The sequence below is a fragment of the Etheostoma spectabile genome, chromosome 5, assembly GCF_008692095.1.
Source record: "Etheostoma spectabile isolate EspeVRDwgs_2016 chromosome 5, UIUC_Espe_1.0, whole genome shotgun sequence".
Lineage (NCBI taxonomy): Eukaryota > Metazoa > Chordata > Actinopteri > Perciformes > Percidae > Etheostoma > Etheostoma spectabile.
The window spans coordinates 30,102,406-30,174,494 of NC_045737.1; the positions used below are offsets into that span (position 1 = coordinate 30,102,406).

The following is a 72,089-nucleotide window of genomic DNA, read 5'->3' on the forward strand; positions in this document are numbered from 1 at the left end:
GTGCCACATGTCAGTAAAACATAGGTCATGACCCAGAGTGTCAAACAAATTGGGAAAGCTCCAACTAGCCCTGTTTGATGAAATGCAGCCAATCCATTGACACAGTAGGTGTGCCAGCGCAAACGCAGGTTGAACTAGGCTCAACTTTGGCTACAACACAAGGCAATGTCATGACAAGGGTAATCAATTGACCAATCAAATATGTGCACGCGCACATTCCTGCTAGATTATTTGGTAACTTGAACGCTGTATTTTCTACTGCTTATATCTGGCGGCTGTGACTCAGTGGTAGAGCGGTTGCCTGCTAATTGGAAGGTTAGTGTTTCAATCCCTGGCCCTGCAGTCCCACGTCAGAGTGTCCTTGGGCAAGACACTGAACCCCGAGTTGCCCCCCGGTGCTGCGCATCGGAGTGTGAATGTGTGTGAGTGTTTATCTGATGAGCAGGTGGCACCTTGTACGGCAGCCTCGGCCACAGTGTATGAATGTGTGTAAATGGTGAATGTTTCCTGTATGATGTAAAAGCGCTTTGAGTAGTCGTTAAGACTAGAAAAGCGCTATATAAATACAGCACGTTTACATATATTAAGATCATTGTGTTGAAAGATAAAACAGCTGAAAAATCCTGTCTCAGAGTGTTACAAACTGTTATCCAGTGTTTGTTTTTTTGGTAAAGCCTTAAATTGTTGTAATCTCTTACTTAATTTGGACTAGTATTCCCTTGTCTCACTGGTCTGATCCCACCAACGCAGCCCTCTGTGTATGTTAGAGGGACACTCCACTAATTTTACACATGTTGCTCAAATTTCTTGACACTAGAAGAAACGGTAGGTCTTTTTCTGGGACTCCATGGACCATTTCTGGGGATATTGCATGTGTGTTTTTTGCAACAAAAGCGGACCTAGTGACAAAGGGAGACTGGCAGAGCACTGCTGTGTTTTTCCTTAAAGGGTCAGTCCATCTCTCCATGCAGATGGTTTTGCTTCTATTTTTCAGAGTTTAGAGAAATTTGTCCTTGAGAAGATTTACATTGTCCTGCTCTCAGTTTGAAAAACGACCTGCAATAAGTGATTAGCTTTTTTATTAACTGTAGTCCCAATCTTTCCATTACCTCAGCCACCACATATATAGGTAATGACGTTGTAGTCTGGCGATAGGGTTTAAATAGTACATGAAGTGCAGTAACAAGTCCTGATAGCAGCATGTGAGTGTGCTCTTCTACATTTGAGGGATGCTGTACTGATGTATGCTGTAAAGCCCCTTGAGACAAATTTGGGATTTGCAATATTGGGCTATATAAAATGAAACTGTCTTGACTTACGTTTGTGAAGGCCCATTCCCAAACTTGATTTCACCCCACTGGGGGATTCTCGATCCCATGACATTGTTAAATCTGACAGACTGTCCTCAATGAAATTTCAGGCTATAATATAGATTATCACTCCTTTAGTCTATAGTCCGTCCCCGTCCTCTGTCTTTATGTTGGCGTTCTAACCTCCGGTAGATTTTTGAGGACTATGATTAAGTCCTAGATCTCGGCAGGGTAAATCCACACAGCTAGCTAAACTACCAGTCCAATCTGAGTTTTATGCTGACGACTAAACCTACTTCTGAACTTATATATGTTCCACCGTCCGGGCTTTTACCTTCACACAAAACGGTTGTGATTGGTTTAAAGAAATGCCAAGAAACCAGAGCACGTTTTCCTCCCATCCCACAATGATGTGTGGACTAGCCAGCATATGAGACTATCATTCATACAACAGAGAAGAAAATATGTTTCTTTGTTAGTAATCATGGGAATTTTAATCTAAATAGTATCTCCAAAACTGCCAGTTTCTGACACCCAAAGTGACATTAAACTTGGGTGGGACACAGCAGTGTTGTGCTTATATCTGTTGTTTAGGCTCTGCTCCTTATATGTGATGAAATTTGCCTGAAGTCATGGCCCGGGGCTATGGCCGCCCTAGAGACAAAGGAAGATGGGCTGCCACCATCATGTTTAACCACCCCTGACACATCATCGCCCTTATTGTGCCTCTCAATCTGAACACACACAGACACACACACACACAGAAACACACACACACAGACACGCAGACACACACACGCAGCAGCAGTGCTGGAGCACCATCTGTCAGCCGGGTGTCAAGTGGCCCTTGTCTCCAGTGATTATGAGAGCTCCTGCTGCCTCAGGTGGTCCGTGGACCAGCTCACCCATCTACAGGGGCCAGGCCAGGCCATATGGTCTTTGTGGGGGCACCCAGGGGAGGCAGCTCCCCTCCCCTGCCACTGGACAGTCACAGACAGCCTACGCCTGTCTGTGACTGTCTGCTGAAATGTCCCAGTCAGGGCTAAGATGACGGTGAAGGACCTGACACACATCATTCGAAGTTTCTGAGACAGGAGCACAAAGTGAGAGTTCACTCAGGCCAAAGCCTTATAACGGAATTATGAAACTGTCAATGTTAATGTGAACAACTTGTGTCCTTTATGAACACACTATCATGCATATTTGATCCAGAAAATTTCTTTTTTTTCAAATGTATATTTAAGCTGACAATTGAAATTTGTAATTACGATGGATCGCATGATTGTCTAGTTAACTTGTGATTAATCACAAATTAATGGCATTTTTTATCTGTACTAAATGTACTTTTAAATAGATATTTTTCAAGTTTTTATTTAATGCTCTTAACATGGGAGCAGACAAATATGCTTTATGCAAATGTTTATTATTGTTGCAAATATCCAAGATGATGACAAATACTGAACTGAAGGTACTGTATGTATGGTACTCACTTAACATCCGCAGTACATGCAAATAAATTGTTGGAAGAGCTTTGAAGCTAAACTTTCCATTTTAAAGACCCTTTTCTTTATCCATTTCTGCTTAAGGAGCTTTGTTTCTGCTATTCATCCACATCGTTACTGCTGCATTGCTTCCTGATGTCCCACTACGGAGTGGCCCGAGGCCCAAATCACAGAACGCAATAATTTTGACAACCCTAATGTATAAGCTATATTATTATTTTTGAGGAAGCAGAGGAGTGAGACTCCTCTTTATATATGTGCATCAATCTGCTCAAACACAAAAACATGATACATACACACACAGTAGTGGGTCCTGTTGATGTCAGCTAGTTATTTAGTCGTGCAGATTCCCAAACAAAGTGCAATTAATTATGCAACTCAATTGCTAAGCAATAAGCCTGAGGCCACTGGGAGTCTGGGGGCCCCAGGCAGTTGGCAGCAGGGTTGGTATTCCAGCTTGCTCTGGACAGTGCTGTCCTTTTGAAGGAACAGCAAGTTCAAAATTGAGAAATCCACCATATTAGCTTTTGCACCATTCAGTTTTAGGTGACCCTGCTCTGCTGGTATAAACTGCTCCGTAGAAGACATTAAGCATGACAGCACATGCTCACGTATTGTAAAATATGGATGCTTGGTCAGGTGCCTTTGGCGTTGTTATTGGTGCTAAAGGTCTCCTTTAGCTTCAGATCTAATCACGCTTTATCTAACTTCGCTGGGTCGGGACTATTGGCGTCAGCTAGGTTAAGGAAAAGATGGAGGGTGGGCTTATAAACGGTGTGTTTCTGTGACACCCGGCACAAGACTGGGAGAGTTAGGTTTAGGAAAAGAAGAAAGCGACAGTTGGGTTTTAAAAAAGTGACACGCGGGACATGAACCCAGGTCTCCTGGTGGATAGTCCTGTGATGTTTGACCCGTCCTCCACCCCAACCTACCTCCTTAACCCTTGTGTGGCCTTCCCATTGACCAGGCAACTTTTTGTTTTTCTGAGTCAACATTTTCATATTTTTGTCGCTTTCATCCAAGTTTTTTTGTCACTTTTTTGATGTTTATATCCATTTATTCAGCATTTTTGAAGCTTTTTCTGACATTTTTGTCACTTTTTTTTAACATTCTTTTATCTTTTCTTATTTTCAAATGCTTTAAAATTTAAAAAGAAACTCCCAAATCAAATGAAAGTAGCAAACTGATCATTTAGTTTACTTGTGAAGAGCGTTGTAGAGAACCATCCATGTTGCTAAAATATGGTCGAAAAAACCCAAATTTGTGATTTAGAAACTTTTTGAAAATGGGTCAAATTTGACTCGAGGAAAACTGGAGCATTAAGCCGAATCTCGGTCCGTCCTAACACTGCGTCATCTTTAAGCGCCGTGTAGTGCTCCTCCCCGGTGCCTTCGACACACATGCTGAAGGGGGACTTTTACGTCGTATCTGACGCTGTTAGCCACTGTCTAAGCGTCTGTATTTTACGAGTTCGGAGTGAGAACGGGTTGAGCATGACCATGATCGGCATATATTCCCACATATGTTATCTGCTTTGCCAATAACACCCAGACATGAGAGATTTGTTCATATTGTTATCAAATCAAATACGATTCTGCAGTGGATGATTTACATCCAGACGTCCAGTGCCAAGGAAGAAAGTAGTGTGGACTCTCCCAAGGAACACACATTTCCTTGATGAAAGTCTCCCAGGAAGCAAAATCCACTCCCTGCCATGAAAGTCCTATGTTTTATCACCCACCCATCCACCCATCAATGTGGAGCATACAGCAAAAAACAAACAAAAAAAACAGGAATGCTTATGAGTCACAACGCTAAACTTTTTGTAGTTTTTTATACAATTGATTAATGAGAACAGGCTGATATATGACATCTAAACAACTAAAGTGACCAGCTTGGACAAGTTCATATTGTGGTTCATGTAAAGGTAAAGGCCTGACAGATTTCTCCCATCCAGCATTCTTACTGCATTTCAAGTAACATTGTCATGTATGTGATGCATATCACATATCAAAGAGATTTTATGTCTTAGCTTATGATGTTGATGGCAATCCTACAGCACTTCCAGTTTTTACTGGCTATTTTAGCACAAATACTTTATTAAGCAATAAGAAATAAGATTTTGTTTCTGCTCTGCTGTGTGACACGGTGATGATCTACAACCCAACGCTCACGGCTTCTCTGTTGATGATCGGTGCACTCTATGCAAAACAGAGTCGCAGTGACGGAGTAGAAGATAGCCGGGAAAAAAAACAACTGCTAGGCCTTTACCTTTACATGAACCACAATATGAACTTGTCCAAGCTGGTCACTTTAGTTGTTTAGATATCATATATCAGCCTGTTCTCATGAACCATTTGCTCAAAAAACTACAAAAACTTTGACGCTGTAATTCATAAGCATTCCTTGTCCTTTCTTTTTTGCTGTATGTTCCACATTGATGGGTGGATGGGTGGGTGATAAAACATAGTACTTTCATGGCAGGGAGTGGATTTTGCTTCCTGGGAGACTTTCATCAAGGACATGTGTGTTCCTTGGGAGAGTCCACACTACTTTCTTCATTGGCACTGGACGTCTGGATGTAAATCATCCACTGCAGAATCGTATTTGATTTGATAACAATATGAACAAATCTCTCATGTCTGGGTGTTATTGGCAATGCAGATAACATATGTGGGAATATATGCCGATCATGGTCATGCTCAACCCGTTCTCACTCTGAACTCGTAAAATACAGACGCTTAGACAGTGGCTATCAGCGTCAGATACGACGTAAAAGTCCCCCTTCAGCATGTGTGTCGAAGGCACCGGGGAGAAGCACTACACGGCGCTTAAAGATGACGCAGTGTTAGGACGGACCGAGATTCGGCTTAATGCTCCAGTTTTCCTCGAGTCAAATTTGACCCATTTTCAAAAAGTTTCTAAATCACACATGTGTTTTTTTTTGACCAAATTTTCAACAACAAAAAGCAACATGGATGGTTCTCGACAACGCTCTTCACAAGTAAAATAAATGAACAGTTCGCTACTTTCATTTAATTTGGGAGTTTTATTTAATTTGATAGCATTTGAAAATAAAAAAGATAAAAGAATGTTTAAAAAAAAGTGACAAAAATCTCAGAAAAAGCCTCAAAACGCAGAAAAAATGGATACAAACATCGTAAAAAGTGACAAAAAAACTTGGATGAAAGCGATAAAAATGTCAAAATGTTGAATCAGAAAAACAAAAAGTTTTAAGGAGGGTTAAGGAGGTTGGTTGGGGTGGAGGACGGGTCAAACAACACAGGCTTGTCACTGTGGTGGCACTTCACTTCAGCTGTCCTCATCAACACTCAAGTCTACCTTCATTGTCACAGTCTGTCACTATGTCCCTGGTGTCGCTTTACCAGACCCTCCTCCACAGCGCTCTGAAGGAAGGTCTGGCTGCCCCACATAGCATTTGGGGATGGGAGGAAAACATGCTCTGGTTAAATGGCATTTCTTTAAACCAATCACAACCATTTTGTGTGGCGCTAAAAGCCCGGACGGAGCCATGGTGTCGCTGCTAAACAGCCTCTGGAAGGAACTTTTTTTGGAGGAACAAAAAGATGTATTTCACTCAGAGATGTAGTTGACTGAGATGTACAGTAGTCCACTGAGAGATGTAGTTCACTGAGAGACACTGTTTTGGTTCCTAGGGTATTTTATTGGGTCTTTCTTTCTAATTTGATCACAGTACCAGACTTTGTATAATACATTTCCTTCTATATAACATATTACACATAAATGAGGCATGGTTGCATGCATTGGTGTAGATTTTCTGGAGGAGGCAGGGAATATCCCCCCAAAAAAGGTCAAAATAACCATTCAGTCTATGTAGCCTTCTTACCTGTAAATATGTATTCCTAACTATTTCAGACACCCCTATATTGGATCATACCATCTTAACAATACAGGAGACTAATTAAAAGTAATGACAATTAAAGAACTTGCACCATAAATTGATGCAGAGAAGGTGCAAATTATTGCATAAGAATTCACCAGAATGGAGGAAATTGTCTGGAGGAGGACCCACACTTGCAATGTGTAACCCCCCCCCCCAACCCAACAAAACCCAACCGTTTTTATGTATAGGAATATGTTACATGATTTCCCTTTTGTATACTCAGTGCTTATGAACTTAGTGTAATATAAGTGTACATGAAGGGGAATATGTATAGTTCAATGTTTGCGAGAGAGGATATAGCTAGTTATACTTTATTTCATGTCTCATCTGTTGTCATATCTGTTTTATGTTTTGTGTGGACCCCAGGAAGAAATCAAATCCCTCTACTCTTCTTTATTTGACCCATTTTCAGGTGTTGGAGTTGTGTTCTACCCTGCTCCAATCTGCCATTTCAAACTAGGCTATCGTTTTCTGTTATAAATTAACGTTTATGAATTTATCGCAGGTCAAATGCAGTTTCACATAAATTACACATGTTTTACACTTGAACTGAGATGTCTGAAATTTAATCCATTTATCTATCTATCTATCTAAATCTAACCATCATCCCTGCATCTATCTATTATCTATCTATCTATCTAAATCTAACCATCTCTCCTGCATCTATCTATCTATCTATCTATCTATCTATTATCTATCTCTATACTACCATCATCATCTATCATCCATTACATCTATCTATCTATTATACTATCTATCTATCTATCTATCTATCATCATCTATCTATCTATCTATCTATCTATCATTATCTTACCATCCATCCATCTATCATCTATCTATCTACTATCTATCTTCTATCTATCTATCTATCTATCTATCTATCTATCTATCTATCTCATCTATATCTAACCATCATCCCTCATCATCTATCTATCTATCTATCTATCTATCTATCTATCTATCATCTATCATCATCTATCCATCCCATCTATCATCTATCATCTATCTATCTATCTATCTATCTATCTATCTATCTATCTATCAATCTACCATCATACATCTATCCATCTATCTATCTATCTATCTTATCTATCTATCTATCTATCTATCTCATCTATATCTACCATCATCCCTCCATCTATCTATCTATCATCTATCTATCTATCTATCTATCTATCTCCATCCATCTATCATCCTTCCATCTATCTATCTATCTGTTTTAGAGGTTTTAGATAATTCATATACACTTCTTTTGATACCTTAATCATGCTTCCATGTGTCCATGCCATCTACTATCTATCTATCTATCTATACTATATCTATCTATATTATCTATATTATCTATCTATCTATCTATCATATCTATCTACTATCTATGGTTGCACTGGTTGGTAAAGCCAACCGTCTCTTCATCTCAAACTGGAAGACACAGCAGCAATACACATATATATATAATAGCCATATATATATATATATATATAGGCTATTATTTTCACGCGGCTGCATTCCACTTTCCTTTCCAGTGAGGCGGTATTGGGAGAGAGTGGTGTGTCCCCTGCTCTGGGTGACGCTGCTGTGGGTTCCCAGTGAGGAGGTTTCCAACAGCAGAGGGCGTGTTGGTGTGCGGGTCCCGGCCTGCACCCTGATTTGGGCTCTACTCCATCAGCTGCTCTAAACCCCGCATGTCCCTGTCTGCGGGGATCTTTTTTTCTTTTTTTATAGACTGAAACAAAAAAAATGCGTTGTCACTGCTTTACAACAAGGCGGTTTTCTGAGTTTCTGAGAAGTGCAGAAAAATGTGCAAACACAAGTTTTCCATCTGCCAGCACCATTTCGGTAAGCTACTAGTCCATTAGGCCTAGTGTATGATTACGTCATGTCGCAAGGCTTTCATAATTATGACTGTTAAAGCGACTCCAATATGACATAATCCATTTCCTGTGCGACCTTGTTCAAGAATGAATGTCCAGGAATGTCTCCATTATATGGTCCAATTTATGTCCGGTTCACATTGAAAGTTAAAAATCTAATAAAAATACAAATGAAGTGTGTTGTCCCTTATGGAAAACACTCAGCTGACCATGGAAACAACAAGTCCGCTCAGCACCAACAGCCCACTAACGAATCAGAGAGACGATTAACAGAACAGAAAAGAGCAAAGCAAAGCTGGAAAACAAATGATATGCAGCAATAAGTGTGCCAGTGCGCGCGCGTGTGCGTGCGTGTGCGTATGTGTGTGTGCGTGTTCGGTGAGTGCTGGTCAGGGTCGCACCAGCCAATCAGCTGCTCGTGCAGATGACGTGCTGCCGTCCTACGTCAGCCCCGCCGCTTGTCAGGATCAGAGCTCCACACACACCGGCAACACACACTATACACACACACTCCCTCTCCGAGCCGGACAGCACAGCCCCTGGCCCGGCAAGCCCCGGCAGCGGAGGACACATCCAGGCTTCCAGGCGCCGCAGCCCGCCGTGACAGTGGACCTAATATCGCCTTACTTTGTGGACATGGGAGACATGGGGGACCCGCCGAAAAGTAAGACACCAGCTCGGCGTTGGGATGCATTCATGGAACTTAATTCATCCCAAACTTGAGAGTTGATGTTGTGTTTTGCTGGCTGTTTGTGGCCTTTTCAAGCATTTAATGCCATAAAAGACCGAGTTTAAGTATCAGTCAAGCTTTAGATCTTACAGACTTTTTCAATCAGACTATAGCTCATTTAGCGTACAATATTAATTAAATAATATAATCATGAAAAAAAATCATGATAATAATAATAATCATAATAATAATTATAGTAACCTAATAGTAGCCTCTTCAGTTATTTGAAGGCCGTTTGGTAGACTGTTTGGCAGCGGACAGGGAAGTGTGTGTGATGTGTGTGTGTGTGATGCTGCTCTTGCAGAGAAGCGGCTGGTGTCTCTGTGCGTGGGCTGCGGGAACCAGATCCACGACCAGTACATCCTGCGGGTCTCCCCGGACCTGGAGTGGCACGCCGCTTGTCTCAAATGCGCCGAGTGCAGCCAGTACCTGGACGAGTCGTGCACGTGCTTCGTCAGGGACGGAAAGACGTACTGTAAACGGGACTACATCAGGTAGGAGGGCCGGGACGGGCCGAGCCGGGCTGGGCCAGGACAGGACGGGGGACCCTCAGATACACTGAATTAGCTGGAGCTGCGCCGCGATTTGAAAAGAAAATATTATGGCTATTTTACAATATCAGATTGATAATTTTTTCGAACTGATTCAAGACTTGTGGAGCCCTGAAATGGATGGGTTACTCTTATTAATCTTATTTTTTTAACATCATGATTATAATTATTTCTTACTGCTAAACCAATTACTTGTAGACCGAGCATCCATGTCTTTTTCAGTATCTTCTGTTATGACATCAGATGCATTTAAAAAAAAAAAGTTAAAAGGCCTACACAACACATTTATGGATCCATGTGTCCGATGCAAAATCATAAACGCACCATTCAGCTACTTTTCGGATTCAGCCCGTAAACACCTCACGGATTATCAACACGTTCTCAGTTCTCTGAGTACAACTTGAGCAGACTCCACCTGGTTGGCTGTTATGTTGTAATAAAATAAGTCCCACTGGTGTAAAGAGCCAGTCAGAAAAAAACAACAAAAGTTCATAGAAATATATTATATTAGATAAGCCAATATCATAAATAGACTTACATGTGCTAATACTGATGTTCTACTACCAATAATAATAATAATAATAATAATAATAATAATAATAATAATAATAATAATAATTAATGTTCTACTATTAGGCTAATATAAAAGAAATGTTTGATATTTGTATTAAACTATTTTATTATTATTACTATTATTATTACTATTATTGTTATTACTGCTATTATTGTTTTTGTTAATTTTAGGCTAATTATTAAGCCAAATTATCAATCGTGTTATTTCGGTCACACTGTATATATATTTATAATTATAATTAGATTTGTGTAAATGACTGAGCTGCCTGCAGTCCAACTAATCGGACCGTGTGTGTGTGTGTGTGTGTGTGTGTGTGTGTGCGTGTGTACGCGCGCTTGTCCCGCAGGTTGTACGGGATCAAATGCGCGAAATGCAACATTGGCTTCAGCAAGAACGACTTCGTGATGCGGGCCCGCTCCAAGGTCTACCACATCGAGTGTTTCCGCTGCGTGGCCTGCAGCCGGCAGCTCATCCCGGGGGACGAGTTCGCTCTGCGGGAGGACGGGCTCTTCTGCCGGGCCGACCACGACGTGGTGGAGCGGGCCAGCCTGGGCGCTGGAGACCCGCTCAGCCCGCTGCATCCCGCCAGACCGCTGCAGATGGCAGGTAAAAGTCCTGAGGAGTGCATGCTGGGAGACTGGGACTGGGACTTTTGCAGCTGGAAAACATATTCTTTAACTTGCTCCTCGGCGTATCTGGCTGTGATTTTCATCTTTTTCCCCGAAGTTCCGAAGCCTTTTTCCGTAATTGGATTTAGGGCAGGTGCCCGTTTAAAAAAAAAAGGACTTTCCGAGTTCACTCTCCATAAGACAGCAAAATGACATGCACCTCTTGTGTTTCACATTGGCACTGTGTGCGCAGTCTTCTCCACACTCCCACTGTAATGTCAGAGTGATTTAGTGCCAGGTTTGATCTCTGTCTGAATGTAAATGTCATGCAGTCACAGGGAAGCTGCGCCATGTGCCATTAACTTACAAGTGGAGTTTCTCTGCTTTATACTCTCTGAGGTTGGACTGCTTCTGCTTTGTCTCCTAAGGCGGTTTTGTCTTTTGCATGCATACCTCTGTCCAGCCAGGCCATGCAGGCTCGGTAGATTAGATACAGCGGGCGCTGCTGTCAGAAATACACCAAGTTATCACTGCTGGAGGGGGACTGTGCGTCCGGGATGCGTTGGGTCTGATGCTGTACGGTGCTCTGCATGTCTGGAAAAGGGTTGGAGGGTTCTTTTGCCGTATCGCCAGCTTGCCCTATAGTGGCTTTTAATGTATGTGTTGACCTCGGATCTGATTAGTCAATCAGAGCTGCTCTGTTCTCCTTAAGTATGGTGCATTTAAAGGCAGTTTACCATAGCACTCATTTACGCAAATTGGACACATGTAGAATTTTTCTTTTATTATGCAAAAAATAGGTGACATGAACTCAGCAACATTGCGTTTGTAAAGTATTAGTAAGACAGAAAGGTGTCTACCAGGATGATGTATTTGGACTAATTGACAAAGTTGTGCATCGTGTTGCAGGACCGTGTATGGCAAAATACAAATTGTCCGTCTACACAATTTGACGTTCTTATCTGGGACAGATCCATTAATGTTACCCTGTCCCCTGGGTTGTTTCCCGTCCTTTCTTAACAGCAGAACCAATCTCGGCCCGGCAGCCCGCGCTGCGGCCTCACGTGCACAAACAGCCGGAGAAGACGACCCGGGTCCGGACGGTGCTGAACGAGAAGCAGCTGCACACATTGCGGACTTGCTATAACGCCAACCCGAGGCCTGACGCCCTCATGAAGGAGCAGCTGGTGGAGATGACCGGCCTCAGCCCGCGGGTCATCCGGGTCTGGTTCCAGAACAAGCGGTGCAAGGACAAGAAGAGGAGCATCCTGATGAAGCAGCTGCAGCAGCAACAGCCCAACGACAAGACGGTAATAAGACTGGGGGGTACATTTAAGGTTGCCGGCTATTTAAGCGCCATGACCAATGAGCTTTGTTGTCAAATTATATTCTTGAATCCCCAAATAACACACACGTGTCCCAAGGTGTGTATGTTGTGGGATGTGCGTGCATAAACTGAGCAATGTAAGGGATGGAGTGTTATGGTCGACACCCACACACACACACACACACACACACACACACACACACACACACACACACACACACACACACACACACGCACACACACACGAATCCGTCTCTGTTTATGTTTGCTTGATTATTGATTGACCTGTGGATTCATGTCAGATACCCCCGACACCCCCCCCCCCCCATTAACTCCAACGCACACACACGCGCGCACACACACACACAAACTCAGACAGACAGACAGAGACACACACACACACACGCACGCACACACAGAGACCCACACACACACACACACCACTCAGACAGACAGACAGACATGCAGACACACGCGCGCAGAGTAAAAGGTGTGTGTAGCCTACTGACCGCCAATCGTCCTTTTCCAGAACATCCAGGGAATGACGGGCACCCCGATGGTCGCGGCCAGTCCGGAGCGGCACGACGGCGGCATCCAGGCCAACCCGGTGGAGGTGCAGAGCTACCAGCCGCCCTGGAAGGTCCTCAGCGACTTCGCCCTGCAGAGCGACATCGACCAGCCGGCTTTCCAACAACTGGTGCGTCCTTTTCCTTTCACTAAGCCACTAAAGCTCTGATGCTTGACATGTGTATGGGCTGGATTTACGCCTGGGACGTTAAGATTATCATCATTATCATTCAAAGACATGCTTTTTTAGAAGCACACTCCACTGCTAATGTCAGTCATCTCAACTAGTTTTCTGTTGAATTCCTATCCTGAGAAAGTTTGTGATTTGGCCAGGACTCTGAAAATACACCACGTGACGGATGCTTCATGGTGTAGAAACACAAGCACAAGGACAAATAATGGATTTTTAAACTTTGAACTTTGGAGATCCTTATTTTATTCGGATTGGTTTTTGGGACGCTGCAGGCCGTGTGTATGGGGGTTTCTTCACCACAGAAGTAGACTATCACCTTCATGACAAGACCTGGACGCGCAATACCTGCTCTGAAAGCTGAGCTGTATGTGTTTAGACAAGTGCGAGCGTTATTTATGGACTGAGTAAACATTTTCATTTATATATGGATACATAGGCCTAGAAATGGCTATAAATAAAACACACACTTCCCCTGAGCTCTGTTGAGCACTTATGGTATTAACTTGTTTTTTTTAATCCCATTTACTATCTAGGATTTTCTGCAAGGGTTCCAGGTATAAATATATGTTTTTTTAAAGTTATGTTTCCCCATTCATTTAGGACCAATTATACAAGTATTGTCACGCAGACACTTTAAAAAAAAAAAAAATCTATCCTATCAGACAGTTAGTCTGCTTTTCTTGTTGGAATTTAAATGACACAGCAGTCACATAGCAGTGTACAAATGAATATGATAAATAATTTTCATTCAAACTCTGGCACCGGTAACATGCATGCGCTGTGACGGATTACGCAACTCAAACAATGACAATGATTCAAGTCTTCGGGTGGTTGCATGGGTCGGGAACCGGAGGGTCGCTGGCTCAAGTCCCAGTCCGGACCAAAGTATGGTGGTGGACTGGTAGCTGGACAGGCACTGCCAAGGTGCTCTTGAGCAAGGCACTGAACCCCTGACATCTCTCCATTACATTTGCATGTATAGGTACTGAGCATGTATGTGTAATTCAGGTCTAACAACAGAGAGTATATTGTATTTATAAATTTCCCCTTGCAGTGTTAATAAAGTGTACATTATTATTACGTATTATTATTATTATTATTATTATTATTATTATTTGCTTGTTTATTTATTTAATTATTTAACATATGCCTATATAAAGCAGGTTATAGCCAGAGAGATGAGCATGCCTTGGGCTGTATTCATATTATCCATATTATCCATATTATTCATATTATCCAGGCTGTATCCATATTATGTCGGTATATGTACATAGCCAGCCTTTGGTCGGATAGAAATAGAAACTAGAACTGTTGGGTCCTTGTAAATGATGTGGTCTAGTGTGGTCTGGACCTACTCTATCTGTAAAGTGTCTCGAGATAACTCTTGTTATGAATTCATACTAGAAATAAAATTGAATTGAACTGAATTGAATAGATTTACAATTTGAAAGTGAAAGAAATGTGCAAGTCCATCTGAGATGATGCAGCTGTGTGGACCTTTACACTTTCTACAATGGGAGGAGACTTCTTTACTTTTAATACTTTAACTACATTTCCTGATGATACTTACACACTTTTTCTGAAGTAAAGGAGATGATTATTTCTCTATCACATGCAGTGGGTGGACTGTTCATGTGTCCACATACCCAGATAATGAGATAGGGTGTAAAATCTCTAATCTCGAATTACTTAAACACTGTCTTTTTGTTATATTTATGAGACACCATGTATATTTGACATGTATATATTGCGTTTATGTGTGTATTTCTACAGTGTGAGGGCTTTTTTTTTTAACAAGGGGCAATTGTAACACACTCAATGTCTCCAATCAGAAACAAGCTAGAGTGACTCTGAACATGTTTAGTATGATTTTTTGAAAATGAAAAAAAAAAGAGGTTATAATTGGCCCCAGTTTCTGAATACTTGTCCCCCCCCTCCGGTGTCCCGCAGGTCAGTTTTTCGGAGGGCGGTCCGGGATCGAACTCGACGGGCAGCGAGGTAGCGTCCATGTCGTCCCAGCTTCCAGACACGCCGAACAGCATGGTGTCCAGCCCCATCGAGGCCTGAGCCGCCGCCGCCGCCGCCGCCGACGCCGCATCCTCCCCATCCATCTATCCCTCCCTCCCGGCCGACCGACCGACCTACCGACGACGGACGGACGGACGGACGGACGGACCGCACCAAGCAACCCCCCTGGTTGTATTATGACACTGTGAAGACAATCATGGGATTTTACCACAGCCACACATTCTAATGTCCATCCAGATAGAGACACACGGACGGGCACACGGACGGACGGACGGATGCGTCATCATGGCCCGGTGCTGCACGTTCACGCGCCTGGTTGCACTTGCCAAAACGAGAGACATGAACCGGACTGCATCGATGCACGGGACCGCTGAGAAAGAAAGAGAGAGAGAGAGAGAGAGAGAGAGAGAGAGAGACATCTAAATCCTATACCTGCGAAATGCTGTGCGTTACTCTGAATAGATAAAAAACATTGACTGGTGATTTTTCTTTAATTCGATACGCACCTCATCATGTAGGCTTAATAGCCCGTTGGAGGGGAACAGCACTGCGTTTTCTTCATTTTTAGGTAATTATTACACCATTTTCCTTCATGGCCCGAGTTCTCAAGCATTTGCAACAAGGTATACCTCTATTTTGCCACAAGCTTTCGTGGGACATTTGTGTGAATCATTGTCCGTCCGAGAATACGTTTTTTTTTTTTTTTTTTTTCCAAAGATGTGTATAATTAATCATAAGTTAAAAAAAAAAAAATACCGTTAGCTCTGGAAGAAAAATGTTTCGTTTGTTCCCGTGCAACAACAAATTATTTATTATTTATTGTCGACAGATTTGCCACCTTTTGTGTAACTTTTCTTAACTGAAGTAAAAAGAGACAAAAACGATTGGAGTTGGTCTGTGGGTTTTCTATCACAACTTAGCCTAGACTTTACAAACGTGGACTAATAGGAAAGTTCGACTATCCTTTTTCCTCTTTGTGAATACAAAGTCAGACACGCACGCGAGGCGGAAGATCAGATCTATTAAATGGCCTGATGGATGTGCTGTGGTTAATTGGGTGTCATGTTGGTGCAGATGCTGTCTCGGTTTACATCGGCCTGCCGGCTGCTCCAGAACCGGCCCCACTGCACAACATCTCGGCCTCAACGCGAGCTTCTGACTCCGAGAATGTCATATTTCTCCAAAGGGATCTGAAATGTGACAGTGGTATTAGATTTTAAACCAATGAATCCCTTTCAGGAAATGTTAAGAAACCAAATGTCATTATGTTGATTTGTTTGCCGTCATCTGTCTCCATATATATATTTTTCAAAATGTCTTAACATGAATCCAACATATTATTAGCAAATATCCATCCCCGCTGCTGATTGGCTAACTGGCCTATAGGTCAGTTAGTCCCTAATCCAGATCCAGATCCAGTTCATCCTGAGGGTTCACTGTTCTACATGTATGCTTTACATTCAAATGTGATTTATAAAATCATTCCAGCAATTATTATTTTAATAAGTTAGTGTTCTATGCACTAAGAAGGTATGTATAAAGGCTTTAGGCTGCCCATATGTTATTGTAGGGCCAGTTTATCTTGCAACTTCATATGTGAACAATATAGGTAGTAGGGGGTCCCTGAGCTTATTAAATAATAGTTGTTGGATTTCATACACCATGTTTTAATGTGAAACACACATGTGCTACAGTGGATCCTCAGGATGAACTATAGGGCAGTAAGCCTTCATCACTGGGTGTTTCTTCACGAGTAGGCTGATTTAAAATTGCTAATATGTTGGATTCAAAGTAAGACATGTTAGTTTTTTAAACCAACTTTCAAGCAGTAAGTCTTAGGACCCCCCCCCCCCCCCCCCCTGTTAACAATCTCTGTCAACCAATGTCAACATCAGAAACAAAACCATAATGTCACCACAATGGCAACATGTTTTCATGTTTTAAGATATGAAATGAAAGGAATTTGGATATTCCTTGGCCACTGGCTTTTTCCCTTCCTATCAAAGAACCAATTCAGAAATAAATTGAAATATTAAACACACATAGAGCCAATATATATATATATAGTTATATATTTATATAACTGTATAACTATATATATATATATATATATATATATATATATATATATATATATAGTGACTCTCTATCACCTACAATAGTATGTGATAGAGATAGTTATATAATAGTTATATTATATGTTGTTTGCTGGGATTTACATTTGTCAGAAGTTGCTGTTTTTTTATTCATTATCAGCTCCAAAACAAAATATAAGGATATTTGAAATCACAATTTGATGATGAGCATGCTCCACTGACCCTCTGTGTAATTTTAGACTTCAATATATATACATATACATATATATATATATATATATATATATATATATATATATACTATATACATATATATATATATATATATATATATATATATATATATATATATATATATATATATATGTTTTATGTAGCAACAGAAATCACCTACACATTATTGTTTCAATGAATCAACCATAACAGGGCTCTGAACATACATACCATGACTTCTTTATAGAATTTCTCCCTGTCCAGGACTTGAGTCAAGCCAGTGAAACACAGGAATACACTGTTTTTGTCTTGTTATCTTAACTGAAGCTGATAACAGAATACACATGGCATTGTGTGGCACAAACATACGCCTGCTAAGAATAGGATTACAAACATTTCAATTCTTTTTATTTCTTTAAATGGCAGTTTTTTCAGCTTTCCCCCAGACAGAGGGATGCCCTTTGTAAGGGCTCACTTCAAATTAGTGAATGAGGAGAAGCTGCCGCTGCTGCTTTCTGGGACTCTAAGAGAAGGATAGGCCAGTGAGGTCATACGAGCATCACTGGGAGAACAACAGAGGACAAGCTGACAGACAGCAAAGCATTTTCCTACAAAGTCAAACGGTCGGACGCAGCAGTCATGTCCTGCAGTGTTTTTAGTGTTACTGCACGCTGCTGGCAGCAAGGACTCAAACCAAGATTAGGTTAGAATCCAGCTTGAGTCAACCTGCAGAAAAAAACATGACTTTCAGCGCTTCTATACTTCTGGAATAGTGTTCCATCCAGTTACAATGTCACGTTGGCATTGTGTCGCCTGCACCTTTCTTAAAATAACATGTCCAGTTGGGACAACAACTGAGTTGGAGCATTCCCACCGGTGTGCCAGTGTCCAGAGAGCTTCACATGGGCTTAAGAAGAAAATAGAAGGAGAAACCCAACACTGTTTAGTGCTGGAGTCGAGCGACACATGTGGCTTATAGATACTAATACTACTGTACATCATCACACATTTGAAATCAATTTCTCTCCAGAAACACACAAAATCATATGATGCCGGTTACAAAATACAGTAAAAGTCCTTCATACCAGGAACATTAATGTATTTTTTATGTCGTTGTTGAGTGTCAACAAATCTAATTGAAAACATGTCATTCATTGGAATTAAGAGTTTGCTAATTACCATGTTTGTGGAGGATTTGTTTCCAACTGTGAAGGCAAATGAAATGTTGAAATGTAGTGTGTGACCATGAAGTTAGAGACTCGGTGATACTGTAGCCTTGGTGTAATTTGCACTGCAGCTAATAACAGACGTTAACCGTGGGGGACACACACAGGCTGAAGATTTTTCTTTAGAGGCTTTCTACTCACAAACCTGCGCGCACCGTTTACCACGACGTAATGGCACAATATGAACAGTGCAACTCATGATGTGCAGTACTCAGTATCGGTAAACACTTTCAAACCAGATTTAATCACGCTGTTGAGCAACTCTATACGATTTCAAATGTTATTTTTTCAGATTTAAAGACCAGATAGACGACTCTGGGGCAGCTACGCATTGAATCCAAATCAGTTAATAATATCTTCAATGAATTCACAAATGACAAAACCTTTGAGCGAGCACAAAACACATTTGTACTATGTGTGTGCAAGACAATTTTTGGAATCGATTACTCTATATTGACGCCGTTTCATTTCCAGATTTTTCCGGTGGCGCCCATCAAGATGTACGCCGTTGGCGTTATAACCTCTGGTGGATTTCTGAGGACTATGGTTACCTGGTCCTCAGATCTCTGAAGGGTAAATCCAGACAGCTAGCTAGACTATCTGTCCAATCTGAGGACTATGGTTACCTGGTCCTCAGATCTCTGCAGGGTAAATCCAGACAGCTAGCTAGACTATCTGTCCAATCTGAGGTTCTGTTGACGGTCCTAAAACTCTCTGAACGTAACCACGGTTCCACAAAACAGTTCCTTCCTGGGACTATGTTACGCAAGACTCTGCGGTCGTCCGCGCTGTAGCCACGTCCAAGACATGGTATTGGTTTAAAACCGAAGTAACGTGTCCAAAAACAGAGACATTTTCCCTTCCTGGGACTATGCTCTGAATGCAGACCGTCCGTCGGCCTAGCGCCGTAGAAGGAATGGTTTAGATGCCAATCGAGCATCTACTGACAAATAGGGAAGCCAGCTTTGTGCAGCGGTGAGGTAGAGATCTGCGAGGACTAGTGGACATGTTACGCTTGTGAACGGTGATGAGGCTGAGGACGACGGCTTATCTCTGGGAGGTATTGGCTCGGCCTTTTTTGTACAAGAAATGCCACACACTGTGCCTGTCTGTCTGATTTTCATGTCTGAGAGATGCAGGGGGGGGGGGGGGTTGGGAGTGTCACCAGCAATCCACCAATGCACTGCAATTTTGGTTCAAGATTCACTGTTATTTTGGATCTTGTGTCTTCTGCTCAGGGCTGGTCAACAGCACGCTGCCCTCTGCTCCAACATAGCATGCTTTTCTTGTCTGTTGCACTTTCACTCCACACTTTCCAACCAGTGAAAACATCTAAACACACCAAGGATACCTTTTTACTCCGTATGACAGCAATGACTTCCAAAAGCAGAGAAACAATAAATGTCATGTTGAGGCTCATAAAATAGCACGCCTATTTTAAGGACATTTTGCGTGTCATGTCAACACATTTTCCAAGCTAACGTCACGATTTCAAACCAAACTACTAAGTTACGTTTAGATAGAGAAAAGGACTGTGGTTTGGTTCAAATGAGTTTGTTAAATTGAATTAATACTGTACGTAAGTTAAGGAGTCAATATAATAATAATCAATGTTGACTTTTAGTTTCACATGGGACACAAACAGCAGTCTCCTTAGTAAAAGGCCTGTTTGTTTGACTCATCCATCCATCCATCCATCCATCCATCCATTTATCCATCCATCCGACCATCCATCCATGCATCCATCCATCCATCCATCCATCCATCCATCCATCCATCCATCCATCGACCATCCATCCATCCATCCATCCGACCATCCATCCATCGACCATCCATCCATCCATCCATCCGACCATCCATCCATCCATCCATCCGACCATCCATCCATGCATTCATCCATCCATCCATCCATCCATCCATCCATCCATCCATCGACCATCCATCCATCCATCCATCCGACCATCCATCCATCCACCTCCCTCATACTACGTCGCAATGTAAGTCAGTAGAGAATAAAACCGCCTTATGTACTTAATTTGACCTATTCCTAGTTTTATTATTAGTCATACTGAGGTGAATAGGACATAATGGCTGTCTGTATGGTGGGAACATACACACACACATACACACACACACACACACACACGCACATACATATATATATATATATATATATATATATATATATATATATATTCAGTCTCATATGTATGCCAGTCCCTCCATTCTTGATCCAAGCAACAGTTTTGCTGAAAAATGCACTGATCAAGGTTGAACAGTCCAAAGTTTGTACGACTTCCCTGTGAAATCATTCAATATATAATAAATCATTTGATATAACAACATTCAAACGTTAACATTGTGAAGCAGCTGTTGTGTTAGCTGAGTCTGCTGAGCCTTCTCTGAGTTACTGATGGAAACGCACTGTCAGACTCTGTGCCTACAGTGGTGCCTCTCCTCTGTTGTATGGATGGGGATCTGGGCAGGGGAAGCTTAGAACCAGGACAAAGAGTCCTGATAATATACCCTACAGGTTTGTCTGGCTCCGGGGCTGTATTCGGAGCTGATGGAGGGATGGAACAAAAGCGGCACTGTACCTTGGGCAGGCTGAAGGAAACAATCGCGGGACTCTGGATGAGACCACATTGAATTGGGATGGGAAATGAGCAAAGGGAACCAACCCTCCCGAAATCTGGCGCCTGACTCCCAAAAAGCCCACCAGGTTAGTAGTGAGAAATCTGAGACTGTGTCCAGTCAAATAGATGAATGCAAGTGACACTGCCTTTCTATTTACCCCCTACGCCAACACAATTATTTGATTGCTAGTCGCACCGGGAAGCACAAGGTTCTTAAAGGTGCCATAATTGTTCAAATTTTCAGTTTTCTACGCAATAGCCAGAGGCACTGGATATTCAGCCAACTCAATAAAGACTATGAAATTTTTTTTTATGTGACATCTTAGCACGACATTATACTTCATTGTGCCTGTGCAGAAGCAGTGACACTGTCATTGAGCAGTGCAGGAGCAGCAATTTAGCCAGAGCTAAAGAAAGATTGGAGCTTGACAGCTTAATTGGAACTCCAGTGGATGTATGAGGACTATGGTTAACTGCTCCTCGGATCTCTGCAGGGTAAATCCATCCATCCATCCATCCATCCATCCATCCATCCATCCATCCATCCACCCCCTTTTACTACGTCACATAACATAACATATGATTCATGGAAAAACCGTGAGGTAAGGTGCAGAGCAGAGAGGCAATGTACAGCGCAGGAACCTTCTGGAATTGGTCGCGCCTTGAAAGTCATCGGCAACGAGTTCAAAGCTGAAATAACTTGAACTTTGAGAGCAGCACACAGCGGAAATTTTGAGCGGGGTGTGATGCCAGGTGCAGCGTCCAATCGGCGTTTTCTGTTGACGACTAAAACTACTTCTGAACGTACACATGTTCCACCAAAACAAGTTCCTTCCTGAGACTATTTAGGAGAGGCACCGCGGATCCGTCCGGCGCTTAGCACCGCCTTAGACGATTGTGATTGGTTTAAAGAAATGCCAATAAACCTACTTACTCTACCATCCCAGAAGGCTGTGTGGACTGGCCAGATGTTCCTCCTACCATAAACAAAAAAACAGCATAGATCACAGTAAACAACAGTCTTTGCAGCAAAGAAAGCCAACTCCCCAAAATCCTGAACGTTTTTTAGCATGCTGTTTTCAGATTTTCCAACAATATCAGTGAATACTGTATAAGCAGTTCAATCAGTCAGTTTATAGGTTATTATATTTATATGTAATAGTCATAGTTAATATTAAATCATGATCCATTACATTGTTCAATCCACGCACTGTTCACTTTTCACCATTACACACAGTCTACCATAGTACCTTACCTTATCATGGTCATTGACTTTCTGTGAGTGATTTATTTTTAGTCTTATGTATGTGTGATATATGTGTGTATATGTGTTTGTGTGTTATGGTTGTCTTGCTACTGGATGCCTAAAATTTCCTTCGGGATGAATGAAATATCTATCTATCTATCTATCTATCTATCTATCTATCTATCTATCTATAATAAGCATGGCTGTCTGCGTAAGACAAACTCAGACTTGCCTTCTTTCTAATGGTGTTGTTAAAGTTTTCTGTGCTTAGGCTGCTAAGAATACAGCAGTTCAGTCATATTTACCAGCAGTGAGCAGATGCTGTTCGACTGAGTGCATGTGCAGTGTGTTAGAGAACCTCCAGTCATCGCACAGATAGCATCTCCGAAACCAAGGCAACACAAATCCAATGTTGTCTGCTGATACAGCAGTGCCCCTCTGAATGGGCTTCACAAACACTCCTTTTTGGATTCGGGATGTGTTGCATCCCAGAAAACCGAAAACAGTATTTGTATTTTTGTATTTGTAAAGTATTTGTAGAGATTCTGAGCGTTTCACACCCTGGGAATACACAGGGATGAGGCAGAAATGGCTCTTTAAATGGAAGAAGTCAAATTTGGGCAATTGATTTGACAATTTTTTAAGAACCAGTGTTTGTATTAGCGACATGTGTTTTAAACTAAGAGTTGAGGAAAATGCACTTTCTAGTTTTCATAAACAAGGTGCACTATCTCTCCGATCTTTTTGGACTAGAACATCTGATCTCATTAGAGCAGGGGTGTCAAATTTTACTAAGGGCCTCACTGGATAAATGAGACTCGCATCTGCTTTTTTATTGTTATTTTTACATGTCTCACATAGCCTTCTCACTTACAGTTTGTTTGACATAAAGCCCTAAAAAAAAAGCCCTAGGTGCTCGGTTAAAAGCCATGATGTCTCTCTCATGGGGGGGGGGGGGGGGGCAAATTCTCTGGGCGGGCAAAGCAGAGAAAAGGGAGGTATGACCTCATAAGGGGAAGGTTCCAGATCGGCCCATCGGAGCTATCATTTTCTCAAAGACAGAGCAGGATACCCAGGGCTCGGTTTACACCTACCACCATTTCTGGCCACTGGGGGGCCATAGGCAGGCTGGGGGGGACGCATATTAATGTTAAATAAAACAACCTCATAAAGTGAAATTTTCATGCCATGGGACCTTTAAGTGTCGCATAGTTGCAGTTTAGAAAACAGTTTCCCATATTTTTGCTTTGGTGCACAACTAGGCGGGCATAAACTTCTTGTGAACCTAAATTCGTATGCGGAATGCGGGTCGGATCGAAATTTGCGAGGAGCTGGATCTGGCCTGCGGGTCTTTAGTTTGACATGTGCAATAGAGCATTACAAGCCATTTTAAATAACATTTCTGTGACATGTTTGTGCTGTGTGTGATATCTAAGACATAATATACAGGTACGTTTTTGTAGGATAGAAACCAAAATTAAGAACATTTTCTCTTCTTATGAAAGGGATTTAATTATGATGATCTATTGAACATTACTATTTGTATAATAAAACCGCCTCATGTACTTAATTTGACCTATTCCTAGTTTTTTATATTCTGTCATCATACACCGTGCAGACCCAAACCAACAGAGAATGTATCTACTCAAAAGTATTGCATCACAGTCTATCTCTTCTTCCTCTGTGCCATAAAAACTCATCAGTGAGCCCCACTGCTGCACCGGCTGACATGTTCCTCCATCACCATCAACACACACACACACACACACACACACACACACACACACACACACACACTCTACTTTATTCTGACTCAGTCCCACTTACACCGTGCTGGGGTCTGATTTTTAAATGACGCATACACGTAAACTGGTATTTACAAAAGCAGAGCATGTGTTGAGAATGTGTCGCCCCGAGATACGGCAGCACACAGCGCTTTCTCACATATCGGACACAACTAGTGGAACGCAAAGAGGTAATGAGCGGTGGGAGATGATTCAAGTTCTCGCTGCTACGCACAATTTTACAGTGATGGAGATTTATATAACTGAACTGTGAATGTACAGTTTTTGCGTTTGGCCCATGATGTTGTCAAGGGGTGTAGAGGGATGGGATGGGAAGGGTCCATCCCCCCCCCCCCCCCAAAATTGATTGCCCCCCCCCCACACACACATAAATTGAGCTAGAGTGCTGTCAATCACTCACTGTCAATGTTTGTCAAAAGAAGTAAAAGAACTACTGAACTACTTTGAATATGAACTTTAATGTGGATTTCTAATATTCTATTCTATAATAGAGTTGAATATTCAGGGTTTCCACCCTTTCTTAAAGCCGTACATCAACGGAGAGACAAACAGTAACGAAGATGCTGATGGGAAATGTATGAGCGAAAGTATATGTTTTATTTAGCATATGTAGGGGAGTCAAAGTGAACGTTTCCAGAAACATAAAAGTACAGTACAGATACGTGAAAATTCTACTTAAATGCATTAATGAAGTATTTGTACTTTGTTGTTGCACACGAGACAAATGTGAGTGAGCACATTACTACATAAGTGTAGATTTCGGGGGGGATGCAGGCAATATTTCCCCCCCCCATATTTAGAAGAGGTAGATTTCTTTCCCTGAAAAACATATGTTTCTCTTGACACGTTTCCAATATCTGCACTTTCTTTCAACATTTTTCAAGTTTTTTTTCCCGAAGCTTTCTATGAGTATGAGTATTTTGAATTGGCCTAACAGAAAGTTTTCTTTATTTTAACTGTAGCTACACAAAATTTCCACTTATTTAATTACAAAGTCCGGGTAATGACCTGCCAGAAATTGTTCTGTTATTTTACAGATGTATTTCTTAGAGTGCTGGAAATGAAGTGTTTGGCACTCAGATTCCTTTGGGGTACAACCCCTAGACCCCATGTTGGGGTCATGGGACATGTTGGTTACAACATATCCCCGCCCCCCCCAATGTTGAAACTAAACTTACGCCCTTTGACTACACCTACGCAAACACACACACACAGTCCTGGGCCTATAGGTTCACATAGAGAGGAAAAAAGGTTTCCGTTTGAAAAGCTTTGGAAACACCTAATTCTACTTTAAGCCTGTTGGCTGATGTCCAGAGCAGATAGCAGGCATTAAAAATTAAACAGAGGTACACCTTAATCATTATCTCCAGGAGCCAGTGGGCTGAGACTGCCATGCATTAATACTCTCTGACTCACTAGACATCTCCATTATTCCTTGTAGCCATGCATTCGCTAGTTCATATGTGAATTAGTCTCTCACACACACTCAGTGCCTTCTACCTTCACACACTCACATCCTCGGTGTGATCCTATGTCAGATGCAGATATGATTAAGGACAGTCGGTGTTACATGGCAGAGGCTGCACACAATCAACGTTAATCAATTAATGATTTTCTTTAACAGCGGACACTGGCTGTCTTCTAATCTTACCGCCTATTTACACAGGACAAAATTAATATACGATGACAATGCATTTTTAATGACCTACTTCCTTTCAAGACCTAGTTTAGGAGGCGCCCCCAGTTCCACATTGCAGGCTGGTTAGGGGGGCTCATAAGCGGGAGGTCATCTGGTCTGAACCACCTGTTCAAATCTTAATCTTATTGGGGACTTTTAACATGTTCAATAGTCGGAGAATTACCCCGAATGTCCATTTTGTCCACAGTGTCCATTGCATTTTGTCTCTTGTCTGCTGTGTTCAGACTCCGCTACATTCAGGAAGTGTCTTTTTTAAGAGCAGCATTAAAAGGGAGTTCAGCTATATGCCACTGCTTGAATTTGTTGATGAAAACCACGTGTAGCAATATATGATAATATTAAAGATGGGAATGCATCGTGATGTCGAATCGATTAGAATGGTTGAAAAGATAATCGAATCGTGAGACCAGTTAAGAGTCACACCCCTAGTGTCCATATTCAGCAGATACACGAGCAGAGCTGTCTCAACCTGAACTTTTTATCCACTCTGCTATCACATATGGGGCAAATGTCACAATCATGACACTACAAGGATGTGGTTGCACTCACCGCTGCATTAGCAGCTTAGTTATAATAATACGACGTAAAGCATAAGTGATTTGTAGGTCTAAACATGCATACTCTAAATGCTTGTTGTGAAGAAAAGCAACAAAAAAGTGATTTTTCATTGGAATATTTCCTTCACATGCTTATATGCAATAAATGATACTACTACTACCACAATCAAATAGACGGCATTATGTGTGCATTTCCAAATATTGTATTTGCGAGCATTTTAGTGCTATGCTAACAATTAGGTTTAGATAGCACAACACTAAAACTGTCAACAGTGAAGTTTTTACTTTAAATGTTTCGGGTTGTATTGATTCTTACCAATGACTTGAGACTTGAGTCCATGCCAAGGTTGTGTATGTGGCTGCCCATTTGATTTATTTTTTAATAATATGTACTGTATACTGTAACCACACCAACTGAAACATATGACTCCTAATGGCAGAGGCAGAGAGTCCCACTCCTCTGACAGTGTACAGCCTCACACAGCTGGACCAATCAGATTATAGCCAAAGAAAAAAAAAGAACATCAAGCACTGCTCTAAAATCTCAACATATACTTTAATGTTGTTTAGCACTGAACATACAATACAGAGTGGCTTATTAGCTATGAGAAAGACTAAATCAACTAAATCCACAGCAAAAGCCTGACCACTGAACACAGACAAACCTGGCAACCCAGTGAAATCAGACTGGCTGTGTCCCACTTCTATACCACACACTAATTCTAAGCAGGCTTTGAGTTTATGCTGTGTACCACAACGGAAATGGTAGAAAATTAAGTGTACTGTGTGTGTGTCTCGGCCTACTCCTCTTTGTCACCCAGTCTTCAGACACAACAAAACAAAACAAATAAAAGATCTTTTTTTCTGAAAATGACTTTTTTTTTTCCAGATCCTAAATCAATTCCAGTCCTGTTCTTCTAATAGCAAGCCCAGAACGTGCTGCCTGCTGCAGTGTGACAGTCAGATGTCGGGATTTCTCTCCCCCGCAGGCGCCCACACAGTGCAGCGTGTTGGTGTGGCTAACAGCAGCTCCCCCTCTCTGGGTCTGCTCCAGCTGCATCGCCGCCTCTGGAGAACGTGGACTCAGCCCCGGCGCTCTCTCCTCATATGAATGTGCAAAACAAGGCAGAGTGGCGGCGCTACAAAACAAATCAGGTATGGCTTTAAAGCACTCCAAGTGATGTGCTGTCTGCTAACCTTCATCCTCTGCTACTATCATAGCCTCTCTCCGGCTGGAAAACGATAACGCACTTGGCTTTAAAGCACTCAGACGGGCACAACACCTGAGAGTTTTGACCTTCCTTGTTTTGATAGGTTGGATTTGTGCGCTCAGAGTCACCGCTGAAAATGGCACAACAACATTGGAAACCAAAACAAGCTTGACTGTAAAATCACTGAAAAGGCTCTTACCCGGTATGCATACCACACCAGGAAATGGATTCTGCCCCCCCCATCTTTTTAATGGTTCTTTTCAGGCAATGTTGTTTTGTTCAACAACTTAGCCATTGCTCGCAAAGAAGGGGTGGGGTGGGGGGGGTCAGAGTTCACATCCCGATGATACTCCTCGATTGGTTGGCCTTCGTTATTGTTATTGTATTCATATAGCACATATCAGCACTCAGTAGCACAATGCTTGACATGGAGTTGATAAAAAGTGAGGGAAGCTGTGGGCTGACGAGTCATGGACATAGCGTTGCTCAGCCAGCGCCACGGTGGGACTCGATGATTTACTTAGTGCTTAGTATTTATTGTTATTATTGGGTTTTATTAATGATTAAAAATCATGATGAATATAACCGGATTTATCCTATTGGTTTCCGCCTCTGTACAGTACACAATATATCACAATGACACACGCATGCACAAACACAAGCACACACAGACACACACACACACACAGACACACACAAATTAAGTTAAACAACACTATATATATATATATATATATATATATATATATATATATATATACACTATATACTGTATATTGAAAAGAAGAATGAAAATCTGATCAGATATAGAACATCTTCCATAGTTTCACATGTTAACCATCAGCAGACTCCTGCGCAAACACAAGCGCGCGCACACACACACACACACACACACACACACGCACACACACACACACACACACATACACACACCAAATGACATCTAACTTAGGTCAAGGATAAAAATATATTTATCTTAATTTCCTTGGGTATAGATAACACAAAACAACAGCAAGCTGCTGATCTCCAAACATATGAGTGTGCCTTTAAAGTAAAACTAAGGAATGTTGGCGTGATTTCTTACTTTAAGATAAACGAAGCACCCTCAGAAAGTTGATTTCGGTAAGCTCCAGAGAACCTGAAGTGAGGCATCAGTGACAGGATTATGACAAGTGAAGACTTTTGACAAAGCTTTTAGAAAAGGAGTACTTTACATTATGTTCCACACTAGGAGGAACAGCGCTTAATGGAGGACCTCATTGGATGATTGTAGGGACGGGGCCAAGGCTCTTGGATAGCCACTTCCCTTCAGCTCTTGAGTTGGATGCAAGCTTCTGCTCTTGAATGATGAATGGGCTCCTCAACTAGCCCATCTGTAATGAGCCATTCGCAGCCATGACAACAGGAGTCTGCAAAGGTTGGAGGTGTAGAAGAGAGACTAGAGCTGCACCATGCATTCATTCATACACACACACATATATATATTTATATGCATACATATATATATATATATATATATATATGACATGCCCCCCTCCACTATTTAAAATCCCATTTGTGCCCCCCCCCACACACACACACTTTTAATGTAATGTGATCCATAAGTCTCAGTGGTCGGACCCCGTTTTTAAGCAATAAAGATAATTTGACATGTTTTTTTTTTCAGAGTTTAGTACTATTTTCTCTGAAAGAATTGATCAACTTAATTATTTTCTGGATTTTGTATCGTCATGGTCCGTAAACTTATGTAAAAATTGCAGGAAATGGGATAGAATATTTTTTTTGGCAGAGGACCCCCACACTAAGGGCATATTTTATATTTCTATATTCTGTTGAATTTTTCAGCATCAATTTACGGTCTTTAGTTATGTAAAGGAAATTATTATCATCCTGTTTTTGTTCAAAGCTCTCTGCATATTAAAAACATAACATGTGTCACAAATCTGTTAGATAATGAGACCTGGTTAAAGCCAGAAGCTCCGAAGTTTAAATTTACAGAAAAGACACCAAAATAACAAGAAATCACAGACACACACACACACACACACACACACTGTGCCCCCCCCCCCCACTTCTCAAACCACACCATATATGTATATATATATTTATGTATACATATATACACATACAGTGTCAATACATAATGTATATGTATGTATATATGTATATACAGTGTATATACAGTATTTAAAGTTTATATCAAATACAATACACAGTATATACTGTATATGTACTGTATATAATATGCAAATGAGAGGTTGAGAGATAGTGAGAGAACTGTTTTTTCCGAGACCTTCTGTACCATTGTAGTACTTGAACAGGCCCATATGAATCCCCTGTACCCCCCTGAAATCTCCACCTATGCCCCAGATCCTGTGTTGTATACCCCCCCACTTCTCAAACCACACCATATATATATATATATATATATATATATATATATATATATATATATATATATAATATATATATATATTATATGTATGTATATAACACATCAAATACAATACACAGTATATACTGTACATATACTGTATATAATAAGCAAATGAGAGATTGAGAGATGATTTTTTTTCCGAGATCTGTAACATTTTCCTGCTCTGGTTGGAGGGAGGGAGGACAACAAGCCCGGCCTGTGTTTTCCTCTCGGTTATGGGCCTGCCCCCTCGTGACTGCCACTGCAGGGCGGTGGGTGGTGGTTGCCTGTTTGTCAAAGGCCCGCTAGCCTTGTCCATTTTGACATTCACATGGGAGCAGTAATGATCCTAAAAGCCGCAATTAAGCTGACTGGTGCGTTCCGGGGAAGCGCCTGGTGCCGGCACTGTGCTGCACCTATTATTCCCAGTGGGAATACTCCTTAGAGAACAGCATTTTCTCTCGTCCTCGCTTTTTTTCTTCTCTCCCCCCCCCAGCTCACGTAACTCGATTTCTGTTTCAAAATATTCTGAAGATAGAACATACAGTTTCTGCTGAGCTGGATACAATGCTTTTTAATTTACAATCAGAAATCAGAAGCATGTTTTATATCAGCTGTATCAAATGTTACATAAATAAATGGAATAATCAGTCATTTGAAAGGAGCCTAATTATTATACAGCAGGTGTTATTGCTGAACTAAACTATAACCCTGTGCTATACTGAAAAAATCCTCTAATGTTCAATGTTTAACCAATGTCCTCAAACTGATTCAATTCAATGTTAATTTGACATTTCAGCAAACAACATATTTTATATTTTTTGCATATTTTACGTATTTAGTTGTTTTGCTGTTTTGTTATGTTGTCAGATCGAGATCTTACAGTAGCAGGGAGAAGACTTCAAAAGGTTCAAATATATGGGAATAATAATAGATTAACAACTCATATTCAGGAAAAAAAAGGTTTGTAAACAGAATCAAATTAGGAACATTCGGAATAATTTAACCATAGCGGTATCAATAATGCTATGATTGTCTCACATAGGGATGACTATCTTACCAGTTGGACACAGACAGGACGGACCGCATTACAATCAGTTGAAACACTTTATTAAAAGGCCTTGAAAACATTGAATAAAAAGGCAAATTCACATCACTTAAATGTGATTTGTTGAACTGGGAAACGTGACTACATTTGCAGGTAATTTACTTGAATGTAAAAAAAAAAATGTCCATGTCCCCTAAATCCAGCCACCAGAGCATCTACAAGAGGGGATAGTATACCAAGTAGTAAAAGTACTTTTGGACAGTCAGCTTTTTCCCCATACATAGAATACCTTACCCAGGAAGATATCTTATCAAATGCCATCTCCAAATCCATAAAACATTGGTCATTGACTAATCCAATATGCTGCCATAATCTGTGATAATGTGTTTGTCTTTGTTGCTATAGTAGTGTTCATCCAGAGTATCTTCTCATGTGCTTGTGTTTTAATGTGTGTCTATGCACTTTTACCTGTCTGCTGTGTATATATACTTGTTATTATATACTTGTGTTTTTCTCATGCCATCAACCTGCCTGCTGTCATAATCTGGAATAATGGTTGTGTCATTTGATTTGTCTATGCATATATGTTTTTAATGCTCTAATGGTTTAAGCTACCAACCTGCTTTGGACTCCAGAAGAAGAATTAGCCTGCATGGCTTAATTTGGCACATTTACATGGTAGACTCATGTTGATTAATGTGTGTTGTCCCTTTTGAATAAAGAAATTAAAAATATATTTTTTTCTGTATCAAAGCCTTCTCTCCACATTACCACGGAAACAAACTCTGATACCAGTATCCCCAGACCCCTCTGCCCTATTGGACCCATTTTTGCACAAGCAGGTAGGGCGGTAGGGTCCTTATGCCTTTGTGTCCAGTGGGACAGCAGTTCATAATCCGTCACTGTATTAATTCATAACCTCACTGTATTAATTTATAATGCAACATTATATTAGCGTGACATTTGTGTCATCAATCGTCAAGCACAGGTGACTCCATGTGGTGGGAGGGGGCCCCCAAAATCAAATTCTGCTTAGGGCCCCCAACTTGATACTTAATTATTAAGTTAGTAAAAATGTATTTATATAGCACTTTCACAGATACACAATCACAAAGTGCGTTACAAAAACATTAGCAAAAGCTTTTTTATTGAAGCACTGATAATTCAACACTTTGATTATTTATTGAATCTGCCAATAACCCCCATGTGTTTTTAGCTAAACCCTCCCACATTGCCACAGACATTACTGAAGACATGACAGCAGTGTCCTTAATAGTAGATACAGTCCCGTCTCTAAAAGGGGGGGAGCGTATTGCAATAAAGAGACCCGCATTACAAATCAACGTTGATCAATACATCCGACATAGCAGCTCACTTTTGGCCCCAGCTGACGTCACCCACTTGTTAAATGCTGTTAAATGACTGATTCTGCTGTTTGACCACTAACTATCCATGAAGTGTAACTGAATCAAATATAAGTCTCATAACTGTTTTTCTCCACCATAATTAAGGGATACACAAGTTATTTTCAAATGTCTACAATAACCATCCAGACATATAGCTGTGTATGCCAATACCATTTAGAAAAAATGTTTTATCAGTAGCTAAGGGAGACTTATTGATTGGTTATTGGCTACACTGATGGCTCCATTAGGGTACAACTGTAATCATGCATGGTGGCCTGGGAATAGTGGATCCACAGTGAGTGAGAGGCCTCCTCCGGAGGGGGGGAGCAGGGGAACGAGATGTACAGTAAAACAGCAGGTGGGCAAATCTATCAAAGCCCCTTGGCAAACACAGACAAGAAGGGGGGAAATCATTTTAATTAGCTGAGTGAATGTGATTTGCTGAATGTGAGCGGAGCTGGGCTCTCTGCCCCGCGCATTAAAATTGGTCTAATTTTCTGTGCAGAAAAAGTCCCATCTGAGCAGCCCTGGCCGCAGTCAATCATGTTAAAAGCAACGGGTGCTTAATTTGATTTACCAATATAAAATGCAAATGAGGTGATCAAGTGGAGTGGAAGCCAGGAGTAGGAGGCTCTTTTAAGCCATCAAGTTAAATGGGAACAGACAGTGGACTGGCAATGTAAAGAATGTTTTAGCATATCCGTTTGATTAGCGCTACAAAAATTTAATTAGCATGGCTAATTGCTTGACAAATTGCTCCACAGCACAAAAAAAGGCAGAATATATTTTTAATACCCTGCAACACGTTCTCTCAACCCATATGTTGCATTTTGCAGCCCAAACTGGGTCTTTCTAATATGTGAGAAGCCTAATTAAATAAATGGAAGATGGCACAACAGTCCCTTACAAAAGTGAATGAGATAATGCGTGTAATTAGGCCTGCACAAGCCTGGCCATATGCCTCTGTACAGCACTTAGGCAGGACTAGGCTGGGGCTGCAAGAACAAATCAAATAACAGTGTGCAGGGAATGCTCCTGGGATTCAGCCTTCGTTTGTTAAGCCACCTAACCAGCTATGCACCACTGGTTTCGGTAATACAAGCACACACCGGCCGCGCCACATGTGCACGACTGGGAGACGTGTAGTAACACAGCAGCCATGCGTGTTCAAACAAAGGGAACATGTTTGCGGAGTTATTTTATGCAGTAACTCAAAGCTATTTGGCTGCAACATCCGATTGAAGTGTCTATCCACAGACTAAAATAATAGTCGGTTGCCTGGAGACGGGTCTAAAAACGAAAGCCCACGTACTGCAGAGTCACACTGAGACTTATTACATCTGACATTTGGTGTTATCATCCAGTGCCATTGTCTTCCTTCATCGTTTCCCCCAGCAGTCCAAAATTACAGGCTGATCATTGCACCTGCAGATGCTTTGGAAGTTTTTTTTATGAGTTTGTTCATTAGAGTAGCTCCAAACATTTAATTTAATTAGAAATTAGATTCATGAGGTTATTTAGTGCATAAGGAGGTATGAGTCTTAGGGAAATAGTTTAATAAATGCCTTCTGCTACATGTACATTTGTCAGTTTACCTTTGTTCCATTGATCTCTTTTTAATATTTAAACCCAGTCAGTCTATGTTCATGAGGTCTTCAATAATGGTATTAGATGATCTCGTAGATTATGAGATATTTTATGAGATAAGTTTGACAGTTTGGTCCAAGGAGCTCATAGAGTCCCCACGCAGGTTATTATGGTTAATCTTCTGAAGTGCATGAATCGTACTGGCAATCTTTTGCTTACATTTTGATATTTATTTTGAAAATCAAATCGTCAATTCGGCACGGATAACAGTTCTGGAGTTAAGATGAGTTTTTTTTGCTAAAAACAACCAACCGCTATGGACCATTAATATCTTCTGCAAATATCCAACGTGGTCTAAAATATCCTATATATCTTGCAATTAGAATAGATTTCAAAGTACTAATCACGGCCCGTGGGAATGTTTTATGATGGAGACCAAGGAGGACAGGTCAGGGGCAACGGATGATGTAGGGTCTCATTTCATAATAATTCCCATCCAATTACAGTAAGCAGAAAAAGGAGTACGCACTGATAAACCAAGCATGGTCAGGGAGTACCTACAAGCAGCTGTGACTAAGCCTGGGTACCAAATTCAATACTTGTATAGGTAACAACCGAAAAAGTATTGAGTTTTGAAAAATGAAACAAACTAATTTGAATACCTTAGGAGCAAATCTCATCAGCGTCAGGGAGCCAATTAGCACGCAGCATGCTTCTACCAAGATCTGTATTGTTCAGGAACTGATATCAAAGTCACTGTCCATCCATCCATCCATCCATCCATCCATCCATCCATCTTCATCTGCTTATCCGGTATCGGTTGCGGGGGCAGGGGACCCCAAACCTCTCCCGAGCCACATTAAACAGCTCTGACTGGGGGGTCCCGAGGCGTTCCCGGGCCAGGTTGGAGATATAATTGAAGTCACCGTATCGGTGTCAAATTTTTTTTGGAAGGTGTTAGGTTCGAGGACTTGAGTGGAAAAAATTACTCACGGACACAAGACTTTGACCAAGGGGAATAAAGCTGAAAACCACTCAGAAGTCTTCCAAAACTTTAATTCCCTGCTCAGCCGTTTTATTAAGTGGGTGTATACAGAAAGTTGATTTACATAATGGGTGTAGTATATACTTGTTTAACATAAATGTGTGCTTAAACATCATTGTTTCACATAAAAGTGGGTTAGCACATCATATTATCTGCTACACTATTGGTTCAAGAGAAACTGGGCGTATTAGGCAAGGTTAAGGTTGCCACAGTTCACTGAAGTTTTAATAAAGAAACAATAGCTCATTCACACAGTCACAGCTGCAAATTAATTTTACCTTACCCTACTGGGCAGACCTAGGAGTGTCCGGCTCTCCTCGTCTCAGTGTTGGTCTTCATTTCTCAAGGTTTCAAAATATTCACATCAATCAATCAATCAAGTTTATTTGTATAGCCCTTTACAATAGCCGGAAGGTACCCCAAAGTGCTTTACAACAAAGCCATAAAACAATACATAACACATACAGAACACACAAATACAATTAAAAGTGCTGTAGTGGTGCAGCGCTGCAGGACATTAAAAGCCTTCGAGAAAAGTATAAAAAGGAGCAGGCAGAATGAGGACACCTAAGAGACCGTATTGCCCTAGTGGGAATTAAATGCTAATTTAAAAAAGTGGGTCTTAAGCTTCGTTTTAAAAAGGCTGAGGTCAGTAGTGGTGCGGATGTCAGGGGGTAGTTTGTTCCACAGTCTGGGAGCAGCGACGGCAAAAGAACGATCGCCCCACTGTTTAAGTCTTGACCTCGGGACCTCTAACAGACGCTGACCCGAGGAGCGCAAGGCTCTGCCACAATCGCGAACAGTTAAAATCTCAGTCAAGTACGAGGGGGCCAAGCCATAAATGGCGTTAAAAACAAACAGCAGGAGTTTAAAATCAATTCTAAAACGGACTGGAAGCCAGTGGAGTGACGACAGCACAGGGGTAATGTGTTCACGTCTGGACGTGCTTGTTAAAAATCGGGCAGCAGCGTTCTGCACGAGTTGGAGACGCGAAATTGATGACTGACTAAGGCCAACGTAAAGGGCGTTGCAGTAGTCCAGTCTTGAGCTGATGAAAGCATGGATTGCCTTCTCAAGATCCTGCCGACTGAGAAAGGACTTGACTTTGGCTAAAAGACGGAGCTGAAAAAAGCTTGCGCTGACAACAGAGCTAATCTGTTTGTCAAATTTTACATGACTTTTAAACAATAATACTTGTTCATTTTTCCTACAATATAACTTTGTTCAGTCTCCACAGAAGGATACCCAGCCCTAGCGGTGACCACTGCTCAGTCCGTGTCTTATTATGTCTTTAATATATACCCACATAGCAGCTGATGTTTCCATCGGACACATCAGAAGTGAATATAGCTACAATGCGACCCATCATGCATCCATCTTAGCCTATTGCCTGGGAATATACAAAAGATGTTCTCTGAAAGGGAGGGAGGGGACGATTTAAGGGGAAGAGGAAATTTTTTAGACTAATAGATGTAGAACATCAAGGAAAAGATATGTTTATCAATTTGCGGAGTTAAATTGTGGAACAAACTAAATGAGAAGCTAAAGCAATGCCCAAACATATTACTTTTTTAAAAAATGTACAAAGAAATTATTTTCAGAAGGTATAGAGAAGCACTGTAGAAAGTTTTGTTTGTGTTTTTTGTTTTGTTTATTTATACATATATATATGAGGGTATATGTGTATATATATATGTGTGTATGTGTATGTGTAGGTATGTGTATATATATGGATATATATATATAGCAACAGAATTAGAAATATTGTAAATTGAAGGAATGCAAGAATTAAAGGGGTACGAGTACATAAGTTTTACTTCTTCCTACTCCTTTTCGCACATGTGATGGAGGGATGTTAACACAGAAAAGAAGGGAACTTTGTTTGTTGTTTTTCTCTCCAATGTTTTTAAACATTGTTTTATTATGTCTTTTTATTATTTTGTATTTTATTTGTATATACTTTCTCTTGCATGTTCGAAATAAAGACATCAATCAATCCATCTTCATTTTTTGCTGATGGTAAGCGCCTACTGCAGCTAACGTTGCTAAAGTTGAAAGATGTGCTGAAAATTACAACCCGAGTGCTTTTAAATGAAGATGTGCCGGGGCTTTGAATCATCAGTTTCAAGTAGTTTACTTAAAAAAAAACAAATAAAAAAAAACAATGTTAACAAGGTTATTATCTGAGCTCAAGGAGTATTGTTCACAGAGCGTCACTAGTGCCCATTCAGTTCATTCATACGGGCCTGTTCAGGTACTTGTACGTCGTTGATCGTGACAGTGATAGTGACCCGGGATGCCGCCCTGTAAACAGCTGGGTCAATGATGTTTGCCTTTTTGGATTCCATTTAGTGCTTATGTAATGGGGTAATTGTAGTTTCCGTCACATGATTCAGTGAGATTGCCATTACAGTAGAAATTGGATAACAAATGCATTCAGATAATATGCTAATTAATCTTTTCACCTGCGTCAGGTCAGGGTAGAGGTTTGGAGTCTTCCAACACGTCACAGACTCTTCAACAGCTTCAACCAGACAGACTTTTTATTTTTTATTGGCCTTTCTTTTACCAGCAATATTCACATTGAGGATCAGAATCTATTCTACAAGGGAGTCCTGGCCGAGACAGCAGCATAAAACATTTCACATGAAAGTAATGGATTAGTAGTGTTCAGTAACAGCACTATGTACATTGAGTGGTCAAATAAACCTTGAAGGGTAACTCCATTTTTTTTTTGGACACTATTTTACTGTTTTTGTGTATATTCGACTGATGGGAACAACAATCTTTGACATGGGTCCAGTATTTGGTGAGATCGCTGCTGTTGGCAGCATCAAAACAAGCTACAATGTCAGTTAATTGCCAATTGTCCAGCTTTTATTTACCTTCACAAAAGTGCCTGTTTTGCCGCTGACAGGCTCAGATCAATATTCTAAGTGTCTGACAACATTATGGAAAGGATTTCTAAGGAGGTAGAGCTTTCTGTTAAAGAGTAAGATCCTTTTATTAAACATCTGCGAAATTGCTAAAGCCACCAAACTCCATGTAAATAAACAGTCATTTTAGCATTGTAAAATAAACTTCAATTAAAGTAGACAAACTTTAACAAAATTAAACTATGAAAAGCCGTTTTGGGTCGTCTTTCGACATTTCCAACCATCACAACTCTAGTTTTGCTTTAAATAAACACAGATTTATTATGTTGGCTCTATTCACGCTAAAAGAATTACATTTCCAAAAGGCCTATGTTCTTATGAATCATTGCCATACAGACACTTAGAATAGTAATCTGAGCCTGTGAGTGGCAAAAACAGCACTTTAAGTGGACCAAATGGATGATGCACATTTGCCCCTTAGGGTCACATTGCAGCCCAGTCTGCGTCTGCCGGGTCACAGCATTCTCCGCCTAAGACTACCAATTTCAAAGAGTGTGGTTCCCATCAGACAAACACACAGAAACATGGGAAAATAGGGTGCAGGTAAAAAAAAGAAAAGAAAATTACCCTTTAATCCTGTTTTTTTAAAGCTCCATGCTTATAAAATAATTCAATTTAAGGGAACTCTGTGAGCTCCAAAAACTTTAAAAGCACTTTTAAAAGCACCAAACACAGCACTAGTTTGATGAATTCTGTATATAATTTGGCAATCTGACCGAAAGTTGCAGCTATCGATAGTTTTGAGTATGAATACGGAGGCAGTTTGTGTAATACGGCCTCATGAAGAAAAACGCTACGTTTGTAATAAGGAAGAAAAACCAACTGTCTCATATAAAGTGCAATGCTGTGTAGTAGGGGTTGCATGACTTCAGATTTTTTTAAAGTTGACTCTGATGTCACGAAAGTCAAGTCGGTGTTGACTAGTCGCTGATGATGTCACTTCCCTCATGTCCATCCCCGTCCTCTATCTCTGTGTCGGTGTTCTAGCCTCCGGTGGATTTCCGAGGACTATGGTTACCTGGTCTTCAGATCTCTACAGAGTGAATCCAGACAGCTAGCTAGACTATCTGTCCCACCGGAGTCTACTATTTTTTAATGTACATGTTTCACCAAAACAAGTTCCTTCCTTCTTCTTAGCAGAGGCACCGTTGCGCCGTGTGACACTTAGCTCCACCCAAAACGATTGTGATTGGTTTAAAGAAATGCCAATAATCCAGAGCACATTGTTTCCCATCCAGGAATACTGTGTGGACTAGCCAGACCTTCTTTGGCAGAGCTGTGGCAGAAGGTCTGACAATGTGAGACTCCTTGCTGTAATCCAGTGATCTGTATTTTTATAATTAGCACGTAGCTTCTGCTTAAACGTCCTGTAGCTTAGCAGAAATCCAGACCCCAGGCAGCTCTCCTGGTCCTCTAACGCCATCTTCTTACGGCCCAAACGTTCCCATGAACTTTCAAATGAGCCAGTGAGTGACAGTGGTACAGGGATTTGTTGTTTGAGGCAAAACCACCTGATCAGCGACTAGTCGACTTCAAGCTCCAAGCGTCATGGTCTGTGTGCAGAAAGCCGAAGCAGAGACAAATCGTTAAGCAGCGCGGTGCAATGACCTTAGCATCATCAGAGATGAATTTGCATGCATGTATTAAATATCACCATAATCTTTTGCTGATAGAAACGTTGCTTGAATTTGATTTGGATCAGACAAAAAACTGCATTTAATTTAAAATATGATAAGGCCATCTCTGGTCAGGAATCAGACTAACATTCGCCCAGTCACATCAATAATAATTCAAATGTATCTTGCATATAATAGGTTGTTGGTATCATTGGAAGTTCAATGATGACATGATTATGATCCCAATCACACAATAGATTGGATTGAATAGACTTTATTGATACCAAATTGGGAAATGTCAGCAAAATATTAAACACACAGCACACATAAAATATGCAAGACATAAGAAGAAGAAAAAAATGTATATACAAGTTTGGAATAAAAATGTACTACTACTTCAGTAGTATTTATAAAGATGTCAAGCTGTGTAGAGCTTATAGTAAAGCTATGCTTAGTGACAGTTGCACTATAGTGCAGTATTGCGATATATGCATGTATGTATGTATGTATGTATGTATGTGTATGTATGTATGTGATGTATGTATGTATGTATGTATGTATGTCTGTGTGTATATGTATGTATGTATGTATGTATGATGTGTATGTATGTATGTATGTATGTATGTGTATGTATGATGTATGTATGTCTGTGTGGTATGTATGTTTAGTATGTGTAGTATGTATGTATGTATGTATGTATGTCTGTGGTGTATATGTATGTTGTATGTATGTATGTGTATGTATGTATGTTGTATGTATGTGTATGTATGTATGTTATGTATGTATGGGTATGTATGTATGTATGTATGTATGTGTATGTATGTATGTATGTATGTATGTGTATGTATGTATGTATGTATGTATGTGTATGTATGTTTTGTATTATGTATGTATGTATGTTGTATGTATGTGTATGTATGTTTTGAGTGTTAAAAAGTTGTACTGCCTGTGGTAGTAGGGATTTCTTGCAGTGGTCAGTGCGACACCGTGCAATACAAAGATAGAAAACTTTATATTTTTATAAGCATGTAGTAAATGAATGCTTATAGAAAATAAATAATGAAACCTCCAAACACCCCCACCCCCACCCCCACCCCACCCCTTATAAACATGCAATGCCAAAAATAATGACATAAGGTGTAAAATAGGTCCCATTACTTGTAATATACTGTCTTTTTGTTATATGTATGAGACACCATTTATATTTTACATATATATGTTGTGTTGGTGTGTGTGCGCTTTGATTATGTAGCATGCTGTTTTATGACAAAAACCTCTACAAATCTATATGATTCTGCAGCTGGAGAATGTCCAGTACTGAGGTCAGGGCAGCAGCTCTGACACGGCAGCGTCACAGCTGCACACGGCCGTTACACGATGCCAGCTTGGTGTTCGTGGTGTTCCGTTACAGTTCAAGTTTCAGTTTTGGGTGAGTGAGCCATATGTTACATAGAATTAAAGTGGCAATGCAAATGATCAAAACGCACCATGGAGCGGTATCTGCTGCAAAGTAAACTCCCACGCACTGTCTAACTTGCTAAAAATACTGTGTATTTAAAAGTAGGAGACGTTTCGGTATTAGACCATCTGCAGGAAAACGGTGGTTCATTCTGAGAAGCCATCTTTTGTAGGAGGGGACTGTTTTTCTGCACCAATCAACAACATGGAATCAGTAAACAGTCTGTTGTCATCAGCCATTCATTCAAAAAGCTACAACAAGTTAACCCTTGTGTTGTCTTCCCGTCGACCATGCAGTTTTTTTGTTTTTCTGGCTCAAACTTATTTTTTGAATAATTCTGTTCCCGATGTTTTTAAAGCTTTTTTTTTTTTAAAGCACTTTTTCTCACTTTGACTTGATTATTTTTCTGCGTTTTTTTGTTGATTTTTTCCGTCATTTCGTCACTTTTTTTCAATTTTCTTTCAACTTTTTTTTTTTTTAAATGCTATAAATTAAACAAAACACCTCAATTCAATGAAAGTAGTGAACAAGTAAAATTTGTACGTTGTATGGAATTTATTTTACCTGTGAAGAACGTTGGATGGAACCAGCCACGTTGTTTTGTTTTTTGACAATTTGGTTGACAGAAACCCAAACTTCTGATATAGAAACCTTTTGAAAATGCGTCAAATTTGATTCGAGCACAACAGGAGGGTTGTATTGTAGGCTGTATTCACTACATTGACGGCTGCTTTATAAGAATGCAGGGAGGAGCTCGGTGGGGATGGAGGGGTGTTAACACACAGCCCTTTTAAGGCAGGGAGCGGAGTTCCATCCCGGGGAAAAATGAAGTCTTTAAGTTTTAATCCCAACCATGATCTTTTCCCTGTACTTAACTAGCCGTTTTGGTGCCTAATCTTAACAGTTCTCTCGTCACGCTCCTATTTTGTGGACTAAATTTAACCCCAATGTCCAGCTCGCGGTGCTTTGTACCCGGCTTACGGTCACCTATTTTCGGGTAACTGAACCACCAACCACCGCTGATATAACGGAGGTCTGTCACTAAGCTCTGTAACGGCTTAAACAACTAGCAACGGCCGCTCGGCGCCATGGAGACTGTAGCCAGCGAGCGTCACGTGACCAGCCGCCGGTCTCCTAATTTCAAAAGGATATCATATGGTGTGCATACATTTTTGTACAATATCATTCAGACCCGTTCATGACAATGCATTGAAATACAAAACCTTCATTACCATTTCCATTGCTATAGATAGAAATTAACTCTCCATAATAACAACAGTATATATCATGCCTCAGCAATCTAATGTAGATGGATGTGGATTTCTCTATAATAAATGCACACAAAACATGATATTAAGACATGTTTCCAAAACCTTCTGGTAACTTATCTACTAATAGTCCTCACAAAATAAACCAAAGGGCAATCATTTCGTACTTTACATTACTTTTTGTGTTAAATAACACTAAAATGTATAGGAACATAGAAAAAAGTCAACACCATGAATATGTTCAGTTCAACATATCTTCATAAAACAGTTTGTGTGATATCTTATAAAAAGGTTTCTGTTTATGTGCATTTGGATTGGCATTTTGCCCCCAAGCGTCATGGTGTCAAAAAAGCCTTGAAAGCCCCATAATAAGAGTCAAAAGCATTAAAGAACGTTGGAAAAAAACAACATTAAAAAAGCGTTGAGAGAAACGGAAAAAGTGTCAAAAGGGTAAAAACAAAACACTCAATTAATTAAGATTTTTTTTTCCCAAGTTTACTAACTGAGCAGCTTTGTCTGAGAGAATTATAAATAACAGAACATGTTCTGTATTTTTGTCTGTAGCTACACACAAAATTCATTTTTTTTAAATTATGGGACAAAGCCCGGGTCAGGGTTTGCCAGTACGTTTTCTGTTATTTATATTTTCAGTTCAATGATGAAGCTGGTTTTATGCTATAGTCTTTCCAACTGTCAACAAATTCATGAATAGACCAAAACCAAAAATGCATTTCACAGAAACCAAATGTGAGAATAGACACACACGGGTAACACTGTAACTTCTCAATGGGCAAGTTTTTTTTTCTATTTCTCATCTTTTTGTCTGTGCCTCTCAGCTTCAACACATCGGTTCCTCCTGAAGACATCCAGCTCCAAAATATGTAGTTTCATTAAAAAAAATAGTATCCTTAAACAGCTGTTGAGCAAACGTTACTCAAACAGGAGTTACTCAACGGATGGTGTATGTGGGAGTCAAATTTATATTGAAACAAATAGTTAATCATAAACAACAGGCTTAAAGTGCACATACGCAGGCTTGGAGAGTAACGTTATTTGGATATGAAAAAAGTGTATTATGTCAAAGGAAACAATGTAATCTGATTACCAATACATTTAGTAACAATGGGGGATTATTAGCAGCACTACGATTTTAAAACTTATTTAAAAATGAAGAATGATAGCGTGCACATACATGCAACATTCACGGGTCTCCCAAAACACCACTCCAGTCTGGAGTAAAACCATAGCTAATATTTCATTATTGTTCATTATGGCATCTGTCACAATACTCTCACTGGGTGGACATGTAACTCTTTTAGTCTTTAGTATTCACAGCTGAAAAGAAGAACATCATCACAGTACAATGCAAGTGATACCCATACATCTAGTACTGAGGCAACAAAAGTTATATAAAGTAATGAAATGCTGTTACTTGAATATTGTTAAATTTGGATTAGGTTACTGAGCCGGGTAATTAGAATATATTTTTAACCCCACCAACTAGGGCTGCACAATATATATTTTGTATCTGCATACTGGCACAATAACCATGAGAGATTGAAAATATCAGTAGAAAAACAATCGACTCTCCATGACACAAGCAACTTGTTGAATTTTAGCAGAATACTGAAATATCCGTCTATTTATCGCAAGTCATGTTAACGTAATATTCAACATCGTTATTGTGTATCGCATATCTAGCCGTCCTCTCCAAATAGCAGCATAGAGTATAAAAGATACATTTAAATACATACACCAGCATATTCTCATCCTAGCACATCTCATACATCAATACACATTAATTCCATGTTTTCCTAGTGTCGTGGAGCCCTGCTCCCAACCCCCCATGAAGGTTTCTATGCTTTAATGCAACTAATGGAACAGATAGCTGCTTTCTTTGGATGGCTGTAAAGAGACGCACATTAATCCTTATTCTGTCTGCCTGGCAATGTAGCCCAAATCAGAAATGTGTTGTGTGTGTGTGTGTGTGTGTGTGATTACAGGGCTTTGTGAATACATAAAAAGGAACACACATGTACTGAGCTGTCGACCCGCCTGAAGCAGGCGCACTTATTTTTGCCACCGAGATTGCTCACTAGACTGCTGGGCTGACATCACTGCGCCTTCTCACTGCACTTCTCCTCCCACTGGGGCACACAAAGATACCAAACCGGCGAAGGCGTTTCATGCCGTGCGCCGACACCAAAACAGAGCCCTCAGTCTTGTTTAAGCATGTTGTTCACGGATCAGAATCTGCATTGTCTGTCTTCGGTTATAGTTGTAGTCATTTCTCTGAGCATACAACTTAAAGAACATAAAGGTGTTTTTACTGCTTTCCTCGTTCAAAAAACGTCACGGCATCTGGTTTTGCACCTGCTCCAAAAAAGTTTGAAAGTGTGATACTTTACTGCAGATATGTTATCAATACAGAGAAAAGCCCTAAATGAAATGAGACAGTTAAATAGGTTAACCATGCACACAGGGCTTTAAATGAACTTGTCTGATCAGCAGCCAACATGGCTAGTAGATTTTTAAAGTTACCGACCAATCAGATTTTCCACTAGCCACATGCTTGATTTTTTCCTAAATAAAGTTTCCTTTCTTTTCAATTCAATTCAATTTTAATTGTAGTATCAATTCATAACAAGAGTTATCTCGAGACACTGTACAGATAGAGTAGGTCTAGACCACACTCTATAATTAACAAGGACCCAACAGTTCTAGTAGTTCCCTCCAGAGCAAGCAGTGTGACAGTGACGAGGAAAAACTTCCTTTTAGGAAGAAACCTGGGACAGACCCAGGTTCTGGGTGGGCGGAGTCCGACGGACCGGTTGGGGTTGAAATGAAGAGTGGCAATAATTTTCTTTTTAAATTGAATTTATAATCTTTATATCCCTATGGGGAAATTTCAATGTACACTCTGTTGTTATACACTGACCAAACGTCCACATTTTACGCCTTCGGAGTTAGAACGGGTTGGATTATGATAACGTTTCCAAGCCAAAAACACACGTAACTGCCCAAATTTCTGACTTGTCCCATCGCTTCTGCAGCCGGTGGACTCAAACAGACACAGAATTCTCTGCTTCATTCATCACCGGCCCGACTGGCTCGTAACCTTCCAATGTTACCTGCCAAAGGGAATTTTTACCCGTGTTTGGCGGGTTGGCGGGTGTCAATTTAAAGCCCTGCATGCACATATTAAACAGTTGATTAGGATCACAGGCTGTCCAATCTGCACCTTATTCAGTTGAACAACTGAAGCCACATTTCTGGGCTTTGTCACTGGAGTGCATGTGTCAGCATGAGTCAGAGTGCACTGAGAGCCCGCTCTCCAAACAAGATAGGAACCACTTAGTAGCTTCTAGGACCCCCTTCTTCCATAAATGCCCTGCCACTGTAGTTTGTGCTGTCCCTGTTTAGGGATTCAGATACAACACACAGAGATTATAGCAGGGCCTCTTATCCTCTGCCTGTCAGCAGCTGAGTGACATGAGCTGTTAACTTTCTATTTTAAGGATCTGGCTTGGGTGTTCTCGTCAATCGGAGCCCCCCCTGCAAAACAGAAGTGATTTTGTAGTTTTCTTTGTTCTCCCGGGGGTAAATCCGCTCCTCTTCTCTGCTTCTCTGCAAGAGGAAAGGCTGAGCTCATCTTTCATAGCAATCATAGAGGGCCTATCTCCCATTCAGCAGCCAAACAGTGCTCAGACATGTATCCCAGAGATGACAGCTCCCCCTCTGTTTGCAGATGGAGAACATTGCATTAATTGTGCCCTGGCCCTGTAAAAGCCAACAGATTGCAGGCTGCAGATTGCAACGGGACGCAGGGAATGCCGCGATGACATCTGAAATGACAACTGCCTCTCGGTTTCCGCCTTAACATACCCACCTTTCTATGGGGCGCTTGAGCAGGGACGCACATGTCATTGGACAAGAAGACACAAAGGCTGCATCTCTCAGCGCTGTCTGGTCATTGATAACAATTTAAAAAAGGGACAGAGGAGACTGGTGCCATGTCTGAGCTGGGAGGTCACACTAACAATCCCCATGTGAAAAGACAGGAACACACATCATTGCATGGTAGCGTTTGGGAAGAAAAGACCCACCAGTTATGGAGACAATGACATTATGTGTGTGTGAGCCTATGAAACCTGCCCTTTGTCCGTGATACACATGAGACACATCAGTGGTGGAGTGGTGAAAAAGGAAGGGGGTACATTATGACTATTTGCAAAGCTGAAAAGTAAGAACACATCTACTATTCAATACGTAGACCAAGCAATCTGATTGGTCAACTGGGCATTTAGAACGTGCTCAAATCAGCATGACACAGCACCCCATGCTGATCACTAAAATATATAATAATAAAAATTTTACTCTGACATTTCCATGTCAACATTACAGAGTGGAATCAAAACAGTTTTTGATTTTATAAGATAAATCAGGAACCACAGTACACTCGAGCATATTCATAGAAAGTGACATATCGACTTATTTGTTACACCGCTCTGGAGTTAACTGTTACTGGGAATGCTTGGATCAGCAGTGCCTGTGACTCGGAGCTATGGTAAAAACAGCTGATATGTGAAGTTTGCGGACGTAAGGGAGCTAAATCTGTCGATGGAAACCATTTTTTTTTTCCAGCAGATATCTCAGGCCCTTCGTTTTTGCCCTTCGTTGACACACAAAAGGACAATTGTCCTCTGAAAATGAGTGTTTCTAAAACCTCGGGCCAGAATGGAGATTTTTTGAAATATTCGTTTGCACGTCTGCATGAAAACTGAGATAACCGGAGGTCTAGGCAGCCGAGGAAGTGAGGAAGAGAAGAGAGAGGAAGTGATTCTGATTGGCTAACGTGGGCTTGAGCTTCTCATTACACTGTCAGCTACAGGTTTGGCGAGCTCTTGACGGCAGATATACACAGGTGCGTGTAACCGAACACTTGTCTGAAACAGCTGTATGTTATTTTGGAAAACGGAGAGGTTGAAATGTCCCTTTTCGTGAAAATAGCCGCCCATGTCACTACCCGATGTGAGTGGAGTGCAGATGTGAGTCACGCATGCGTCACTGTGCAACAAGTAGCCTACAAGATGCTAACGAGAGGAAAATGGACATACTTAACGAAGTTGGTTCACTGCTGGCAGGCTACAAGCTAGCATCAAACACAACAAAGGCTGTCAGTGGAATGGTGTTTTGAGCTAACGTTAGCAATCAAACAATCATAGATAGCTACAACGTTTTTGAAATGATTTCCATCCCTTATTATTGTTTGTAATAAAAAAAAAGTTTACTATTTTATGGATTTCCCATATTTCAGCATGACACATTATGCCATGATTGTGTATACTTTAGGGCATAACTTTGCATGCGCAACTCACATCTCCCCTTGACTCACATTGGGTAGTGACAGCCACGTGTAAACATAGCCTTAATCATATATTATATATATACATATACTGTATGTATACAGGAGTAGAAGTAAAAAGTCTGCTGTAAAATAATTGCTCCAATAAAGTATAGATACCCCGAATGTATACTTAAGAAAGGGAACAAAGTATTTGTACTGTGTTACTTGACACGTCTGCCTCTCAGTAATGAGCAGGGTGTTATGAGCTCTTTGCATCTGTACCGTGTAATTGTGAATCCTGGATTACACACTGGTTAACACATTGTGTTCTGTAGCGTCTTCTCTTTGGAGGGCACACAATGAAGCGAGGCTGTGAATACACACCAGGAAGCATGCTGGCAACCTCGTGAATCCGCGTGAAAGGAGAGCAATAAAATCTTGCGATATTTAATTATTTCCCCACAAAACCTTTTCTCTGTCAGAACCAAGGTTTATTCAAGTACTGAATCAATCAACAATGTGTTGTTAGAATAGAACAGGATATGATAGATAGTCCCAGAGCCTGTCAGCCATATACCTGCACACGGCCACACGATAGCATCCACTGCTGCAAACTAACACTAATAAGCACATTCTGTTCCTCTCCCTGGGGGACCTTATCTAAAAATCTATTTTTATGTTTCAATTCTCTTCCCACGTATGTTTATTTCACTGATTTATACAGACAGGCCTTATCCATAAATCCAAATGACCTTTTTTCACCATGGAAAATTAGTGTTATTGTCAGTTGTACGTACTCACTGTGTTGTTCATTCCCAGGTTAATAACGGTCGTGCTTGTTCTAGTCCACATTTTATTTGCCTATTGCCAGGAATTTGACTTTTTGAGATCGGAATACCCACATCCATTTGTTGCCACAACTATTTCAGGTTAAAAGAATGACAAGTAAATTCAGAGAAGTCACAGGGAAAATGGCACATCGCATTGATGTTCCACTACTTGAATTCTATTTGTGGGGAATGTTCAAGTAGATCTCAGCTATGTTCTGCTATATGTATGGAGATGAGCTTATCTACAGTATTTAACTCAATAGCTATGATTTGAATACAGTTTGTGCGGCGATTGGCATTGCAGTATTCTCCCCTTGACAGTGAAGATTAACCACCGAGGTCTGCGATAACAGCGCACATGTGGCCCCTTTGAATAATTTGAACCGAGAGATATCAGAGAATCACATCACAGCAGCTGTACATCAGCACCGGGAAAGGCTGGCAGCTGGAAAAACTGCAGCTCTACAACGATGAATATTTTCACACAACACATATTCACTCCTTCACATATTTGCATAAGGAAGTCGATCAGTTTTACAGCTGGCAAAACAATAACTCAAAGAGCAACTCTTGTATGGCAATACAGCATGGTATTCATCAGTAGTACACATTATCCCCTGCTTCTTGTCTGAAGGCATCAACCACAACTAAGAGAGTGGTTAGTTTCATTATTATTTATCTTGAACATACTCAAATTATCTTGTTCTCTATTGTATCGAGACTATCTCTCCACATATAGTCTCTTCTCTCTGAGAACCAAGGTTACCTTCTAACCAGACACTCTCTCATTTACTTTTCAAAACAAAGTAAAATGAATGATAAATAAGAAGTTATGGAAAAGCTAATAATCCAATCTCATGTCACCACATCATGTAATTGCATAGAACACATTGTCATTGCAATGTGAAATCCTGTGACATGCACTGCAATTAAATGTCTCGCTATGGAGCAAACCACAACACTGAGAGCTATAGAAGAAGTTTATTTTTTCAGACATCTCACACACACACACACACACACACAGGCCCAAAATACACATATGCAATGCAAAACCTGGCACCTCTCCAGTCCACACTCTGCTTGGTCCGTAAGGAGACTTGAACCGGCAACCCTCTGGTTCCCAAGAAAACATAAACAGGGTGGAAAAATATTAGAAAGATTTCTCAAATCACACAGTTTAACCCTCATGTTGTCCTCAGGTCAAATTGCCCCGTTTTCTTATATCAATGTTATTTTTAATTCCCCAAAATAACATGATTGATTCCACCCAACGCTCTTTGGCAAGTACACATCTCTACTTTCATTAATTTTGGGGCGTCTTATTCAATTTTATAGCATTTGAAAACAAAATTGAAGTGGTTAAGAAATAGTATTGAGTAAAAGTTGACATATTCCAGTCTGTGATTATCCATCAACACACAGTACATTCCTTTAATTTTAGTCTAAATAACTCCTAATTTCTGCTTTTCTAACTTAAACATTAGGTTTAAATTCCTATAAATCAGGTTTCTTGACCAAAAATTCCAAAAATAACTGTAAAACTAAAGTTAATAAGTTAGTGTTACGTAGTGTTGAAAACATCAGCAAAAGTGACAAACATCAGAAGTGTTGAAAAATGGGACAGAAACGTAAGAAAAAGTTAAAAACATCGATAGAAAGCATCAACAAAAGTGTTGATTTTCAATTTCGACGGGAAGACAACACGAGGGTTAATTAAACAGCACAACGAACTACTGCCTCTGTTTACATTTCATTTAACACGTCTCATGGCCTATTAGTTTCACTGGGACCTTTCCCCTCCATACATAGCATATGGAACTGTTTGCATGTTCCGTTGACCTGCAGTACTCTGATTAATACTAATTAGTATTTAGATATTAGATAAGTATTAGTTATTTGAAGGTGTACTGACTCATGATGCTTTTTTCCCACATGGTGCACGACACTATTCACTGTCTTTTTTCTGTCTTTGTTTCATAAATATGCGTGCACTAAACAATAGAGACACAGATTGATAGATAAGACACACTTAATGGCCAAACGGACTTTCCTACTGCATATGAGCTCGGGTTAGGCTTACTGGTGGGTCTGAATACCACCTGATACATTTGAACCGTGACAACAGTTACAGTACATGTGTGCTGTGCAGTTGTGACATTTCTAGTCTCGCTTTTCCTCCGCAGCGTTGCGGAGGAAGGTCTGACTAAGTCCACACATCATTTCTGGATTGAAGAGGACATGCTCGGGTTTATTGGCATTTCTCTAAAACCTATCCCAATCGTCTCGGGCGGGGACACCCTAAACATAAATCTATACATCAGGGTACGTAAAACAGCAGAGCTCTCAGCAGCAGCCTCATAACGACACCACAGGTACACAAAGGTGTACAATACGCTCTAAAGAGTGGGATTTTCACAGGTACAGAGCCCATGCTAAACTCACGACACAGCGTATTTGCTTGAGCACACAGCCTCCGACGCTGCCTTTAGATCTTCTTGTCATCGGACAGGTCATTTGCAATAATATGGCCCAAATATGGCCAAAATATGTAATCTCAGTGCACACCATAAGAGCAGTGCCAGACCGATAGAAGTCAGGGAATGTTGACTGTCTGTATTCTCTACTTCTGTTAATCTTTATCTTACTCTTTTTAGCATGGTATTATAAATCAAAATCAGCACCATACTACATAATAACTGGCCCAAAATGACTTTTGCTTACTATAACCCAGACTGATAGTTGACCAGAGCAGTCTTTGACTGATGTTTCAAACTTAATTTGTTATTACTATTATCATTATTATTATTTATTATTATTATTATTATTATTATTATCCCATTGGTCTTTCAATGAAACACACAAAGCTGGTGGTGCATACCATACGAAAAATGAAATTTTCTGAATGATCTGATGTCATCTCTTTAGTTTGTATCTTGTCAAAACATATTTAGAAACTGTAAATGAATACTGTGTCTATTGAACTAAAAAGAACTCTGGTTTGAAAAGGGATACTGTTACTGATGCCTACGTTTCTATCACAGAGTCTGCACACACACATGATCCACATTTGACACACACACACACACACACACACACACACACACACACACACACACACACCACACAGGACCATAAAGGTAATTATTATGACACACTATTATTATTTTGTTATAGAACATTTGTTGCAGTACTTTCATGTACCCCTGCATTATATACATAGTTCTCTTTTTTATTATATCGGTATTGTATAGGAAATATTTTTTGGGTGTTACTTTCTTTCCCTGTAACAATCTATTTTTATGGGTAAGTAGACAGATGCACCTCTGGAAATGAATATGTATCACACATGCCTTGGACTATATATTTAATATATCAGATGGCAATCAAGCTGGGGACCCTTGTGGAGTACTTACTATATGAGAGTCCATATTTTTGTGTATATGTTCAGTTTTTTCCCCTTGTGTACACCATGCCTCCTCTATATACACACTTTTTTTTCAATATACTGTATATGTACTTTATGTAACCTAGAAATACAGTAAATTATTGTACATAAACTGCATATTAGATATTATGTATTGTATGTGTTATTGTGACAGTTGTCGTATGCCACATGTTCACTCTAGGTATTTAAGATGGTGACTCTCAGCTATCAGCAGTACATCACTAAAATCCTTCTAACAATGTTAGGTGTGCCGGTCTGTTCCTTTTATCCGTCCAGTTGTTTTGACCGAGAACCCAGCTCATTGGGACACAAGGGATGTGTGTGTCTTTTTAACACACTCTCACTCCCATCGCGTAAAACACAGACGCATGGTCGGGTTTCTTTGGCGTTGTCGTTGACGCTGAAAATCAGATCTAAATGTTCTTTATCTAATCACACTGGGTCAGGACTATTGGCCTCCCGTTTGACACAGTAAGATTTAGTTTAGTGTCCAGGACACGTGGGACAAGAACGGGACAGTTGGGCTCAGGAAAAGAAGAAAGCGACAGCTGGGTTTAGGGAGCGTGACAAGCGGGACATGGACCGGGGTCTCCTGGGTGACGGTTCTGTGTTATTTGACCCATCCATAAAATACAATAAAGTTCAATTTCAGTAAAAATGAACACCAAAGCTTATGCTTTGCCTAATAACACATTAGAATTTTTGAACTGCTGCTGTCCGCATACGCAGTACCGACGACGTGCACCGTGCTACTGTGAATCAACTTCAAATTCATACATTCACGATAGTGAATGAATGAATTTGACATAAGGCTGAGGATGCCATCGAGAAGCATCAACAATAATTATTGCCTGCCCCTGCTTCCTCCTTATCTCTTCCTATTGACTCATGTTGGTCTTTTCTCTATCTGTCAAGTGTGCTACCCATGTTTCTTTTTTGTCTGGCTTTTGGCATGTTTACCGACTATAAGGCTCCACAGTACGTATCTACAGGCTGACGGGCTACGATTATACAATTTGCTTTTCATAGCATGTAAAAAATTCCCTTGCATGAGTAAACAAATGCCCAACAGCGAGGAGTTTCCCTCATTTAGACCTCGTCATAAAAAATGGAGAGGTGCTGGAGTGTAAGCTGTGAGTTGCATGTAACCAATTTGTAAGGGAAACCTTTTCCGGACGTGGAGTGCGCTGGCCAGGCAGTGAATGACCAGGCAGCGAGCAGTGTGAAATCAAACCTGAAAACCCGTGTGACCTGCTTGCCTTCACATGCAGCGCTGCCACGCACCTCAATCAGCACCCACTGAGACATCAGAGTCCCATAAGGTCTGACCAGGATCGGCTGCAAGGAAAAAGACCTTTTGGCTGAAATGGTTCCTCAAGGGATCATTGCCAAATGACTCTATGAGAATCATTTTTTAATCTGTTCTTAGTTCTTTGTTGATGCTTTCGAGGGCAAGAGGTGGTTCAAGGGTAGAGTTTCTCAGTTTTCTAAATTGTCTTGAATACATAGCCTCTTCTTTGGTTAGTAGTGAATTACTTAGAAAGCATTTAGTGAAGTTCGAGACAATCTGCCCCTTAGATTTTAATATTTCTTGTGTAAATTTTGGCTTGATCTAGTGAATGAGAAAGGTCCATAAGTCACCAAAGTCTTTAGGATTCATTAAGAGAGATGACAGCAACAGTTGCTCATTCAAATGAAGGTACAGTATGTTTATGAAAATGCAAAATATAACTTTGAACACTAGAAAAGGCAAAATGTTTTGAAGTATTACACATAAAGAGTGCTTGCTTTAGTTGACAGGCTGTTGTCATTAACCATTCATACATATTGCTATGAAAAGTAAAGCACTGTAATTTCTATGTATCCAACATATTTTTTTATTACTTTATGCGCCACAGTGACTGCCGCTGTTCTTAAAACACAGGGCTTAAAGCGGGGGAGTGGTAGAGATGGCAAAAGTACTCACTTCCAGTGCTTAAGTCGAAGTACAGATACTTGTGTTAAAAACTAAAGTAGAAGTACTGATTTAACTTCTTTACTCAAATAAAAGTAGCAAAGTACAGGCTTCGAAATTTACTTAAAGTATAAAAGTAACAGTAGCCTTGAGAATGACAACCAATTTTTTATGCAAAGCTCCCTGGACCACATATGTTTCTAGAGTGCACGCTGAGAAACTTCAATGGACATGAAAATAGGCTCTGTATATGCCATTGGCTACATTTTAAATGGATGTCTGCCAAAAGGCCTAAAACATCACATATGTGATTATTGTCACAGAGACTGGGACTCCAGGTTAGTAAGATTCTGATTCCCATCTCTGGGGAGTGGAGTTTGTATCCAGGAAGAAGCACAAGACTTTCACCAGGAAACAGGTGTTCATGTCCTGGAGAAGTTAAGGAGAAAACACAAGACCTTCACCAGGAAACAGGTGTTCATGTCCTGGAGAGTTAACGGAGAAAACACAAGACTTTCACCAGGAAAACAGGGGGTTCATGTCCTGGGGAGTTAAGGAGAAAACACAAGACTTTCACCAGGAAACAGGTGTTCATGTCCTGGAGAAGTTAAGGAGAAAACACAAGACTTTCACCGGAAACAGGTGTTCATGTCCTGGAGAAGTTAAGGAGAAAACATAAGACTTTCACCAGGAAACAGGTGTTCTGTCCTGAAAGAAGATAAGGAGAAACACAAGACTTTCACCAGGAAACAGGTGTTCATGTCCTGGAGAAGTTAAGGAGAAACACAAGACTTTCACCAGGAAACAGGTGTTCATGTCCTGGGGAAGTTAAGGAGAAATCACAAGACTTTCACCAGGAAACAGGTGTTCATGTCCTGGGGAAGGTAAGGAGAAAACACAAGACTTGTCACCAGGGAAACAGGGTGTTCATGTCCTGGAGAAGTTAAGGAGAAACACAAGACTTTCACAAGGAAACAGGTGTTCATGTCCTGGGGAAGTTAAGGAGAAATCACAAGACTTTCACCAGGAAACAGGTGTTCATGTCCTGGAGAAGTTAAGGAGAAAACACAAGACTTTCACCAGGAAACAGGTGTTCATGTCCTGGGGAAGTTAAGGAGAAAACAGCAGACTTTCACCAGGAAACAGGTGTTCATGTCCTGGAGAAGTTAAGGAGAAAACACAAGACTTTCACCAGGAAACAGGTGTTCATGTCCTGGGGAAGTTAAGGAGAAAACATAAGACTTTCACCAGGAAAACAGGTGTTCATGTCCTGGGGAAGTTAAGGAGAAACACAAGACTTTCACCAGGAAACAGGTGTTCATGTCCTGGAGAGTTAAGGAGAAAACACAAGACTTTCACCAGGAAACAGGTGTTCATGTCCTGGAGAAGTTAAGGAGAAAACATAAGACTTTCACCAGGAAACAGGTGTTCTGTAAGGGGATAAGGGGAAAACACAAGACTTTCACCAGGAAACAGGTGTTCATGTCCTGGGAAGTTAAGGAGAAAACACAAGACTTCACCAGGAACAGTGTGTCATGTCCTGGGAAGTTAAGGAGAAATCACAAGACTTTCACCAGGAACAGGTGTTCATGTCCTGGGGAAGTTAAGGAGAAAACACAAGACTTTCACACAGGAAACAGTGGTTCAGGGTCCTGGGGAAGTTAAGGAGAAAACACAAGACTTTCACCAGGAAACAGGTGTTCAGGTCCTGGAGAATTTAAAGGAGAAAACACAAGACTTTCACCAGGAAACAGGTGTTCATGTCCTGGGGAAGTTAAGGAGAAAACACAGACTTTCACCAGGAAACAGGTGTTCAGGGTCCTGGAGAAGTTAAGGAGAAAACACAAGACTTTCACCAGGAAACAGGTGTTCATGTTGGAGGAGAACTACTTAATGGGACTGTTGTTTTAACCCAAACCATTTTTGCCCTTTTTCCTAATGTTAACTAGTTGTTTTGGTGCCTAAACTTAACTGGCGTCGCCACATGATGTTTAGCTTTTGTCGGCTAAACTCCACTGCAACTGCAACAACCGTCACCTCAAGGTGCTCTGTACCCGGACCCCAGTCACCTTTTCTCCGTTACATTTACATGTAAAGAAAGCCAAACTTAAATGTGAGTCACTGTAATTTCATAGGACATCACACAAATTGATTGAGCATCATCGGAGATGTCGCCACTCTGGTTCTCAATTCAGTTTGGGCTCTGTGATTGCAAGCCATGCACCACTGTAACGGTGCAATCTGACCAAATTTAGCGTCCCAATAATTTCTGCGTGGAATGGTGCAAGACACATTCACTTCGAGTCCTTAATTAACCCGACTCCTTCACTTAGCATAGACTTAATTTAATTAAAAACATTAAAAACGCTCTGCGCCGCCTGTGCCTTTGCGTTCGCCTCGTCAAGCACCTGCACCACCAAATTAAAATAGTTTGAAGTAAATATAGTAATAAATAGGAAGCGATTTCATACACAACCCCAGTGGTTTCCCTTAGCAACTAAATAAGGCAACAATATGACAGTGTATCATTGATGATAGATTTGTGGAAATCTGTTTTTTATTTAAAGACACATGTGGCTGTCACCTGTCAATAATCTCTCCGAGCAGCAGTCTGCTCAAGGAAAGAGGAGACAACAGGTGGGAAATTCATTCAAATAAGACAACAACAACAACAAAAGCCAGTTTTTGGTGGAAGATTTGTCAATAAAACCATTTTAATTAGAGTGCAATTTGTAGGGCAATGCATTCACATGTCATGATACTGAAATGTGACATTTATTTTAGTTGCTTTAGGATCAATTTTCTTCTTTTTTTACCATTCACAACAAGCTATGTCACTTATGGCAGATCACTGTGGGCAAGTGGTGATACCATAGAAAGCAAAGTTCTGTAACAATACTCCCCGAAACATTTCCCGGCTTGACAAAGGGACTACGTGCTTTTGTTTGTTAATATTATGCTTACATAACTGGAACAATGGAAGCATGTGTTCCCGATTCAGAAAATAAAACGGCGAGAATAATATTACAATATCGCACAAATTACTGTTTGAGTTGTGATGCCTCGGTTCCCTTTATGAGCTGTCAGGAGGTAACGAGGCTTGTGAAAGGACAAAAGACGCCCGCCTTTTGCCCACAAGCCAGAGGTTTTATCCTCCTTCCTGATGGAAACCAGTCACATTCAGTGATAACAATAAGCCAGGTCACCGGATCTGTGGGATTCCTCTGAACATGAAAATGTCTTCCTGACAACAGCTGCCTCTCTGATAAATGCTGTATGTGCAGCAGTCGCCCATATCTGCCGTATATTACATGGAAATTACTTTGTCATTACTTTACCGTCGATTATTGATAATTGAAGACATTTTTTTGGCTCCATGTCCTCTGTGTGCGTCTGCGGGTGTAAAGAGCAGCTGCTTGTCAGAGATGCTGGCTCCTCAGCAACGTGACACATACACTCTTTTCATGGTCAGGTGGCTCTGCTGGAAACAGGATCTCAGCCACATAAACCACAAGAGGTTTGAATTGGGACAAGATAGTTGCAAGGGAACAGAAATCAGACAGTGCATCCTGTATTCTGATACACTGCAAAAAAGAGAATGTGCCTCATGCGAGAATAAAAAAAAAAAAATGGACCCCTCCCTTCTGCTCCACAGCCTCCTCTTCCTTTTTAAAACTAGTGAAGCGTTCGCATTGTCGCTGTGCTGATGCCCCGAGTCGGAGTCTGGGTAATGTCTGCTGCAGCTGATCGTCTGTCACTCATTGTTACTATCAGTGTGATAGTGTTCCTGACTGTACACGGAGACTAGGCTGCTGCGCGGAGAGATTATTGACAGGTGACAGGCACACGTTGGGTCTTAACAAAAACCATTTACCATTTTCCACCAACTAAAAATCTAGCATCATGATTGGTTGCGGAAATGATACACTGTCATGTTGTTGTCCTTATTTAGTTGCAGTAATGTGTATGAAATCACTCCCTATTTATTGGCTAGCACACTAAATTACTTTGCACTATTTTAATTTGGTGTCTGAATTGCATGTGTTAAAATGTGCGCACTTTGTTCCCTTAAAACGATATAGATCATGGACTCTAGCCAGCAGTACTTCACATTTTATAGCTGTAGAAATGACAACATGATGGCGATTCGGGGGTGCATGGTCATGCGGTAGAGCCTGCGCCTCATGTACGGAGGCTCAGTCCTTGCCTTAGCGGCTGCAGATTCAATTCCGACCTGCTGCCCTTTGCTTGCATATCATTCCCCCTCTCTTATCCCCAGTTCATTTCTAAGCTGTCCTGTCAAATAAAAAGCCTAAAATGCCAAAAAAAACATGAGGGTGATATAAGTTTCTAAACTTCCAACTCACAATGGAGTTAACTGTTATTAGTGTGTCTTATGTTGAGAATATTGTCAACGCAATAATTGGATAATTGTAATAATAATTATATATATATATATATATATATACATATATATTCTTGAGTTGTTTTATTAATTCCAGGATCTTTTAAAAAGTAGTAACATTTCTTCCTTTTGTGGGTTGTTTTAGTGTTGAGTTATCACTGAAACTGAACTGAAGTTTGGAATATGAACTAAAAACGTATTTGCAAAAATATTGTCTTAATGTCAGATTAATTTGGTGTGTTGTCCTTTGTTTTTTTGGATCCGATTGTTCAGAGTTGATGGAAGGTAACACCTTTACAATGGGGTTTTAGGTAAAGGTTTTGCCACACTCTCACACATTAAGTTGTTAGCTTTGTTGTCTTGTGAGTGAATTATGAATTCAATACAGACATAGCCTACAAAATAAATTCTGACGCACACAAATAAATTAACGCATCTAGTTTTTGTATATCAATAGGTTTTCTACACATGTTGGGATATTCCTGGTATAATTGTGCGCCTTCATCGGGGAGAAATAATAATAAATAATCTTAATAAGTCAAGAGACATTTCATATCAGCACATAGTTATATATTTCTTTTTTTTAGGGTAACAAATTATTTTGTGATTAAATTAATAAATGAGTGTTGTGGGATGTGTAAATGTAGTTTGCCATCCGACCCTAACTGGGATTTATTTTCAAATATAAACAATGCTAGTGTATTAACACATTTAATTACAACTTTCAGAATTATAGAACAATACGACTATATTGCAAATAGTAGAAACAGCGAGATAAGCAACCCATGTTCACAACATTAACGTTTTCAAATGATAATATAATTCAGATAACCAGAGTTTAGAAGCCAAAACAGTTGAACATTAAATATCTGAGCAGCAAAAATATAATAGAAAAGGATTGCTTCCAATTAAAAGAAAACACCAAGTTGCACACGGCACCTTATCTGCAAGATGACATCAAGCAATTTTGCCAGAAAAAAAGCAGATATGAATTTGTGTACCAGTTTCATATTTTCTTCCATCGCAAAGCACTGAGAAAAATTTGAATATAGGTGATTGTCTGCCCTTTAAATTCAGTCCCAGAATCTCTCACAAGACAATTAACAGCAACAAGCGCTTCAATATTCCCCCACCAATCTATAGACTCATCATCTGAAATATGCACAGCCCGCCCTCATCCAAAAAGATAAATCAGCTTGGCTTACCTTCAACAACCAACACATGTATATGTTTTGTAAGTGGAGTGGTTGGAGGGCGATTGCCTGCAAGGTGCTAAATCTGAAACTAGGGAGGGGGAGAGCGACAGAAAGCTCATTGGGAATCAGCAGACGCTCGTTTCCCCCCTTTTTATCAAAGAATCTTTCATAAACACATTAGGGACGAAGCGCCCACCTGCATGATGTTTTCCCTTCCTACTTCGCCTTCCATTTTTCCAGCCAACTGCCCCGGACAAAGCAAAAGGTGCACCTCTAAGGTGTCCTCTCAGTGGAGAGCTTTTTTCCTTCTTTATTTCTAACAGTGAGCTCTTCTCTCCCCTCACACCAAATGCAATGCAGTGGGGCCCAGCTTTATTTCCCTCCGTGGGGAAAAACCTGAGCAGGGGACAACAGAAAGTGGCTTTAGAATACAGGTCTGAAAGAGGGCAGCTGTAGTCTGAATGAGAGTCTATGTGCTTTTGTGTTTTAAATGAGCATTGTCTGTCACTCAGTCCAGGGCATGGGTTCCGGGGCAGCCATGGGGGGAACATCTTAAACTAAGTGTTAAACTAGGAGCTGAAGTAATACAACAGGAGAGCGGGGGCGAGGGGGAGGGGGTGAGGTCAAAACGCCCCCTCCCACCCCCACCCCATCATTTATATGTGGAGTGTACACACGAGTGCACAGGTCCCAAAAGGCAACTCTCAATATGTTAATGAGCAATGTTACTAAAGGTATCATACTACGGCCGAGACATATGAAACCTATGTGACCGTCTTTGCATACATCTGTTGTGACATTTCCTGATAGAAAAAACAAAACTATAACACGGCTAGTCTTCTTGTTGTCACACAAATGATATTTCTTTGTGATTATTTGTTAGCATTGGTGGTTCCGCTGGCTGCTGTATAGGGCCCTCTCCAGGTGAAGGGAAGTTAGGACGGTGCTTGTCTTTGTCGCCCCGCCTTCTCCGCCTTGCCCGGCATTGTGTCGCTGAAAACATAATGAGATTTTCAAGTGTAGCGCCACCTGGTATATCCACTTTCTTTTCTGTGCCCTCTTCACACCAGCTTTGGCTGCTAAAGTATCCATGAAAAGAGCGGTTAGTCTGTCCCTGGTTAAAGCTACACTCCCTTAACCCTCCTGTTGTCCTCGGGTCAAATTTGACCTGTTTATACAAACTTTCTTTATCAGAAATATGACATAATAACGTTGAAAAATGTTGAAATAAAACTACAAAAACGCAGGAAAAAAAATCAACAAAAAACATTATTTTTTAATACTGAAAAAGTGACCAAAAAATCAGAAAAAGTTACAAAAAATATATCAAAAACATTGGAAAAAGCGGCAAAATAATTGACTAAAGCATAATTAAAAAACATCCAAAAAGTGACAAAAAAATTGAAGAAAATTGACTGAAACATGCTTAAAAAAACATCCAAAATGTGACAGAAAATTGGAAGAAAGTTGACAAAAACGTTGAGAAAAGTGTAGAAAAAGAGCAACAAAATGTTAAAATTTGAACCCAGAAAAACACAAAATTGCAGGTCGACGGAAAGACAACACGAGGGTTATCCCGATTCATAAAGTGGAACGGAGAAAACAAAGACGAGTGGCACATCCGCCGCTAATTGAGATGCTCCAGACTCGCACTAATGACGCTAAATCCTGCTCTCCAGTCAGTGGAAAACCTCTCCACACAGGAAGAATTCAGCATTTGACACTTCTAAAAGTTAAAGCCCCAAGAAATGCTGATACTTCCAGCCCTTCAAAAGCCTGGATTACATGTTCTTATTATCTTCACAAGGTTATCGTTTGCATAGATTATCAGAAGATAGTTACACACATAAGGGCCTGTCATACAAATTTAACAGTTGATTACAAAACAATATATATGGCCAACTTAGAACTAACAGCGTTTGTGAGTTATTTTTGCCATTAATATAACTTTTTACAGCTATTTTGTGTAATACAGTATAACCACAACAGGGCCTGTCCCAGCTCTGATCCAGGCCCATAATTGATCAGGATCCTGCATATTACTATGAATGAATGACAAAGCAGAAGACAAGTCAGGATACAGATTGAGCAAATGAGCTAACGGTCTCCTTCCTGTAACTGTGCAATGCATTAGCATGAACGGGTTTGTATAAAAAAGTTATGCAAACTCAAATGTATAATGTTGTACAAAAACTGGGAGACAACAGGAAATAGTAGATGTGTTTAGCCAATACAGAGCTCTGTAACACCAGCTACGGTGCTCTACATGGTTGTCTACATGGTGCTCTGCATGGTGCTCTGCATGGTGCTTTGCATGGTGCTCTACATGGTGCTTTGCATGGTGCTCTGCATGGTGCTCTACATGGTGCTCTACATGGTGCTCTGCATGGTGCTCTGCATGGTGCTCTGCATGGTGTCTACATGGTGCTCTGCATGGTGCTCTACATGGTGCTCTACATGGTGCTCTACATGGTGCTCTGCATGGTGCTTTGGATGGTGCTTTGCATGGTGCTCTACATGGTGCTTTGGATGGTGCTTTGCATGGTGCTCTACATGGTGCTTTGGATGGTGCTTTGCATGGTGCTCTACATGGTGCTTACTGGTGTCTTTACATGGTGCTCTGCATGGTGCTTTGCATGGTGCTCTACATGGTGCTCTACATGGTGCTTGGATGGTGCTTGCATGGTGCTCTACATGGTGCTCTACATGTGTGCTTGCATGGTGCTTTGCATGGTGCTCTAATGGTGCTTTGCATGGTGCTCTCATGGTGCTCTACATGGTGCTTTGGATGGTGCTTTGCATGGTGCTCTACATGGTGCTCTGCATGGTGCTCTGCATGGTGCTCTACATGGTTGTCTACATGGTGCTCTGCATGGTGCTTTGCATGGTGCTCTGCATGGTGCTCTGCATGGTGCTCTGCATGGTGCTCTACATGGTGCTCTGCATGGTGCTCTGCATGGTGCTCTACATGGTGCTCTGCATGGTGCTCTACATGGTTGTCTACATGGTGCTCTGCATGGTGTTCTACATGGTGCTCTGCATGGTGCTCTGCATGGTGCTCTACATGGTGCTCTACATGGTTGTCTGCATGGTGCTCTACATGGTTTTCTGCATGGTGCTCCGTCAGGTCAGCGGTAGTTGGCTGCTTAGTTACAACAGGTGACTGTGAGCCAGGTGCAGAGCACCGCGAGCTGGCGGCGTTTCGGCAGAGACTGTTGTTAAGTTTAGCGAAGAAAACGTGAGCGTTATGCAACAAAAGTTAAGTTTAGGCACCAAAGCGGCTAGTTCACTTTGGGGAAAAGATCGTGGTTTGGATTCAAACATTCAAAAGGAACACAAATTTCCTGGGTGAAGGTATTTTTTTTCCCAGGGAAGTGAAAGTCCTGTGTTTTAACGCCCTACCAATCCCCCCCCTCAAAAGCCGCCCTATGCAGCCAGCCATGTTCTTATACAACAATCAAGTTGGTGCCTACAACAAAAAATCAAATGTGGAAATCATACAAGTGTTTAAGCAAGTTACAGTGCTTAACTTTTCTAACGTATGATTAATGAGAACAGGCGGAGCTGGGTCCATTTGGACAATAAGGTGTCACTGTTCCTCCACATGTCTCTGGAAAGTGTTCCTAGCGCATCGGTAGTCATCATGTTTCCCTGACGCTTGGCTTTCCTAACGTCAGGCCCCATCACCGGCCCTAATGTGTCCATTCTAACTTTTCCGTCAGTTGATCAGGGCTGTGTCTCGCACACAGTGTCCACTTTTGTTTGCTGCTCAGAGGCTGAAAGAAGGCACTGAAGGAAGAGCACCGGCATTAGCTTTTGTGTTCAAGGCTTTGGTTCGGTGGGGGGGGGGGGCGCTTTACGAGCAGACCCCCAGAGTCAATCCCAGTGCTCCTCTCAATCGTCACCTCTCCTGACCGCTGCTGAAAGACGCCGCAGACTTTTGTCACCAGCAGGTTATTGTATTTCTAATTAAGCCAGGTTAATCTCTCCAGCTTTGTGCCATTTGCAAAGTGATATGGGTGCGTCACCATGACAGAAGACCAGCATGGACCCTCCTGTACCAGGACTGTACCATGGAACAGAGAATTCTTCTTGTAATGCAGCAGCCTGAGAACATGTCAATGTAATAAACACCTTCATTTCAAATCCAAATTAAACTTTTTAGGAATTTATGGATCAAGTGGACAGTATATAGAGAGACGGCAGGAAACGAGGGAGGAAGCATGTGGGGACTTACATGCAACAAAGGTCACGGTGCCGGATGCAAACTGAGGATTTTGTCTCATGGTTGGAATTTACCAAAACCTTTGGGTTTTTTAATTGATCAAACTGCCAGTTTCATTGCTCTTTTTTCATCTTGTGTTTATTGCCAGGTATATGCAAACAAAGCAGTGCACAGTATTAAGACTCTAACATTAAAATGATAGAGGACTCATGCAAAGACACCTGGCAGTATTCGTTAAGGAAACACTTGATATGCCATAGATCAAATCTATGTTACATCCTGATTGTTTGAAAATATGTATCTATTTAAAACATAATTTTTTAAGTTTTTATTTAAGGCTATTGAGTGGCTTGAGTCCATCCCATGCCGCTGCATTATGGACTTGGCCTTTGCATGGGATGCACGCTCAGCCAGGTGAGCTACCAGTGCCCCCCCACCTACTGTATAACTTCCTATTAATAACAACGTTCATTTGAAAACCTACATGGTTATTGGTCCAAATGAGCATTCTACATCAGCTGATATAAACCTCTCTCATCTGAATGCTCCTAACCATACCATATTGTGTTGATGTTCTTAACCTTTGTATTGTCTTCACTTTCGGGACCCACTCGTATCCCTCGGGTCAAATTGACCTGTGACTTGTATGGTTTTTTTTAAAACAATATTAAAATAAAATTTTACTTCATAATCTATTATCAAATATTGTTTTTTTCTCAATTTCCAACAATTGAGATAACATACAGTATGTGTTCAGGGAATGCAATCAGTCTCTACTAGAACACAATTAAAAATGGAAGTGGGATTCAGTTTTTGTCATAAGGTTTTAATTCATGTTAAAAATCATTCTTATCTTCGAAATAAACATAAGTGTCATTTCCTGAATAATGTTCTGAATTGAGTCAGGAATACATGTTTATCACAGAAAATGAAGTAAGGTTATTGATTTTCAGGTACAAATGTATACTTAAATGGGTCAATTTGACCCGAATACCAATGGTTAAAGACCAAAAAACAACCTTTTTAGTCAGGCCTTTTATCAAACAAGTATTTTTATTCATTTTCTTTATCTTGAGATAAAGAAAATGAATAAAAATACTTTCACTATGGTCTATTTATTTATTTACATGCATACTTATTTATGTATCTGTATTTTATGGATTGTTCTTAAAAATCTACAGTTTATGTACTTATAAGCCACCGTTTGGAGCTTTTATTTATTTTATTTATCTATATATTACCTTTGGTGTTAGTTATGATGCCGTTTCCTCAGCTCGCTTCCTGTTTTAAAAAAAAAACTTCTGATTTAGGGGTGGGTAGGTGGCTGTATTGGGCTGGGGGGAGGGATATTGTGTTATGTGAGTATATTTGTGTGTGTTTGTGGGATTGGGGGGGGGGGGGGGGGGGGGGTATTATATGAAGAACTTTGTGCTACATTTCATTGATTGATTGATTGGTGAACCTTATATGACCTAGCATCAGACCTGGCTGGTCTCTCTTGGTTTGGCTGCTGGAGGTGCACTGTGTTACTTTCGTCATCTTAGGGGCCAAACACAGTGACAGTGCTCGTGTTTGTTCTGCTGGCAGGGTGTGTCCTCCAGCCTAACTAAAGAACCCAATCCGTCCTCCCCACATGTGGAGCTGAGACACTTTTACAGAGCGGCCCAATGTTTGGGGACTTCTCTCTTCCCTCCGATCAGATTTCAGGCCGGAATAAAAAGAGTCCCAACACTTTTGTCAGTGGAATGAAAGACTCTCATCTCTCTGTGGGTCACCGTGGACAGAGGCCAGCGCCACCGTACATCCGACCTATTTACCTGACTCAGCAGCAGACTTCCACAGTCCAAACAACACAAAGGAGCCATCTGTATGACAAATATGGCAGCAGGTTGGCACTGGCGTTACAGCTATTCTGCTCACGATGTGATGCCTGGTGTCACATTGATACTATTGATGACTATTGATGAAGTAATATTCATTTGGGATTTGAAACCACTATTATAATGAATAGTTTGACACGCACGCAAGGGCGTAGTGGACACGGAGTACCTGGGGGACATGTCCCCCGCACTCTCCATGTCGGTGCCCATTGTCCTCCACACTGAGTTAATTTGAACACATCATAAGTATGTGAGTGTTCACATTACCCAGGTTGTGTCAGTTGATTGAAAGACTCATAGATATAGGCAATAGTACATAATAAAAATATATACCAAAAAAACATAGGGAGGAAAACTCATAAATGCAATAATTAAGATCAGTGTATATAATGCATAATATGATGGAATAGTGGCATCAGAATGTGCCAGAAGCCACCAAATGTGGACTATTACGGCCAGAGATTTCACCGGAAGGGAACGCCCCCAGACCCCCCAACACTGCCCCCTAACGTCAGTGTTTCTATCAATCATAAATGAAATGTAGGCCACTTGGAATCCATAATTTGGTGAGGATCTTTTGAATAAAACAATCTGTCCCTTGTCACTTTGCCCCTGCAGGTAGAATGCAACATTAGGTTACATCATATCATGGAGCTATCTCTCAAAATACTCACAAATGACCAAATTAATTCCAGTTTATTACAACTTGGGTCTAATTTTCAAGGTTGTGCCTGTCATTTCTATTACTGAGGCTCTGTACTCGCCAGGTTCTAAGGTAAGATCAGGGAAGATGGGGACATCACTTAAAATGGTCCCAGAGAAGCAAGGACGACTCTAGGATCAGAGATTTAGGGGTGCCTGGCACCCTTTCAACATAATTTTTTTTTTTAATGTTCTTGTATTGTGCTAACTGTGCTTTTTAACATCACATTGGACCATTGTGGTAAATAAATATCTGAGAAATTTTACTTTAATGCTGAGCCACAGGGCCATTACTACAAAGGTGAGGTGGTATTACAAATGAAATGCTATTTTTGGATGGTATTTATGCAATTTCGATTAATGTTTGGCTGGATGTGCATTTTCAGCTGATCCTGAAATCTAAGCGTTGGCTCATAAACTCCAGTAGAAGCTCATCAAGGTTTTTTTGGACAGCTTGGACACAAAGTATAAGAACAGAAAACAGTAGAATTATTACCGTAACAGAGCCACTTTCTGCTTTGACTTTGACCTACTGTACTTATTGTATATGTGGGACCACAGTTTTTTATTTTACATTTTTGACCTCCACAAAAGTGGTTTAGATCATCTGGAAAAACTTCCAATTTCTCTGATTGGCTGGCTGCTCCTATTTGGTTGGCATGATGTCACTTTACTCCCACATAGAGTTAATCTTAATAATCTTAATTTGAGATCCATTGACCATCTTTTTCCACAGCTTTCCATCTTATCTGCGAGATATCTCTCTCCTTTTACTCCCAGCTCTTTTGTTAAATTCCTGTTCCCTAATGTCAGGGGTGTCAAACTCAGTTTCTCTAAGGGCCACAATGGAAACATCAAATCAGGGGCCAGACATGAATACCTTATGATTTTAGGTAATCAGAAAAAGTCAAATATGTGACTGTTATTATTTCATGGCTCATGTAGAGCTTTCACATACAATTAGGTCCACATAAAGCCCTAAAAAAGTCAGCAACAAAGTGAGTCCTAGAATTTGGCAAAACCATGCATTCTGATTACATTTTCAAACGTATGCTACCACACGGCCGACTCACAGCAATGAATATGTAACCTCTCGGGTATTGTGTGATTGCCTGTGTCTCAAAAGTCCACAATTCTGCCAAATTTGGCTTTGAGTGGCTCGTAATTGTGGTTTGCAAACAGCTTTTGTAATTTTGGTTTGATGCAAACTAGGAGGGCCAAAATGAAAAGTTGCGAGGGGCCAGATTTGGCCCGCGGGCCATGGGTTTGACCCGTTTGCCTAAGGTCAAGAAAAATAAAATGCCATTATACTTAAATGAATTGTCTCAGTGTTCACACTTCATACAAGTCATCTGATTCATAATGCGGATTTTGTCAACTCAGTATATTTTTTCTTATACCTGGCACCCCCATCTTTCTTCAAAATTTAACCCTCATGTCGTCCTCGGGTCAAATTGCCCCGTTTTCCTATTTCAATGTTCTTTTTAAGTCCCCAAAATAACATGATTGATTCCACTGTACAAATCTCTACTCTCATTAATTTTGTGGCATCTTATTCAATTTTATAGCATTTGAAGAAAAAAAATGAAAGGGTTTCTAAATAGTGTTGAGTAAAAGTTGACATATTCCAGTCTGTGATTATCATCAACATCCATTCCTTTCATTTTAGTCTCAATAATTCCTAATTTCTGCTTTTCTAACTCAAACATTAGGTATAATTCCTATAAATGAGGTTTATTGAACATAAATTCCAAAAAATAACTGTCAAAACAAAGTTAATAAGTTAGTGTTTTGTAGTGTTGAAAACGTCAAAAAAAGTGACAAACATTGAAAAAAAAGCATCAAAAGAGTTAAAGGGAAAAAAAGGGACAAAAAGCGTAAGAAAAAGTTAAAAACATTGATAAAAACCATCAACAAACGTATGGATTTTCAATTTTGACGGGAAACAACACAAAGGGTTAATGTAATTTTCGAGGCATGGGTCTGGTTAAACAAGTCAGATATGCACTGCATTTATTTTTATTAATTTGAATTAATAATTGTAAAACATGAGAATATTGTTACTTGATTATTTGAGCAGCAAGTAATAAAAACATTACATTATTATAAAATACTGCATGAAAATAAGAATAACCGACTCCAACAATCAGGGATATAATGTCAGTAATCAACGGGGGGGGGGGGGGTGGGGGGGTGGGGGGTGCATGATGGTATCGGTTGGCTCAAATCTTTATCCTTTTCCTCTGCAGTGTCACAGCAATAACGATTACATAATGATCATAATTGATATCTTCTGTCATAAGGTGTGAAATCACACACTGATCTGCCGGCAAATGCACACAAATTGCCATTAATAGCCAAAAGATAATATATTGGTTAAAATGTGTGGAGAAGCATTTATCTAATAATGTCTGAAATCACCCGCCGAACTATAGAATCAATAAATGTGTTTTAAGCCCCACACCTTATCTGGAGACTTTAACATGAACCTTCCATTAACCATTACAAAAGCACTTAATTGCCCCTCAGTCAATAATGCTAATTCAGAAAGGCTTTTGCTTTAGTTTTAGAGACATGGGTATTCATAGTATGGTAAAGTGGCGATCTTTGGAAGGGGCTATTAGAAATGGAAAAAGAGTGAATTATATCATGCCGGGATGAGTTATGACGCTGAATGTGTTTCTTTGCACTACTCTGAGTGAGAGGTCAATGCCTTTTAGGACAGTGATACCAAAGTGATGGGGACACCCTCTGTCACGCCGTAACCTCCCACTCTAATTCGGCCCAGTGGAATACAACAAATGGGGCGCATAATGGAACATTACTTCCTTGATGATTTCTGGCAGGCCTGGCGGGGATTCTATCAGGTCAACACTTATGTCACTTTAAAGGAAAAAATGGGACTCATTTTGCTCTTTGATCTCTCTTAAATGATAATAGAGGCCAAGAATCATTATCAGTCTTCAAGGAAAGTAACTCAGAGAGAGTGACTTAGGTACAGTACATCATTTCCCAACATTACCTTAAGTCCAAAAGAGTATGGTGCAGTGCAGCAACATAGGCGGGTTATTAAGAGACTCAGAGAGAAATATCTCTGATCTCAGCACTCCACACCGATAGAATAATGCTGAAGTGGACACAACTTTTTTTAAATGAATGCTGAAAATGCAACATTGTTATTCAACTTTTGAATAATTTGTAGCAGGGGATTTCAAAGTGAAATTCAAAATGTGTCAAATTGCCCTTTTGAAACACTATAACCTTAGCCTGACATCAATATTGCTAAAATCAGACCCTCACTCACTCCCTCTGCTGCCGAAAGACTTATTCATGCCTTCATCTCCTCACGACTCGACTATTGCAACTCACTACTCCTCGGCATCAGCTCAACCTCCATTAAAAGGCTCCAACTGGTTCAGAACTCAGCTGCACGTCTCATCACCCGCTCCACATCCTGGCACCACATCACTCCGGTCCTAAAACAGCTTCTCTGGCTTCCCATCTCTCACCGGATCACATACAAGATCCTGGTCCTCACCTACAAAGCCATCCACCACCTTGCCCCGTCATACCTCACTGTCCTGCTCTCCCCCTACCAACCTTCACGGGCCCTCAGATCCACCACAGCCGGTCTCCTCTATGTCCCCAAGTCAAAGCTCCGCAGTTTTGGGGACCGAGCCTTTTCCAGGGCAGCTCCAAGGCTGTGGAACTCCCTCCCCCATGAGATCCGCATCTCTGAGTCCCTCACCATTTTTCAGTCCTGTCTGAAGACCCATCTTTTCGGTTCTGCCTATCCTTAGTTTTTTTTTTTTTTTTTAAATAAACACTGTCTCTACCCTGTTAAGCGACTTTGAGCTCGGGAAAAGCGCTATACAAATTCAATTTATTATTATTAAGATGTTGGGTGTGGGAACTCCCCCCATTGGCAGGGCTCGATCCGAGGGGGCGGGATGTCTTTTTTAAATTCCCTCTGCACGCAACAGGATAGCGCTTCAACCAACCAGAGCACCGCTAGTTGATAGATTCAAACTTTTGCTGTCTCCGTATAACACATCTTCCTTTTTCAGAATGACTTCAGTGCCGTTTTTTGCTCTTTTCTCAAAGTAGAGCTTGACTCTTAATCTTCCAGAGTCGCGGCCAAAGCCAATTTGGAAGTCCGCTGGTCGCAACTAAGCCGTCATTATCTTAAGCCCGCCCACCGACTCTATACACGATGTGATTGGCCTGACCAGAATTTGTTTTTTCCAGCTCGCAATCCAACGGAGAGTTGCTAGACGACCCTGGCTGCAAGTTACAGGGTGAGTCTAGATTTCCAGGGTACCATAACATGATATTCTTCTTCTAACTAACATAAGGCACTAGGTTCATCTTCATCATCAAACAGTAGTGGACAGTAGCGCCCTCTGCCCTCCCTTACTTTGTCAGGAAAAAAGCAAAAGTGTCCTTTTTTTTTACAGTGCTGCGAAAATCAACACATTATCAAACCCATCACGTTAACAGTAGACGCTTGGTCAGGTTCCTTTTGGGGTTGTTGCTGATGCAAAAAGTCTCCTTTAGCGTCACATTTACTCCTGTGCTGGCCTCACTGCATTGGCTCCTTGTTCAGGTTAGAGCAGATTTTGAGGTTTTGCGGTTAACGTACAAAATATGGAATGGCCTTGCACCATTATATCTGTCCGATCTTTTAACCCTTGTGTTGTCCTTGGGTCAAATTGACCCGTTTCAAAGTTTATATCAGAAATATGGATTTCTTTTGACCAAATTTCCCAAAAATAACATGGATGATTCCATGCGTTGTTCATTAATGATTACTTTCATTTAATTAATAGGGTGTTTATTTCATCTTATAGCTTTTATTTATTTTTATTTATTTTTTAATATTTTCAAAACAGCATCCGGACTAGACTTTGGCATATACATCTTAACTATTAGTCAACTTCATTTATACTTTCTGCCTTTTTAACTAAAAACCTATGTATAATTTGATATAAATGAGGTTTGTTGACCATGAATTCCAAGAATAAGTGATAAATCTATCATTAAACCAGCTTTATAGCAGCTATAACAGCTTTATATTTTTTAGTTTATAAAAAAAAGCGCCAAAGCCATGGAAAAAGTGACAAATAAATCAGAAAAAGTGACAAAAACATTGTAAAAAGCAAAAAAAAATGTTCATTTTCAATTTTGACCTGGAAGGACAAGGTTCATGGTTAAAGGAAAGACAAAACGAGGGTTAAATTCTTCTTTGCTCCCACGGGTCAGGACTTCTGACTGTACCGAAGGTTGGGAAGAAAAGGGTTGGGGAGCGAGCCTTTTTGTGTCGTGCTCCAACATTATGTAACGGCAGATATTCCAGCAGATATTAGACTGGTGTGTTCAACTGGAGGTTTTTAAATCAAAACTTAAGACTTACTTAATCACATCTTTGATGCCTTTGCATAGTGGTAT

At 40.6% G+C, this 72,089-nt stretch overlaps 1 protein-coding gene and 1 long non-coding RNA gene across 3 annotated transcripts; one reads left to right on the forward strand and one right to left on the reverse strand.

Moving 5' to 3' along the window:
* The first annotated feature begins 9,058 nt into the window (after window positions 1-9,058).
* Window positions 9,059-16,071, forward strand: isl1a (ISL LIM homeobox 1a). 2 transcript variants are annotated; one of them, XM_032516026.1, is made up of 6 exons: window positions 9,059-9,273; window positions 9,644-9,833; window positions 10,811-11,070; window positions 12,096-12,382; window positions 12,929-13,096; window positions 15,110-16,071. In XM_032516026.1, the coding sequence occupies exons 1-6, from the start codon at window positions 9,246-9,248 to the stop codon at window positions 15,224-15,226; spliced, it is 1,050 nt and encodes a 349-aa protein (XP_032371917.1). In that variant the 5' UTR covers window positions 9,059-9,245; the 3' UTR covers window positions 15,227-16,071. The 2 variants fall into 2 exon arrangements, with proteins under 2 accessions (XP_032371917.1, XP_032371918.1); XM_032516027.1 differs by having other exon boundaries at window positions 12,099-12,382.
* Window positions 16,072-32,191: 16,120 nt separating this feature from the next.
* LOC116689476 (uncharacterized) lies at window positions 32,192-46,819 on the reverse strand. The gene is made up of 4 exons (XR_004331999.1): window positions 46,809-46,819; window positions 38,986-38,991; window positions 33,732-33,741; window positions 32,192-32,385 (listed from the first exon to the last, which is right to left on the reverse strand). It is a non-coding gene; the product is annotated as an uncharacterized LOC116689476 (long non-coding RNA).
* Window positions 46,820-72,089: the final 25,270 nt, after the last annotated feature.

Excerpts from the sequence above, each read along its gene's own strand:
- isl1a (XM_032516026.1), top strand. The coding sequence starts at position 9,246 with ATGGGAGACATGGGGGACCCGCCGAAAA. Across the intron at positions 9,834-10,810 it reads TGTAAACGGGACTACATCAG|GTTGTACGGGATCAAATGCG; the intron begins GTAGGAGGGCCG and ends CTTGTCCCGCAG. Across the intron at positions 11,071-12,095 it reads CAGACCGCTGCAGATGGCAG|CAGAACCAATCTCGGCCCGG; the intron begins GTAAAAGTCCTG and ends CTTTCTTAACAG.